Source organism: Hyaena hyaena, unplaced genomic scaffold (assembly GCF_003009895.1).
Source record: "Hyaena hyaena isolate Hyena2069 unplaced genomic scaffold, ASM300989v1 scaffold_358, whole genome shotgun sequence".
In the NCBI taxonomy this organism is placed as follows: domain Eukaryota; kingdom Metazoa; phylum Chordata; class Mammalia; order Carnivora; family Hyaenidae; genus Hyaena; species Hyaena hyaena.
Window position 1 is genome coordinate 1,721,298 of NW_024080992.1, and position 72,089 is coordinate 1,793,386.

General features: G+C 37.0%; 3 protein-coding genes across 3 annotated transcripts; all 3 read right to left on the minus strand.

Annotated features, from left to right (window-relative positions):
• Positions 1-19,741: 19,741 nt before the first annotated feature.
• LOC120243868 (myelin P2 protein) lies at positions 19,742-23,558 on the minus strand. The gene is made up of 4 exons (XM_039250106.1): positions 23,459-23,558; positions 21,216-21,388; positions 20,791-20,892; positions 19,742-19,792 (listed from the first exon to the last, which is right to left on the minus strand). The coding sequence occupies exons 1-4, from the start codon at positions 23,529-23,531 to the stop codon at positions 19,742-19,744; spliced, it is 399 nt and encodes a 132-aa protein (XP_039106037.1). The 5' UTR covers positions 23,532-23,558.
• Positions 23,559-34,033: 10,475 nt separating this feature from the next.
• LOC120243871 (fatty acid-binding protein 9-like) lies at positions 34,034-37,287 on the minus strand. Its single transcript, XM_039250110.1, has 4 exons — positions 37,215-37,287; positions 34,801-34,973; positions 34,246-34,347; positions 34,034-34,084 (listed from the first exon to the last, which is right to left on the minus strand). Exons 1-4 carry the CDS (start codon positions 37,285-37,287, stop codon positions 34,034-34,036), a joined length of 399 nt encoding a protein of 132 aa, XP_039106041.1.
• A 9,297-nt stretch (positions 37,288-46,584) lies between these two features.
• Positions 46,585-51,414, minus strand: FABP4 (fatty acid binding protein 4). Its single transcript, XM_039250105.1, has 4 exons — positions 51,291-51,414; positions 48,690-48,862; positions 47,234-47,335; positions 46,585-46,782 (listed from the first exon to the last, which is right to left on the minus strand). Exons 1-4 carry the CDS (start codon positions 51,361-51,363, stop codon positions 46,732-46,734), a joined length of 399 nt encoding a protein of 132 aa, XP_039106036.1. The 5' UTR covers positions 51,364-51,414; the 3' UTR covers positions 46,585-46,731.
• Positions 51,415-72,089: the final 20,675 nt, after the last annotated feature.

Genomic DNA, 72,089 nt, shown 5'->3' on the forward strand with positions numbered 1-72,089 from the left:
TGGTTTTGCTGAGATAACAAATATGCCCTAAATTCCAATTGTGTGGAAGAGCAAAGGTGTTTACATGTCTCTCATAGATTAGCAGGTGACCTTGGGTCTGGGTGGTCAACTACGTAGTGAATCAGGCTCAGTACTTCATTAAATGCTACCCAAACCAACCAGTACAGAATACTAGCATTCAGTTTTCTATTTTTTTAATTTTTAAATTTTATTTAAATCTAAGTTAACATATAGCGTAATCATGATTTCCGGAGTATAATTTGGTGATTCATTACATACATGTAACACCCAGTGCTCGTCCCAGCAAGTGCCCTTTTTACTGCCCATCACCCATTTAGCCCTTCCTCCCACCCAACACCTCTCTAGCAACCCTCAGTTTTTTCTCAGTATTTAAGACTCTCTTATGTTTGGCCTCCCTCTCTGTGTTTATCTTATGTTTCCCTCCCTTCCTTTATGTTCATCTATTGTGTTTCTTAAATTCCCTATATGAGTAAAATCATATGATATTTATTTTTCTCTAACTTATTTCACTTAGCATAATACACTGTAGTTCTATCCACATTGTTGCAAATGACAGGGTTTCATTCTTTTTGATTGCCAACTAATATACCATTGTACCTAGATACCACATCTTATTTATCTATTAATCAACGGACATTTGGGCCCTTTCCATAATTTGGCTATTGTTGAAAGTTCTATAAATTTTGGGACGCATGTGCCCCTTTGAATCACCATTTAAAAGGTTTTTTTATGTTTACTTATTGTTGAGAGAGTGAGAGAGTGCAAGCAAGGGAGGGGCAGAGAGGGAGACACAGAATGTGAAGCAGGCTCCGGGCTCAAACCCGGGAACCATGAGATCATGACCTGAGCTGAAGTCAGATGCTTAACCGACTGAGCCACCCAGGTGCCCCAAATCAGCATTTTTGTTTCCTTTGGAGAAATACCTAGTAGCGTAATTGCTGGGTCATAGGATAATTCTATTTTTAATTTTTTGAGGAACCTCCATACTGTTTTCCAGAGTGGCTACACCAGTTTGAATTCCCACCAGCAGTGGGAGTGTTCCCCTTTTTCCACATCCTTGCCAACATCTGTTGTTTCCTAAGTTGTTAATTTTAGCCGTTCTGACCGGTGTTTGGTGGTATCTCATTGTGGTTTTGATTTGTATTTCTCTTATGATAAGTGCTGTTGAACATCTTTACATGTGTCTATTAGCCATCTGGATGTCTTCTTTGGAAAAGTGTCTGTTCCTGTCTTCTACCCACTTCACTGGATTCTTTGGTTTTGGGGCATTGAGTTTTCAAACCTCTTCCCAAGTTTATTAAGTATTTCATATGCTTCCAATTTAATTCAGGTAAGAATTTACTAAATGTGTTTCTACTGGAATAAAAAAAAACAACAACCACAGAATGCCATCCCTTAGTCCTCCACTAATAGTTTCCTTATGAAACACTTCCTGGTCCCAAAACCAATGCTACATATTTTAGGATGGTGCACTACCTCATTACATATGCTAATCTTCATTTTATCGGATGAATATGAATTATGATGTGATAGTGAATAAGCACTTTTGAAATTAATGGCTTTAAAACAACAAAGGGTTATTTCTCACTCAGGGCACATTTCATTAAGTGCTGGTTGGCTGTTCACTCATTGCAGCCCTCAAGGATCCAGTTTCAACAAAATGTAACCACTGGGCCAAACACTTGGTTGTGGCTGCACCAATGGGCAAAGAGAACCCTGGAGGTTTTCACACCAGCAATTAAATACACAGCCTGAGAGTGTCACATGTTTCCTTCTATTCAGAACTTAATGTCAAGAAAAAGTCACATGTCCCCAGCAAAGGACTGTTGTGTGACCAGACAGGGCAGCTCTCAAATATTTGGTGAAAAGCACTGACGGCTATCACAAGCTGGTCGTGGCTAGTCATAAAATTACCTTATTATATTATTCTGACTATGGTTCAAAGCAGTCTTTGGGTGATAACCCTACACCACAGAATGATAATCATTATGCATGGATTAAACAATTTAACATTTAAAGAAATATTCCTGGATATGTAAAGGCTGTGCAAGTTTCAGCACCCGAATAAATAAAGGTAACTGATCATGACTCTCATAGAAAATACACTAATTCAGTTTGCATTCAGCTCATACCTCCCTACTTACTTCTTTTGTGCAGGTTTCTCTCGAACAAATGTAGTCAATTCCAGTGAAGCCTGAAGTCAGGGCTAGAAAAGTCACAACAATTTCAGCTGGTTCATGTCCAGTGTGTTGGCCAGCATTGACAGCAATGAATCTGTCAGCAGCCAATTTTCAACTCACCTCCATTTCCCAAAAGTTCTGAAGGGATTGTTGAGCTAGTACTCAAGAACAGAAGCACTTTTGTTTGGCAATGGTGTGAGGCATTTTAAGCACACTGATTGATGTTCAACCTGGACAACGCTGTACCTTCTGTGTACAAAAGTTTCTAAGCCCATATTTTGAAGCCAAAGATGGCTGGTACAAGGGGTAGGCAGGAATACTCTCCAATTCTGTCATCCCTTTGTCCTGTGTTGCAGGGAAACAGACATGAGCAGGAAATGAGAGAAAATTAATGTCACATTCTGTGGTATAACATGCAGATAGTAATAGTTTTTAGATTTCAGGTAAAAACAGAAAATTTCTTCCCCAGATGTGCTTGCAAACAGAGCAATACAGTAATCACCCTCAATAGGATTAAATACAGCCTCAGGATTTGGGGAAAGAAGGGACTGGGCTGTGAGAGAGTGTTTGATGTCCCTGTGGCCATAGCTGTGACCATTTTGGAATCTTTAAATCTCAGAAATCTAACAAGTTCCTGACTTATGATTATATCTCACAGAAATTTAGTCTTCCAGACTAGAAGTTCTAGAGTCATCTCTGATAGCCTGGCTCTGCAGCCTTTCAGCTTTAGAACCTTGGGCAATTATTTAATCTCTCTGTGCCTTGGTTTCCTCATAAATAAACATGTTACTACACGCAAATCACTTGGTCCATAGTGAGTACCCAGATCATGTTAGCTTGTGGGTTCAGAAATCATCAATATCTGAGGAATATGATAATATCTATAGAAACATTATTTCTAAATTGTGAAGAAAGTTTCTCAATGTTCAATGATTTAAAGATGTCCTTGGAACAGATAATCAGTGAGCATTTTCCCCTGCTCCTCCAGAGCTTTCTGCAAAGATTTATCTTTAAAAATCTCCATATACTTCTATGTTCTGAAACTTAGAAGTTTTGATCACAAAGAGTAGAGTTTAGAATTCTCCATATCCCAGCATATTCTATAACATGGAAGCCATGTTTCAAATACTTGTTTCAATATTTTTCTCAACCTTCTTTGGGAGGAAAGAACTTTCCCTTACTGAAGAGTTGCCCTCAGCATTTAAAACATCTCTCAATGAAGACCAATCTACCTTAGAATGCTCTCTTTGACCATTTTCCAGTACTTATAAAGTAACTTCATGACGACATTGGAGATGTCTCTCATTCCAAGGTGTATTCAGTTATTCTGTATTTTTGGAAATACCCACAGAATTCCAGGGAGAATAGAGGCTGTGAGGAGGCTGGAGGGTAGGAGCTGCTTGAATTTAAAATCAAGTAAATTCTTTTATTTAAAATTTTGGAAAAGATGTGTAAGAGAATCCTATGTAGACCTATTACTTGGAATGTAGATTTGGCAGCTGTAATAAAGATGGGCATTTAACATTAACTTAATGTTAAAGTCTAAGCCACATGGCAGCTTTCTCCACGAAGTCAGCAGTGGAGCCAGGGCCCTTCGTGTCCTGGTTCCTTTATCTGTAAGATCTCTTCCTCATCACTGTGGTATAAAATGACTCATTGCCAAGTCCGCATTCCAGACAACAGGAAAGAGTTAAAAGGGAAAATACACCCTGTGTTCTAATGATGTGCCTCCTTTAGAGAAGGACCCATCCCATTGGTCGGCACTTAGTCACATGACAACAGAAGCCAGCAAATGTCCCCTTTATCCTTGGACACCAAGTGCCCAAATTAGGAACATAAAGGAAAGTGTGGGTTCTGAAGGAGGAAGAATAGTCTCTACCTCCTTAGACAAGATGCAAGGGAAAAGCTTTAAACAAATCTGATATACACAATATTTTATAAATTCCCCCTTGTCTGAGTGTGTACATTGTGAATTAGAGTTATTCCTCATTCTATCTGGGGAATCACCTAGGCTGTGTCTAACCTTCCATAATTGCAAAACGGGGCAATCAAATTAGCTACAAGGAGGATTAAGAAGTATCTGTTGGGGCGCCTGGGTGGCTTAGTCGGTTAAGCGTCCGACTTTCGCTTAGGTCATGATCTCGCGGTTCGTGGGTTCGAGCCCCGCGTCGGGCTCTGTGCTGACTGCCAGCTCAGAGCCTGGAGCCTGTTTCAGTCTGTGACTCCCTCTCTCTCTGACCCTCCCCTGCTCACGCTGTCTCTCTCTTTCTACTAGAAATAAATAAAACATAAAAAAAGTTTAAAAAAAAAAAAAAAGAAGTATCTGTTGATTGGGGCGCCTGGGTGGCTTAGTCGGTTAAGCGTCCGACTTTCGCTTAGGTCATGATCTCGCGGTTCGTGGGTTCGAGCCCCGCGTCGGGCTCTGTGCTGACTGCCGGCTCGGAGCCTGGAGCCTGTTTCAATCTGTGGCTCCCTCTCTCTCTGACCCTCCCCTGCTCGCGCTGTCTCTCTCTCCTAGAAATAAATAAAACATTAAAAAAAAAAAAAAAAGAAGTATCTGTTGACTTGATGAACGGATGAATCTTAAATTGGAGTTAAAAATAAGTGAAATATTCTTTAAAACCAACTCAACCATGGAGTTAACATAACTTTTTTAAAAAGTGAATGTTTTCTTCTTTATCAACACCCTTATCCCTGAAGAAAGATGGCTGTTTCCTTTTTAAAGTTAGATTTCAGAATCAAGGGCATTATTTATTTCTTAAATTCATAAACTACTTCTCAGGCTATAATAGCCATGTTGTATGATAATGTGTATGTGTAGATTTAAAAAATGTTGAAAATTTGGGATTTGTTTTAAAGAATAATAAAGAAAGTGAAGCCAGAAAATCTTTTTTTATTATTTATTTATTTTTCTTACAAATAGTTTATTGTCAAGTTGGTTTCCATATAACACCCAGTGCTCATCCCCACAAGTGCCCCCCTCTGTGCCCATCTCCCCTCTCCCCCCCCCCACATCCATCAGTCCCCAGTTTGTTTCTCAGCATTCAAGAGTCTCTCATGGTTTGCCTCTCTCCCTTTCCCCCACCATTTCTCCCCTTCTTCTCCCCCTTGTTCCTCCGTCAAGTTCCTCCTAATCCTCCTATACGTGCAAACATATGATATTTGTCCTTCTCTGCCTGACTTATTTCGCTCAGCATAACACCCTCAAGGTCCATCCATGTTGCTACACATGAAGCCAGAAAATCTTTAAGCCTTGATATTAGGACTAAATAAATAAGGAAAAGTCAAACGTCCATTCATTCATTCATCATGTATTTACTGAGAACCTACTTTGTTCTAGACTAGAAGATCGATACACAAGTGTAATAAAGGTAGATAATATTCCTGCCCTCCAGACTTTGCATGCTGCCAGGAGAGACAGGCAATAAACAAACACAGCATGTGATAATAGATAATGATAAATACTATAAAATAAATAAGTAATAGACTCTGATATATAACAGGGGGCACTACCCTAGGTAAGGTAGTTGAGGAAGCCTCTTTAAGAAGAGAACAGTAAAGCAGAGACCAGGAGGAGAAGACACAAGACTTGGAAAGAGGAGAGAGAAGAAACTTTCAGACAGAGAGAACAGAGATGTGGTACAGAAAATGCATTGGCATGTTCAGCATAAGTGGCAAGGTTAATAATTAGAGCCAATATGTTTGTTTGCAGTACAATTCTCTGAACAGTATCCATGGTAAGAATTTTTACCCACACTGCCTCAAGTTCATTGTAGCTTCTATTATTTCTTTTTAAATAATAGAGTTTAAAAATAAACCAATACGTATTAAAGTTTGATGGCCAAGAGAGAATATATGCAAGTAGAATTCCCTAAAATGTAGCATTTCAAAAATGAATAGAACAAATTACTGAAATGAAAAGAACAAAAATACTAGAACATGATTAATTTTAGGCTTATTTGGGAACTCCGGGCTATTGCCAGTTTTTAAATGTGAGCTCCTAAAACAGATCTCACTTGAATTTTATCGACATGCTGTCATTCCCATATTTAGCTGGGAATGTGTTTACTTTGTGATTGGAAGAATTATCCATTCCTAGTTTTAGACTTAAAGCAAGATTGTTTTCTCCATCTTGAGTGTAGGGCTCCTGTCCAGCTCGAATCCCCAGGGAGTGTGCACATCTATATCGGGAAATCCCATCAAGCTGAGCACATTGCTGTGGCCTCAGCCCTTCCGTGCTTTCAATGCATCCCCTCACTTACAGAACGGATGCTTGAGATATGATTTGGATTCTTGACCACCCCTTTTGTGTGCTGACCCTTTCTTTAAATAATGGGGGAAACATTTTGAAAATCGTATCAAGGTTTGTATTCCCAAATTTACTTAATAATTTCCTTAATTGCCAAAATCATCTTTCACCCTGAAACTCTTGAAAGAAAAACCTATAGAGATTTGGTGATAAAATTTGTTGTTTTTTTTCAAAGATATTCTAACTCTTTTGTCTTTTAATGGATGATCTGCCCAAGATGTGCATACCGAACCCTCCAGCACAGAGGCTGTGGCTCAGGGGGGAAGGCATTTTACTTTTCCTGTAGCTCCAAACATGGTGGGACTCGTGCTGTGAGCACATGAAGATTGGTGACCAGGACAGGCAGTGGCTTTGGCAGAGAAGCTCTTTTCGGAAAAACTTGCCTGTCTTTTCTTAATGAGGGAAAGAAAAAAAAAAAAAAAGCGGACTTTGGAAGCATGGTATATAAGCTTTGGAAAAAGTCAGACAAATGCAGAAATGCAGAAATAAAGCAAATGCAGGAACATATACATAAAGCAAATGTGGCTTTTGCCGGGAAGGAAATATATACAAAAACCAGGATGCTCACATCCCATCTGATTGACTGATGCGAGTAGGTGGACTGGGTGAAAAGGGGGGCCAAACATTTCCTGGGAACCTAAGTGTTGGGACTACAGCCTGACGGGCTGCTCTGCGACTGGCACCTGCGGATGTGCTTCGGGGAATCGCCAGCGGGGAGAGCACGTGGACAACGCTGCTGGTTTTCCTGCCTTCCTTTGCTTATGATTATGTTTAGCTCCTAATCAGGAAGAGGATGAATGTCTTTTAAAAATATAGTAGACTTTGGGGCGCCTGGGTGGCTTAGTCGGTTAAGCGTCCGACTTTCGCTCAGGTCATGATCTCACGGTTCGTGGGTTCGAGCCCCGCGTCGGGCTCTGTGCTGACTGCCAGCTCACAGCCTGGAGCCTGTTTCAGTCTGTGACTCCCTCTCTCTCTGACCCTCCCCTGCTCACGCTGTCTCTCTCTCTCTCTCTCTCTCCTAGAAATAAATAAAAATTAAAAACAAAACAAAACAAAAAAATATATATAGTAGATTTTGTTTGAATATCCTGGTCATTGGGGGATGAAATCTTAGATAAGGTGACTACTAATTATATAACCCATTTTCCACCAACTTTTTCCAGTGATTTCCACCTCGATTTTATGTCTTAAATTTATGCTGCTCCCCTGACGTTCTGTTTTGAGATCTTATATCCAATCATCATGGTGCAGTAGCAAAAGGTGCACTAAACCTGGAGTCAGAAAATTAGTCATGTATAAGTTGGAAGATGTCACTTAACATCCATCGGCCATCATTGCCTAATTTGTACAATGAGAGTTATAACACTTGCCTGCCTCTCAAGGATACTGCAAACATCAAGTGCATGTGATGAGGAGAGTATGACGTAAATTAGAAAGGGTTATACAAATGTTAGTTTTTTCTTAAAACTAGTATCTTATTTTGGCTTTGGGGAAGAGGGTTGATTCTAGATTATGAATTTTTTGGATAACAGTGGAGATAATAGAAATGAAAATATCAAAAAAGATCAATGTCTTATTTCCCTCTCAGCAAGATAAAGTATGCCTTTAGGAGGATGTTCTATATACTTTTACATACACAGGAATCACATAGACGATCTTGTCAAATGCATCTAATTCGCAGATCTGAGTGGGCCCTGAGATTCTGTGTTTCTTCAGTCTCCCAAGGGATGCTTATATTGGTGGTCCCTAGACTGCCCATTGAGTATCAGCAGATCAAAGAGAATTAGGGAGGAAGGTAACACAAGTAAAGGAAGTGACAAAGACAGGGCCTTCTTGTTTATTGCCCCTTCTTGGTACCATACTGGTGAAATGAATTAGCATAATAGTAACGTGTTAAAAAAGCTGTGTGCTAGGGGCGCCTGGGTGGCTTAGTCGGTTAAACATCCGACTTTTGCTTAGGTCATGATCTCGTGGTTCGTGGGTTCGAGCCCCGCATCGGGCTCTGTGCTGACTGCTAGCTCAGAGCCTGGAGCCTGTTTCAGAGTCTGTGATTCCCTCTCTCTCTGACCCTCCCCTGCTCACGCTGTCTCTCTCTCTCCTAGAAATAAATAAAAATATTAAAAAAAAAAAAAGCTGTCTGCTAATGCTGTTAAGTTTTTGAGCATGGCTTGTTCTTAACCAAGCATATTTCTTGGGAAGTAAATCTAGTGCAAGAGATACATGGAAGAAATTGTCGCCTAACTCAGAACTTGCCAGCCCTGTTCTGAATCTTCTTCTTCCACACTAAGACTAGGAAAAATCAGTTTGTGAAAGAAACAGTCTGTATTCTGCCAACTGGGAACTGATCCAATGATGATAAGATCATTAGCTCCTGTGACCTTAGCTGTATTTAAAGAGTATTCTCTTGGGACCCTAGTATAACATGTCTTGATTGGACATTGTAAACTAACATCCTTGTCATTCACATTTAGAACCAAATGACTTCCTTCTAGCATTTTCACAGTGATTTGGTAGTCTGCCATGATATTATGCATTGTTTGGAATAATTTTCCATGTTACTAAGGTTGATTCCCCTGATTTATAGCTATTTGTGAAAATTGGCTCTCAAAGGAGTGGAAAAGTCAAAAGAAAATAACCACTACAAATAAAGAGCAGATTGTGAGATTCTTGAAATATTGTTAGAATTTTATAAAGGAATAGGCTTATGATATATAGCTCTTGCTGACCCAATTCAAATGTATAACTATTGCACTTTTCTGTTTTGACATCCAATGATATCTTGACTCTTTGTTAGCTACTAAAATAACCACTGCTGAAAGTGTGCTATTTTGATTTGTAATAAAGTTACACAGGCATAAACTCTGTTGAGGTACTATTCCCTAACATTTGCTGCTTACCTAGTCACACCACTTAGATCAGCAAAATCTTGGTTAAAGTTACCTACAGAGGGACATATGGTGAAACATCTATTTATAACAATAACTGGTCACACCCTTTAGCTCACTATTTTATATTTTAAAAAACAAAATCAGAGAAGAATGAATTTTGGTGAATGAATCTTAAGTATATAATGAGAACTCTAACTCAGTTCTATACTCTTGTAGAGCTTTTAAGATCGTCAATATGCAGAGTATAAGGAATCAGAAATACTCAGTAGTTTGCTTCTATCATTTATTTCCTGTATCCTCTGAAAGGATATCTTCAGGCTCTTAGCTAAGTGTGGCTAAAGGACACATCTGTGCACTTGTGCAGCCAATATCCAAGCCTGTAATTGTTACTGGTACCCAAATCCACTTCAAGCTCAACATTGGGTTTTTATTGCTCTGAATTGATCACCTCCATGTATAGGGATTTCTTAAAAAGTAATGAATTCTCATTCTTTTAATCCATAATTGCTCAGAGGTCAAGTGCTGAGTCTTTACCAAGTATATTTCTATAGTTTTTTGTTTTTTTTAACTATCTCTGTTCTTTCCCACACAAAACTTAAAGAGGTGCCTTATGCCTCCAAAATGCATTGTGGGATCCTTGCCAACATTTGTTTACTTGCTGAGATGGCCTCTCCCTTTCAATGTTCCATCTGACTCTGGGTGCCAGTGACTTTGCCGTCACTCTGAATTTGTACTTAAGTAGCTTCTCAGACCAATGTAATTTGGTAAAAACAGAAAAGACTCATACTGAGTGTCATCGGAGCTTTTGTTTCACAAAAAAATAGGGACGGCCAGATACCTTCCTTTAATGCAGGAAGATTTCCCATGTACTTATATGACCCTGACCTTGCCAGATTTGTTTGGTGATGATTGGTGATGAGACTGCCATTAAAGCAAGTAAGAGACCCCAGAGCATGAAGATCCTCGGACATCCTAGTCTGTTAGCACAAGGGCCGGGCAGGCAAGTTGTCCCATTTAGTACGCCCTCCTCAGCCACACAGCAGTTGTAAGGGAAATGTAGATTTATGTGGTTTTATGAATGCCCAGTGATATAATCTCTAGAGTCTCCTTAGCTCTCCAGGTAAAATTCTTAAAGAAGGATAGTGGATGCCATGGCACAGGACTGTTCAATGCTTATGCTTAAGAAGATGCTATCAAATACCTTCCTTCTACATGTTTCTGTCCTCCCCCCTCTCATCCATTTTCCTGCTCACTGAGGAGTGACATAGCTACTTGAAGGCAGGGTCTTTTCTCATTCATCTTTCTTTAGCAGTGATGTTCGTTGCATGAATGACTGACTGCCCATTGAATTTGATTGGAATTTGTTGAGCAGAGTGCATGTTTAAAGTGGTGTCTATCATGTTATTAACTATTACTGTGTAAAAATAATGTATTTTTTCACTTTATTCATTGAGATCAAGAAAGCAGGGTGGGTGGAATTATTCTGTGTTTCTGTGGTTTATGAGCTATACTTTTACTTCCTGGAGTAAATGCTGCTAATAATGACAAACCTAATTGAATATTGCATATTTCCTTCTCTCTACTTTCTCCGGGGAGGAGAGCCTCCTTTACCAGTAGAGATTTATGTTCCTTCCTGTCACGAGGGAGTTATTTCAAACACCTTCTCTCCATTTCTCACCCACTGCCTACTGATAACCAGAGAGTTTTGGCCAAAATGAGGAACAGTTTAGACATTTGCTGACTGTAGAATGGTCCACAGGTGATCTCACACATCTACCAGCTGAATCAGCAAAACACATATAAATCAGCAGGAAGACTTTGTGGATCTCTGATGAAGCCTGCAGGAATTCTAGATTCGGTGAGCTATAATTACAGTTCACAAATACACAGAGAACTCAGAGTTTCCTTTGTGCTTTTCTGAGTAGTCCCTATGTCCTCTCCACCCAAATGTGCACTCACATCAATAGTTCAAAAATCTAAAATCAACATGAATTCTATACAAAGAAAATACAGTATGTGCCGTAGGAAATGGTAGATCTAATCTATATTCCATGTTACAACAGAAATAAATCTTAATCATACTACTAATTCATGGACTCACCTTTCATGATTTCTAAATAAGAAAATCCCTCGGCTTTCTTGTGGAACCAAGAATTTAACTGGAATCTTGTTAAATCAAGTATTTAACCATCCCTGGGTTATGCATGAGACTTGTCAGAGAACAGAGAAGCAGACAGATTTCCTGTTTATAGTTTAACATTCCAGCCCTAACCATTTCAAGAGGCAAGAAGGGAAAGTTCGGTGTGACGGTGTATTATAATTGCATCTCATTTTTTCCCATTATCCGTGAAACTCTGAATGAAAGAACTCACCTTGTCTAACCTGTGTGAAACCCAGACATCTGTTTTCAAACTCTGCATGGATGGAGGCTGCATATATAGGCCACTGTGGTCAGGATTGTGAAGTGGTACTCATTTGTGCCCCTATTTATTCAGCAAACATTTATAAAGCCTCTTCTAGGACTCAAACATTGTGGGCTGAACATTTTTTTTTAATTAAAGAATTCAGATTTCTTCACTTGACCTTTCAATCAGACTTAGAGGTTTAAATACATGGCGATATTGCAGTGGAAACACAGTTTCCACTGTGGAGGGAATTATTAAATTCTCCTCTTTGGAGGCAGGTCAGAGAAGATTGCATGGGATTGATGTCTCTTGAAGGTGACAAGGAACCTGTTGGGTGGGAAACTGTGCGATGTGGAAAGGAAGCTATGTTAATGCCTATCTCTGTCTACATGGAACTTCTAGAAGTTTGGAAAGCAAGTAATTTTAAAATAGAAAGGCGTATGAACATAATAAGGCTATTTCAATATTAAATAGCCAATCCTATTAGATCCAGTGATATAAAATTTAGAAGTAAGTGGAATGTTAGGATGCCTGAGGGGCTCAGTTGGTTAAGCGCCCAGCTCTTGGTTTTCTGCTCAGGTCGTGATCTCACAGTCTGTGGGATCAAGCCCTGTGCTGGGCTCTGTGCTGAGAGGGTGGAGCCTGCTTGGGATTCTCCCTCTTTCTCATTCCCTCTGCCTACCCCCACTCACCCTCTTTTTCTCTGTCTAAATAAATAAACTTAAAAAAATAAATAAAGAAGTGGAATCTTAAAGATCATCCCCTCCTTTTAAAGACAGAGAAACTGGAGGTTTGCAATGTAAATGAGCTCCAGAAGCTCACCCCATCCAGGGCAATAGAACAAGGATTCAAGCCCATGATGTCAGATGCTGAATGATACTCTGTTTAACAGCATCTTATCTGATCCGTTTTCCTTTATTAGTGAAATGAATCAGGAGTGTAATATATTTGGCTTCATTCAAGTCTTTTAAACATCTAATCATTTAGGAGCCTACTAAATAGGAAAGGTCCTATATTCAGTAATTATTTGGGGGTACTTCACACACACACACACACACACACACACACCCCAAAACAAAAAATGTAAATGCTGAATAGAAGGCTTTACATGTGTCATATAACAATAGACATAATAATATTTTACAGATGAATAATGCATTATACTTTGCAAAGTGCTTTCATATTCATATTTTTCCTCCCAGATCAACTTTGTGAAGTGGCCATTACTGCCCCCACTGTACAAATTGGGAAATTGCAAGGGCAAAGCCAGGGTTCAAACCCGTCTGTTCCCACCACCCTTGAGGGATTCTTGTTATTATGCTCCCATTCCCTCTCTAACACATGAAATATGAAATAGATGCACTGCATCTTCCCATATCGGTCAGGAATTTCATTAACAATTGCTGGGACCTAGCACTTCTCAGGAGCTTTCATGAACACAAAGCAGTTAAGGATGTCACCTCAACATCAAACTATCAAAAAAAAGTAAGACCAGTGAATCACTGATATAGTAATTAGTAAAAGTTGATTGTGTATACAGCAAGAAGTTTGCAAACTAGGAGCACTCATACCAGGACATGGAATGATACTCAAAAGTTTATTGTTATAAAGCAGTTCACATAATATGGAGACAGTAGCTGTTTATTCTTCACAGTGACTGGTTACAATATTAGAATTTTCTTAAATGAAAGGGACTTGGTTAGTGGTTACTTCATATCAATTTGGGGGAACAATTTACAGTTCACTTATAATCATCATAGGCACAAGCAAGAAGCAACCCACATCAAGTTAGCCTTGTTTGTCTTGCAAAATAAACTAAATTAAGCTTTGTATGACAAAACTGGTTTTGTTAGCTCAGCAAATTTTCAAGTTTGGTCCCTGTTTGTGTTTGATTGCAGTCTAGCTGAGGGAAATGGGATTGAGATGAACAAAGTGTGGTATGATATCAGGTTTTAATAAAAATATAAATTTTTATTTTAATAAAAATCTAAATTTTTAGATTTGGCTGGCTTTAAGTGAAGTCAGTATTCTCCAAATGCCAAATTACATCAAGGAAATAAAAGCCCACCAGTGATTCATTTTGGAAATCCTAAATCTGAACTCTATCATCAGTTTACTCTACATTATTTACCTTATTTAGTGCAATTTACATGCACTGATGTTTCATTAATAATGGGAAAAAAGGCAATAACAGGAGACAAGAATAAGTGCACTTTATGCCAAATGCAAGATTGTGCAAAAATTCATGTCCATCCTAAAATCCAACAAGGGAATGATATTATTTGATCTTAATGGATATGAACGTTACCCTTGTCACATATTTAGTTTTCAAAACTCTTTAACTATAGAAGCATCAGCCCTTTGGTGCTGCTGGAATATTCACTTACACCAGCAGACCAATTTAAACTGTTGCATAGCAGATGGTTACTAAGGAAAGGATTTCAGATAGTGCCCAAATTCCAAGCCAGAGATCTGAAAGTTTTCCATGCCATCGCTGATTTTCCTAATAGGCTGCAAAATGTACAAGATGCTATTTCAAAAATTCGTCCCATATTATTTTTTTTTTGAGTAATTTGAACTCGTTTTCTAAATTGTGCTGAAAAATAGTTTCTATTTTGCCAGGGTTGGAATGGTTTTATTGCTTTGTTTTCTCTGCTGCTCCACATTTTGCTATTTTGAAATCTTCACTTTTCCATATGTCATGGATAATGGCCGATTGTGTTGCCTTCTGTGGAGATACCAAAGATAAGAAGTAGACGGTTGTTCCTCAAACAAAAGACTAGATTATATCGGAGGTGATTTTACCATAGTATTTCACTACCTCTTGTTTCTTAGTGTCACGTTGGGAACATTTGGTACTACTGACTTTGATTACCTTTCACTTCATTTTAATTGATAGCAACATGATAATAGCCTACGTTAAATTTCCAACTTTGGAAGACTTTGGCACAATGGTTCTCAAACTGACCACACGCTGGAATCACCTGAGGTATTTTAAGGAAACCAATGATGACTGGGTCTCACCCATCACCCATATGTTATGACTAAGTGGGCATGTGTTACAATTTTGGTATTGGGATATTTAAAACCTTCCAGATGATTCTGATGTGCAGCCATATTTAGAGAGGTAGCACTTCGTTTAGAAGAAATATTTCTAAAAGGTAAGCCAGAATGACTTTAAGAAATTACAAAGTAAATCTTTAGTCAAAACTTAGAAAATTACAGTCAACACAAAACTAAACTGTCGTTGACGGAATCTAAGTGCTACTTTTAGGCAGTAGCATGCTACTAAGTGGGTGTGGGTCTCTAGATGGTTTTTAAATTGGTGTAAGTAATATTCTTAATAAATTTAGCCACTTGGTGTGCAAATCAATATCAACAGCTCTGAGATCTTGTGAAATCTCTTCATTTTGAGGTATAATAAAATGACCTATTTTAACATCATGTATGTTACTACGTAAACAAGAATAACAAAAGACAGTTCTCAAATGCTTTCCTGTGCCAGGCATATTACATATATTAATTTATTCCTCACAACTCTTTGAGGTATGTACTATTATTATCCCCAGTTTTACAGTGAAGGGACTGAGGGACGTGGGGATTAAATAACGTGCCCAATGACACATAGCTAGTAAGCAGCAAATTGGAACTTGCACTGGGCAGTCTGACTACTCTTAGCCACCATGTTACATCGAAAATAACTTTTGTTCTAACAAAAAGAATTGAGAATCAAAATTTTATTCTGAGACCATGTTTGAATACTGCAGAGCTCTTGCTCCCTGCCCCATTTCTGGTTGTCTGAAAATCTTTTTCAAGTCACAGTATCACCTGTTGAGACGATTATTTTGTCTTCCTCATTATCAGTGCCAACTCCATTGTTATTGTTAGGAAAGCAGAAACTGCTCATGATTTTTGGACAATAGAGCAATTATATTTATTGAGGAATACATTTTATTGTAAGTCATATTACTACAACCTCCCAAAACAGTTTTAAAACTGTCCTTTTTATGGGTTTCTCTAGCTGGGGCCTAAATAAATAAATAAATAAATAAATAAACACACCTCAGTTCTGATGCTTCTCAGACGTGTGTTGTTGACCGAATGCCCAGAGGCAGAGGAGCACTTGCCAAGGACTTTTTTTAAAGGATTTTGCTTGAAAATAACTTTAAACTTGCAGAGAAGTTGTAAGAATCAAACTATTACACAGAAAACACATGTAGCTTTTAGTCTGATTAAGTTTTACCCTGTTTGTTTTATCACATACTCTCTTCCTGTATGTATGCACTAATGTGTGTGCACACGCGCGCGCACACACACACACACACATACGCACAAACTTTTCCTCTGAAATTTTTAAAAAGTAAATTGCATATATAATTGCCTATTACCCCCAAATATTCCAATGTGTATTTCCCAAGAATAAGGATATTTTCTTATATAACCATAGTACACTTCAAACCTAATTTACCGTTTATATTTCAATTTACCAATTAACCTAATATTGTCCTTTGGAGCATTTATTTTTACCTCTTGTACAAGAACTAGTCTAGAATCACTTGCTGTATTTAGTCAGCACATATTTTGAATGAAATTTAATCTAGAATATTCCACAGAGGCTTTCTTTGTCTTCTACGACAATGACATTTTTGAGGAATTCTATCAACACCACCCTCCTCTTTTTTATAGAACATTTCTCATTTGGGATTTGTCTGATATTTCCCAATGATGAGATACAGATATGGATTCCGGGCTGAAATACTACATAAGTGATTTTCCTTCTCAGGGTATCAAATTTGAAGGCACATGTCCTTCTGCCCTTCATTGGCAATGTTAGGGGTGATTACCCAGTCAAGGAGTTGTCCAGTTTTTCCACTGCTAAGTTAAGTTCTTTTTCCCCTCGTAACTATTCATCAATCTGTGAAGAGATATTTTCTTAAGATAGTTTCTTACCAAAAGAATATTCTTCTCCTCATCAAAATATCCCTCTGGTTTAGCATTCATTGGCAATTCTTACCTGAACCACTATTTATAGTGATGGCTGAATAATGATTATCCACTTCTAGCATTCTTTGCACATTTACCAGTCAGCCAATGGCATTCTGCTCTTGGAATACTCTTCTTCTTCTCTCTCTTTCTCCTCATTATCATTATGGATTCATAGATCCTTATTTTTCCTTCAATGGCTTATAAGTTATTATTTTTCTCAATTATTTTTTTTCAAATTGTCCCAGTTTGACCAAGGGGAACACCTCCAAGCTGGCTTCCATGTTTTGGTGGCATGCCTCTATTATTTTTTTAAACACTTCCTTACTTTCTGTTATAACAATAAATTTCAGGCTCATCTTGTACGTATCCTGACCTCACATTAGAATTAGTTGTTTCTCCAAGGAATCCTCATTCCTTTTAGTAGAAATGATATTGGACATCAAGTTCTGGATGGTGGTGGACAAATTCCTACTGAGGTGTCATTGCTTCTAAGCTCTTTGGGCAGACAGAACTAGGAAATATATGAGTGTATATACACATACACATACACATAAATATGTGTATACACACACATAAATGCATGCAGGTATGCACGTGTAATTAATACACATATGCACATATATACACATGCCTTAGAAACCATAAAATTACATCTGTTCCAATCCATTCTCACACGGTTCTTTCTTGCCCCCTGCCCCGATTTCATATCTGTATGTTCTTCTTCCAGTGAAATTCTGGCCTCCAACAATATGAACACATTTCTCATTTGCTCAATCATACAATGCATTTGAAATAGTTCTATTATTACTTGGGCACAGTAGTCCCAATTCCTGCCTGTGAAAAATCAACTGGACCCAGTAATTCTATGCCCAGCTATTTATACAAAAAGAAGGAACTCCTATGTCCACCAACAGCCATGTACTCGAATGTTTCTAGCAGCTTTATTCATCATGGCCAAAAATTGGATTTAGTCCAGTTAAGAGAAGAATGGATAAGCAAACTGTGATATGTTCATGCAATAGAATACTACTTAGCAATAAAAAGAGCAAACTACTAATGCATGCAATGATATGGATGGATTTCAAAAACCTTATGCTAGGTTTAAAAAGGCAAACATAAAAAACACATAATGTATGATTCTATTTATATGAAATCCAAGAATAGGCAAAAATAATCTCTAATGGCACACCTTTAGAGATATTACAAGCAACAGACATGTTTCTAATAGAGAGGTGTCACCAAGGAGGCAAAATAGAATAAAGATTGAGCAAATGATCTCTCTTCAGAGAGGGGCAAATCCTGCATCTACCAAGATTTTGCACAAGTTATTCTACACTGGCTTCCTCTTTTATAAAATGGGGATAATAATAGTATCTACCTGCTAGAGTTGTTGTGTGAAATTATATTAAATATGGCAACATGGCATGTAAATCATCTGATAGAGAGCAAATGAACTTGGCACACAGTACACACATAACATTTGGTAGCTGTTATTATTAATATAGGATGTGCATTCATACATTGCCCTATATGTGTATACTGCTCATTGCATTGTCACTAATCAGTAACAAGGCTCAGGAAAGCAATGCAGAAATATTCAGTAAACACCCATCAGGTTTTCCATATTCTTTGATTTACTAATCCCTCTCCTAGAAAAAGTAGTCAGCAGAATCCAATATATACATGAAGGCAATTTTTGCAAAATAGTCTGTAATAACTCCAACTGGGCATAACATAAAAATAGAACAGTTGTAGTATAGAACTAAATAAATTATGGTATATCATTAGTTGAAATGTGGAAGAATCTTTGTTAAAGTTATAAAAAGCAGAATGCAAAAAGAGTATGAGCACTGTGGTTACAGATGAGTACCATATGTCCGCATGCGCAAAGTGATAGCTCATACTGTGTAGAATGGAAGCATTTGTTTTCCTCTTTTTAAGATTTTTAAGGAGCGCCTGGGTGGCACAGTCAGTTAAGCATCCGACTTTGGCTCGGGTCATGATCTCTCGGTTTGAGGGTTCAAGTTCCCGCATGTCAGGCTCTGTGCTGACAGCTCAGAGCCTGAAGCCTGCTTCGGAATCTGTGTCTGCCTCTCTCTCTGCCCCTCCCCTGCTCATGCTGTACCTCTCTGAAAAATAAATAAACATTGAAAAAAAGATTTTTACAAATTTTCATGGTCATCTTTTCATTTAAAAAAATGTATACTTATTTGAATTAAAAATAATACTCTTTGTACAAAAGCCCAAACATTAAAGAAGAGTATAATGTAAAAACCAAATAATAGAAACCAAATCTCTACTTGCTTTTGGTGGAGATGGGACAGGGTGGGACACTGACTGGGAAGAGGCCTGAGAAAACCTTCTGGGATTAAGGAAAGGTACTATTATCTTGATCAGGATGTGAGTTTTATGGGTGGATGCATTTGCACAATGGCTTGAACTCTACCCTTAATATCTGTGTATTTCACTGTCCATAAATTACCTCTTAATTTAAAAAAATTGGCTTGAGTAGAGGCTGCCCTTTTAGCTGAGATAGAATTCTGACTTAAACCAATCCTTGTAGTTTGTCTCACTTCTGATCCTCTTCCCATTAAGCTCCTGCTACTCTGATCAATACATTTACTTCCTTTCACTATCTAGTTACTTACTTTACTGCCATTTCGATACACAAAGTACAACACAAGTGAGAATTTCACAGATCACTAAATGACGTTATCAGCAATTTAGGTGTGGCCAATATACACACTTTAATATTGTAAGGAAATGCATGCAAATTGTAAATATTCAACAACACTGAATTTTAGATTATCCTCAGTTTAGACCTTTACCTATCTGATCTATTAAGACAAAAACAAAACAAACAAATTGCAGTGTAGTCGGGCCTTGCCAACAAAATCCGTTGATTTCCAACATCAAATGATCAAATGCCACTTCAGTGAAGAAATGATTTTCTCAGACCTTCTCATAAACTCTGGTGCAGACCACGCCGTTCATTTTACATTCCTTAAGAAAAGAGAGAGATTCATTGAGTATCTAAAACTCAAACTAGAGAACAGAAATTTGCAAATAGCAACAGAAAATAAAAACAAGCTCTGCAGATTAAACATAGAAGGAAATAGAACATAAGTGTGTCAGTCTCCAGCAATTCAGAATTATGACCATTGAAATAGGAGAAACAATTTTGAAGTCAATCTATGTTACTATAGAAGAATCTTCTTAAAGTGGCAGGTTTTATGCATAATTTGCATGCATTTAAATCTAGTAAAAGTGGATTTCAAAACTATATGCATATTTGCATCATCTGAGGAACATTTAAAACTACTGATGGCCTCTTCTCTCCCCCAGAGATCTGTGTTGGGGCTGCATATTGGTATTAACTCCCCATGTAAATCTGTTTTGTAGCTAGGGATAAAAATCTCTAAATTAAAGGAAAAAAACATTTAAAATTACATGAATTAATATTCAATGCATGTATTAGTAATCACAGAAGCAAAAACTTAAAATAAATCATTAAAGGTCATCCCGTGTAACCCTGGTCATCTTTCTTATCTGCTGACTAAAGGGTTTCCTATGAGGTAAGCTTAAATTATTGACATGGTTTAGTTCAAGTTCCTTGGATTCTTGAAAGCAAAGTATGTAGATAGCTACAAATATTCTATAATTGAGCTGTTCAGGAATTTTTTGCTTTTAGAACATAGATTTGGTTTTCTCTTTGTGAGTTCAGACGTAATATTTACACATATTTTATCATTAGTTTTAGGCATTATTTCTAAAATAATGGATGGGCTTTGTTATTTCTAAAACTTTGGACTTATACTTGAAATACTTGTAGCTGAGTCTTCATGATTAAAATATCACCTAATCATTAACTCTGACTTTATTCTTAGCCATTCTTTCCTATTTGTATTGCAAAGAAAAAAAAGAATATATTGAAAAATATGTAACCAGTTTCTCTATTTAAATAACATTATTTTTGTATTTAAAAGTGAAAATATTCTTACCACTACCATTTTCCCATCCACCAACTTTCTTTTTATTGTTGTCTCTTTGCCATCCCATTTCTGCACTTGATTCAATGAGCCTCTTGACAAGGTTACAGTGCTCTGCAAAGACAAGTTCCCATAATCGAGTTGCTTGGACTTTCGTTCATTGAAGAAGCAGTTCATTCAGTATTGAATTGTTTTCATAATAGATGTCTCACGAGATACAGTCATTTTTCCATTTTTATCTTATTTTATTTTTTTAAGTAGGCTCCACTCCCAACGTGGGGCTCAAACTCACCATCAAGAGTCTTGTGACTCAGGCAGCCAGGTGCCCCCAGTCACATTCATTTTCAATAGAATGGAGTAGTCTACCCTTTTGAACACTAACTAATACTCTCAAGCCACAGACTGATCCAACTTTGAAGAGAAACATTAAAATTTACCTTTGTTTTCCTGTTGTCAGCTGTGGTTTCTTCAAACTCCTGGCCTAACTTAAAGGAGATCTCTGTATTTTTAAACGTACTTTCAGTTCTTATAGTTATAATATCCCCTTTCTTGCTGATGATCACTCGGGGTTTAGCCAAGTTTCCCAGTTTTCTGGTGGCTAATCCCACACCTGAAAATCAAGATAGTGTTAGAATTATGTTGACCAAGAGATATACCTAGAGAGACTATTGAATGGACACCTTCTTTTTTTTTAAGTTTATTTACTTATTTATTTTGAGAGAGAGAGAACATGCGCATGAGTGGGGAGGGGTAGAGAAAGAATGAGAGAGACAGAGTCACAAGCAGACTCCTCACTGTCAATGCAAAGCCCAATGAGGGTCTCTAACTCATAAACCGTGAAGTCATGACTGAGCCAAAATCAAGAGTTGGATGCTTAACTGACAGGGACACCCCGGAGCCCCTGAATGGCCACCTTCTAGGCTCAGTTGTGTCTCAGGTGTGGAGGTGGCAGGTAGGATTACTCACTACCAAGGACCTTCTCCCATGTTTAACTAAGTTGTGGAAATACATGTCCATAGACTTAAATATATGAGGTTTTATTACTGCAAAAGTAATGTCTGCAGATTTTAAGATAAAAGTGTTCAGCCTAAATCGTGCAAGTCATTCACTTTTACCACTTCCAATCCCACAGTCTTTGAAAATCACTAATATTTTCTGTGGATCATTCCAGACATTTTATTTTTATTTATAAATATTATAGAGTGTATTTTCAATGAAACTGGACAGATGCATCATGTTCTATGATTTTTCCCCTCAGCAATATATTATGAATATAGAAAAGAACAACTCCTCCCCACACACACACATCCTTAATAGACTCTCATTTCTGAAATTTTGTTGTGGCCCTTAAGTTTAGCTGGTAAGAAAAATACTATCCATTTTTCTTCAAGATCTGTACCATTACAAATGATCATAGATAACTGATCTTTTTTTGAACTTTTCTGCATCTGAAAAGCAAAACAAAATGTCAAAAGAGAGAAATACATGAAGGAAATATGTGTATTTGTCTATGTATATATATATATATATGTATGTATGTGTGTGTATATATATATACAATATATATATATATTGTATATATATAATCACTGCAGTAGAGTCTGAGAATCTCTACCTTACCAAACCCGTAGGTGATCTTATGCAAATTTCTAAATTTGAAAATGACAGAATTAGGGAGTTCTTTATTGAGACTCTTGTATTTTGTTTCTTCCTCAGCTGAAAGTCAAGTCCATAAATCTAAGCAACCTCATAGTATGGATCTATCCCCATGGGTTCTCATAGTTTTCTAGGCAATATAACATGATTTTTCTCATTTTACCGAAAAGTAGAATCTTTCTCATAAACTTTCTGAACAGTTAAGTAAAGCTACAGGCACTCTGACAAATATAGCAATCTGGGTCATGTGACATCAGTTTCTATTAAACAGCTCTGGAAGTTTCCAAAGACTCTTCAAACTTATTGTGCTCATATCATGGAGAATTTTCTTTTTTTGAAAAAGTTTATTATTTATTTTTGAGAGAGAGAGAGAATCTGAAGTGGGCTCTGTGCTTATAGCAGAGAGCCTGATGTGGGGCTTGAACCAACGAACACAAGTTCGTGACCTGAGCCAAAGTCAGAAGCTTAAATGACTGAGCCATGCAGGCACCCCAAACATTCTCTGGAATTAGTATAAAATAAAGCTGATACAACAAATGACTGGATTTTCCATCTTCATCCATTGTACCAACTCCAGGAAAGTCTGAAATTAGTGTAAACTTCTGGTTTAGCTAAACACTAAAATTTTAAATTGAGATTTTCTATTCACTTTAGTATATTCAACTCTTTATTTTATGAGCACTTCAGTTGTTGTAAAACTCACCTTCAGAAAAACCAGGTAATGGGTTGACTAAGCCTCTAAGATTTCTTTCCTTTAGGTCTGAAAGCAAAGCACTACTGATGTGAAACTACTCTTGAAATCAGTGGGAGTTGCATACATTTAAGCAGCTCTTATTTAGGTTAAAATCTATTAAAATGTCTACAATCAAAATACAAATAAATTATTTTAATTACACAATAAATGACTAATTCCAAAAAAAGATTGTACTTTCCCAGAGTCCTGGAAAAGGAATTAGAAAGAAATAGTCATGCAGCTTTCTCAAAAATGATCTTCCCAACCAAAGCAACAAAGAACATTTCTTACCCAGAGCTTTCATGTAATCATCAAAATTCTCACTGGAGACGAGTTTCCAGGTGCCCAGGAATCTGTTGCTCATTGCGATGGATGAGAATTCAACACAGTTCTAGATGAGATTCAGGAGACTCAAATAAGATGCTGAAGCCTCAGAAAATTCTTTTCAAAGATGTCCAAAGCATGTGACTCTCACAGTGACCCAATGGGGAAAAGCAGTGTCAGGGCTCCGCAATGAATCCTCCATTAGGACAAAAGAAAGTCCTACATAATGTTTCCTTTAGTCTCCAAAAAATTTTGCAAAGATCAATGAGAGTACTATTTGAACCTTAAAAAATTTTTTGGCCAATCTTACATTTTTAAGAAGTGCTTAGTCCTTAATGCTTTGGAAAAGACTCCATGAATTGAATCTTATACCAAATTGAACTATATGAGCATGAATGAATGAGTGTGTGTGTGTGTGTGTGTGTGTGTGTGTGTGTGTGTGTTTAGGCATCTTGGTCACTCTCAATCCTGAGTCTGCACAATTAAGAATTCTTATTGAAAGAGAAGAAAGAGAGGAAAATGTCCATGAGTATTGTGATAACCGCCTCAAATATGTTGTGGGAGAGAAATGCAGGAAAGCAGTGTGAGGAAGTATTCATAGGTAAGGGAGGCTTGGCATAGTTCACATATTCCGGGCGGGCAGAGTGGGCAGACAATACGGTCAGTCTGTTACAACAGAGCACAGAAATTGTATTCATGGATGGACAAGAAGTAGCACCAGAACACACCCTTTGACCACAGCAAAGAGTTTCATCTAAAAAATCCTCAAGTCGAAATTAAGCAGGTTCTTAGTTAATATAACAACTTTGAATTTATAGCCTTTAAAATAAATCTTCAGTTTTATAAAGGGAAGAATTTTCTATATACATAATACTAATCTATACTGAGAGCTCATTATGGGCTGGTCACTGTGCTAAGCGTTTGTTACGGATTATTTTATTTAATTCTCTCAACACCTCTCAGAGTTAGGTACTATTATTACGTCTATTTTACCAATGAGAAAATTAAAGCTTGGGAAGTTTAGGTAACTTGGACAGGCACAGTTTGAACTTGGCATTGATCTCCAACCTGGACTCTGGACCATTATATTATACTGCTCCCTTTATACCACATATGCACCCAGGCCTTGGCCAAAGGTCAGATTATACTGACATCACCATGACTAGATAGAGATATTCATTGTCTGCCCCCAAATCAGTAGAGAACAAAGTCAAGAGACGAGACGTCCGGGCTACTATCGTACATCAGAGCCTCAGTCTTTGACCAGGGTGAGCAGATATAAAACCACTTCAAATATAAGTGTGGCTCTTGCGAATACCTTCTTGCTATCATGCCTTTTCCTGGTGGTTTTCCATATTGGCTTTAATCTGGATTATAAAACAATGGATATTACTAGGTTTTATATATTTGTACATAGGTTGGCACTCTTCACAACAATGGGAAATTGATCATGGAGAAATCCATGATCAGTTTACTCATAACAGGTAGAATTGCTGGCCTCTAGGGTTCAGGTTACAAAGGTCAGAGCTGTGCCATTACCACTGCACTTATGTGGTTAGGGTCCAAGTTGGGTAAAAAATATGGACTCATACAGTGAATCCAAGTCTCACCTTACATTACTCATGCATGCATAACTCAAAGTGGGAATGAAATAGTGACTAGAAAAATTCCTCAGCTGGGGCGCCTGGGTGGCTTAGTCGGTTGAGCGTTCAACTTTCGCTTAGGTCATGATCTCGCGGTTCGTGGGTTCGAGCCCCGCGTCGGGCTCTGTGCTGACTGCCAGCTCAGAGCCTGGAGCCTGTTTCAGAGTGTGTGACTCCCTCTCTCTCTGACCCTCCCTTGCTCACGCTGTCTCTCTCTCTCTCCTAGAAATAAATCAAACATTAAAAAAACATTCCTCAGCTAATCAGCGAACCCAACCCTAGACCTAAGAGAATATAACTGGAGGAAGGATATTGTTCTGGGATAGAAGAGACAGTTATGAAAAAAGGGCTTTTGATTACTGAATGTGTTATTTTCTTAACCAAAACACTTAATAAAAATGAATGGTGGTATCACTTGTGCTCTCAAAAAATTTTTTGTTATCCTGGGTCTTCTCCCTAAGTCTGTGAAAGACTCTCAAACCATCCCACTTGAGCTGAGCCCTTGTATTCAGAGTGACTGATATAGGAGAGCTATATGAATTTTCAGCAGTCCCTGTATTGCTTATGGGAATAACCATGGAGTTAAAATATAAACATTGAGCTATATATTAGCAAGGCTTATAACTCTGAAGCAATTTTAAACAACAACAAAAAAGAATTTTATATTTTAGCTTATCAGCAATGTACTGACTACCGGAATTAACCAGATATATTCATACCAAAATAAAATTCCAAGACTCAAATGTGAATCAAAGGCACAAATCAAAGCAATGAGAGAAGATCCAGACTAAACTAGGATTGAGATATTAAGTCACTCTTACCTAAGAAAGCTATCAATATTCTAGTGACCAAGAGTGGATAATAAACACCAAAGCCACATTATAACTAGATACATATATTGATACTTGAAGTAAATGTAGTCTGTTTACAGCATGCATTCACCTTTCATAGATTTATTTCCTATGTAAATTCTCAAGAAAAGGAGAGCTACTTGAATCATACGCTGAACGTTTAGAGGCCCAAACGAAATGGATGAAGTTTGCTCTGTATAATACGTCAGGAAATATCTCTCACATATTGTCTTCAAGTTGTATCCCATTATATATTTGGGAAAATGATAACCAATCATCCGATGGTAAATCAACAAAGAATTCATGATCACCCACTTCAGTGCCAAAGATCTGACTCCATTCCTTTCATTTAATTGCAAAAATATTGAGAGCTTACTAAGCATTAGGCACTGTTCAAGGTTACACATCATTGAACAAAATTCCATGCCCTTGTGGAAATTACTTTCTGTATTAAAATTATTATATAGCCTCAAATTATTTGCAAAATAGCAATACTGTGATCATAATTGTTAGTAAGAAAAAAATTACTAAATAATGGGTTATTATAAATAACGGTCATTTTTTAAATGTTCATTTTTTAATAATTGAGAAAACAAAAAAGGACCTTAGAATTTTCACATCCTCATAATGGATGAGGAAATTAAGCTAACTTTCCAACTATGACATTTTAGAAAAGATGGATGATTTTTTAAAAAATACTTCAAGGTTTCAAAGAGATAAAAAGGCAGAAAAAAATTAAGGGTCTAGGATTTGGGTGAAAAAGGAAAGCCCAGAGAAACAGTCCCAATATTTGGGGCTGCTGCCTTTCTATGATCTCTGAATTCTGCAAAAGGCAAGTGAGAGGCAAAAGTCTGAGGAACGTTTATAGCTGTGTTACAGGGTTAGGAGAATGATGAGGGAGAGTCCCGGTTCATCATCACACTTTGGTTTGCAGCATAGGGGAGAACGTGAATTAATCAGGTCTGGCTAATATCAATTCCATTCTTGAAATTAGTTTAGTATGAACTGGACAGCCAGTGAATCCCGCTATCAGTCAGAAGCAAAATAAGATTATGTCTAAATTATTTCTACAATTTTTCATATACATGGTCAATCAAAAATAAATACAACAGAGAGACAGGAAAATATGCTCAAAAAGCAAAAGAAACAGGAGTCAATAGAGATAGATGATTGACAGAGCAGATAAAAATTAAATAAAAACAAACATGTTCTAGAAAATATTATAAAGACCAAAAAAATTTTTTGGAATGGCTTTTCCACTTATTTATTTGTTTTTCTCTTTTAAAATTTCATTTATTTATTTATTATTTATTTCTTTTTAAATTTACATCCAAGTTGGCATATAGTGCTATAATGATATCAGAAGTAGATTCCAGTGATTCATCCCAACAAGTGTCCTCCTTTATGTCTCTTGCCCATTTGGCTAATCCTCCCCCCCACACCCACAGTCCCTCCAGCAACCCTCAGTTTGTTCTCTGTATTTGAGAGTCTCTTATGTTTTGTCCCCTTCCTTTTTTTTTTTTTTTTAAATGTTTTATTTATTTCTAGGAGAGAGAGAGACAGCGTGAGCAGGGGAGGGTCAGAGAGAGAGGGAGTCACACACTCTGAAACAGGCTCCAGGCTCTGAGCTGGCAGTCAGCACAGAGCCCAACGCGGGGCTCGAACCCACGAACCGCGAGATCATGACCTAAGCGAAAGTCGGACGCTTAACCCACTAAGCCACCCAGGCGCCCCTCCCCCTCCTTGTTTTTATATTATTTTTGCTTCCCTTCCCTTATGTTCATCTTGTTTTGTATTTTAAATTCCTCATATGAGTGAAGTCATATGATATTTGTCTTCCTGCCTGGCTAATTTCGCTTAGCATAACACGCTCTAGTTCCATCCAAGTAGTTCCATCCATACTTTGGCTATTGTCAGTAGCGCTGCTATAAACATTGGGGTGCATGGGCCCCTTTGAAACAGCACACCTGTATCCATTGGGTAAATACCTAGTAGTGAAATTGCTGGGTGTTAGGGTAGTTCTATTTTTATTTTTTTGAGGAACCTCCATACTGTTTTCCAGAGTGGCTGCACCAGTTTGCATTCCCACCAGCCGTGCAAAAGAGATCCTCTCTCTCCTCATCCTTGCCAACATCTGTTGTTTCCTGAGCTGTTAATTTTAGCCATTCTGACTGGTGTGAGGTGGTATCTCATTGTGGTTTTAATTTGTATTTCCCTGATGATGAGTGACATTGGGCATTTTTCCATGTAAGACCAAAATTTTTTTAAAGACTGCTAAAATTGGCAAATTCTTAGCAAGATGGACTTAAAAAGAGAGAGGGTGAAAGTTATTAATTGCAGGAATAAAAAAGGGTGTATCAGTATATCTTATAAGTATTAAAAATTATGGTTATATAACATAGTAATTTAAAAGATCAGAAGAAAGAAATATGAGCTGCTTCATGCCAATAAACTTTAAGATTTAAAAGAAATGGGCTTAGTCGGTTAAGCGTCTGACTTTCCGACTTTCGCTTAGGTCGTGATCTCGTGGTTTGTGGGTTCGAGCCCCGCGTCGGGCTCTGTGCTGACTGCCAGCTCGGAGCCTGGGGCCTGTTTCAGTCTGTGACTCCCTCTCTCTCTGACCCTCCCCTGCTCACGCTGTCTCTCTCTCTCTCCTAGAAATAAAAAAAAAACATTAAAAAAAAAAAAAAGAAAGAAAACACAATTTACCAAAATAATACAAGAAGTGAAAATGTGAATACTCCCAAATCCATTATTATCGCTGTAGTTAAAATTACTCTCACAAAGATACTCTGAGCCTGTGAGCTTCAGCAACGAATTTTTACAATATTTACTGAGAAAATAACATCAATTTTACACAAAATCAGAGAATATGAAAGAAAGTACTAATTTCCAACTTGCTTCTACCAGCATCTTCATACGTGCTCTTTTCTTTTCCTGGAATGTTTAGCCACTCCTATGTGGTTAATCTTTAAATTTCAGCTCAGTCGTACTTTTCTACCTTTGGGTTGACATCCTTTAGATTTCAATTCAATCATCTTTTTTAACTTTTTCTAGTCTAACATCATTTAACAGTTACTGCAATGGCAATTTTTATTAATTCTGGATATTATCTGATTAATATATATATCACCCACTGAAGTCTTGATTCCATACAAGTGGGGAAATCATGTGATTTTACTTGAGTGGGTGTCCTAAGTACATAACAGTCAATAAATATTTGTTGACTGAATGAAGAAAATACAAAATTTTCTACTTATAAAGGTTATTACTTGCATTAAATCAGATAATAAATAATACGAAAGCATCTAAACTTGGTGCTTACGATCACTAATATTATTCTCCTAAACTTCCTTCTCTCCTCTTCCTCCCTTGACTTTTTTTCTTCCCTTTTTCACACACACTGAGACCATGGAGAAAGCAAAGGCGGTGGGCACATCTAAGTGTGAAACTTAATGACAGCACTCGTTCCTTCATTTGGTCACTCTTTTAGTCATTGGTAAAAGCAGGTGCTTTTCTCCGTGTCCAGGATGACATGAACGTAGTACACCACTAGGAAAAGGCACATAAGTTGATTCCAAGATTCATTGTACATATTCTCACCTGCGTGAATGTACACAATTACTCAACACCAATTTACTGAATTGAGGTAGCACTGAAGGGAACGTGGTGAGTTAAACAGTGACAGTTCCTGTCCATATGGGCCTTATATCCTAGTTAGGAAGATAGATATTAAACAAACATTCAGAGGGGCACCTGGGTGGCTCAGTCAGTAAAAGCGTTCAGCTTCCACTCAGATCATGATCTCATGGTTCGTGTGTTCGGGACCCGCATCCCGCTCTGTGCTGACAGCTAGCTCAGAGCCTGGAGCCTGTTTCGGATTCTGTCTCCCTCTCTCTCTGACTCTCCCTTGCTCACGCTGTCTCTCTCTCAGAAATAAATAAAAGATTTAAAAATTTAAAATAAATAAATAAAAATTTAAAAAACCCAAACATTCAGAGACATATTAGAATATCCAATTATTTTCTTCTTTTCCCCAATCATTATTTTTTATTGTTTGCAGATGGAGGTAGTGAGGATACCATTAAAGAGCCAATGCACCACTATTATGTAGGAAGATCCCTTATGGAATTGTTTAGACACCAGATGCCTTGAGACTGATGATCTGATTTATCTTTAGAACCCAGCCACTAAGGCATCTGGTGCTCCTACCCCAGACAGTTATTTGACAGAAGGTGACAATGGCACTTCAGCCTTGATATCTTCCTATTACATGTTTCAAATAAGTGTTTTTCTCTATATTTAATAATTCTGAGATTATAGTTGCTTTCTTAATGCAAATCATTTCTTGTAACCTCCTTAGTCACCAGTGGATATTTGATCTTTTGGTTGCTATGGTGACAGTTGCTGTGACATTTATGCTGCTTAAAGGTGGTTAATAGCTTGTCTTTTGTTGAATGGCAGTAAAGAGAGGGAAGTAGTTTCTGATTCCTCCAAACAATGCATTTAGCTTTGTTTTTACGAGACTGTAACATACGTGACCTCTTGCAAAATCTAGTCTAAGATTTCAAATCATTATTCCTAATAGGACACCTGAGAATTAAAGTTATTCATTCACTGGGGAGGAAATAGAAGGTAATTTCTGCTTCTCAGCTTCTTTTGTTAGTCATTATAGTATATACCAAGCTGGCCACAGTTTTTTATTCAATTTGCTTTTTTTCCTCTTAGTGAGAAAGTGATATTCACAGCATTAAACTAGGCTGTGCTTTTGAGGCATTAGCATAAAAAGCCATGGGAAATACTTTTTAGGACTCAGCCATCTGCTCCCTTACAGCTGATAGGAGAAAGGAATCCCTGAAAAATAATTCATTTGCAAAGGATAGTGAGAAGCGTTAGTGTGTCTAGCTTTATTTCATAAGGAATAAATATAAACTCATAAAAGTTAAGGTGATTTTTGAATCATGTGTTACACAGATAGCCTATTTTTTCCTACTTTATTTCCTTGATTATGTCTTATAAATGTTTTCAATAATTGAGATGATAGAAAGGCCTTGAGAAAAAGTATTATTTAGACATACACACACACACACACACAGATACACACACGTACATATACACACACACAATTTTCCCTAAATGTTCAATTTAGAAATCTTAAGAACCTGTAAATTTGGGATTAGGTTATTTCCTGAAATATCACTCTAATTTTCCAACTACACAACCCTATAAAGTAGATAGATTCTATTTTGCAAAGGAGAAAAACAACGGGGTTAAGCAGCTCACATGTGCTCACATAGGTGTCCATGATAGAAGCAGGATTCAAGTCGCTCTCACTGCTTCTCAAACCCCATTCATTTCATTTCACTGAAATGAAGTGTGTCTCTGGGGTAACAGACGAGTCCGATTCTAGCATGGGGCCTGTGTCTAGATGGTTCCTTCCCAGTCTTGTGCCTCTCCAAAAATTACACAGGATCTAGATACCAGACGTTAAAATGGGCAAACTATACTTTCTCTAAATATTCAGTTTAAAAATCTTAACAACCTGTAACTTTGGGATTAGGTTATTTCCTGATATTTCATCCTAATGTTTCTATCTATTCTTGATTACTATCTTTGTCATAGTTATTTTTATGACCAGTAAAGGAAAGCATGGACTTTAATGTTTATTGCATTTTTGTGCAAAAATTTATGAAAATTAAGCACACTAAGAATGTTCAAAAACTATTTTGTCAGTGATTTACTAAGTAGTATTGGATAACAAAAAGAAATCTAGTGAATTATTCTTTGATAATAGTATTAATCATGGTTTTAATATGACTAATCTTTGGATAGTTAATACTTTCCCACAAACTTCAATGCAGATTTGAAATATGATGGTTTATTACTAAGCCATGCGGGTAAAAACATTCAAATATAAAATGTATTTTCCTTTGAGGCTTATAAAAACTATTAATTACTTCCTTTATTTCAAACCCTTTTGGAAAGTGAATAAAAAGTGACTTTTTTCCCTCAACTCACTGTAATGAAAAGTTCCGTTATTTCCAACACAAGTTAACAAATATGACACACTATTTTATTTACCTACAGATAGATAATGATAAATCCAGTACAACTTGACACATATGTTATCATTTACTTACAGGTATATAATGACTTTTGAAGGCAAGTCAGATCTACCAAGCCACTGATCATGCGAAAGTCCTTAGGAAAGACTAACGATTCTTAGTGAATCTTAGTGAATCATCAGTGAGTTTCTTTTCTACAGAAATTTTGACATGAGGTGACAGAGAATAAAAGTGAAAACAATAGGGTTTCAAGATGCTGGGTTGCTTATAACATCAAAAGTTGTGAACTCTGTGCCTAACATGTTGCTGTTTTCCAGCACCTAATTTGTTTGAACAGTTGTCAGGATAAGAATCTGTTGAGTCAATGATTTCCTCAGGAGTAGTAGTTTTATTCTACATATGAAAGACACAACATCAGGCTTTTGTTTCATTTACGTTCTTTGTAGTTTGAGCTGTGGCATAAAGAGAAGAGAAACAAGTCTTGAAAATTCAGACCTGTAATATTCTTTTCTTAATTATGCCTCCGTAAATCCAAAGATTTAAATGAGTAAGTGCCTAGTGGTTTTTAGAGTAGCATCTTCTTCCTAATGGTTGTGCTCTGAGGTGTTGCTAAAGTGGCTGTCATTTGCATCCCGCTTGCAGAGACTATCTTCTGATTAAAGAAGGATTGGCCCATGTCCCTCTTTGTGCAAGGACACATTGGGGGTTGAGAGTCCCTTTGACCTCTGGGGAGAACGTATTGTTGCATTTAGTACACACTTGAGTCCTTTAGGAAGGATAGGCATGAGTCGTGTGTGCTGTCATTGCCCACATCCAGCAGCTGTGTGGCCACCACCACGCCCATCACTTCAGGCGCACAGCTGTATGCTCAGAGGCCTTTAGGGTTTAATAGGACAATCCTAGATCCTTTCCTTGGCCTAGTTACTGTCCTTGCTTCGGTTCTTGCCTCAGCTCCATACTTAGTCCTTTTATATATTATCTTTCAATTTCATCCTTACAAGGCAGCCATACCCCCCAGTTTGCCTAGGGCAGTCCCTATTTTTGCCCGTTGTCCAGGTGTAATTATTGATACAGCCACTTTCCGCTTTAGACAACAGATTTTATGGACATTCTACTTTAGCCCATATTAAACATAACTCTCAAGACTTATTTTTGACTGACTACTATCAGTTTTGAATTTAAGGTACAACATGGTATTTATATAATTCTTCCTCTTTGTTCTAAACCCTGAGGGTACTTCCTAGTAATAGTACTTAGTGAAGTTATTAAGAGACTTTGTGTAGTTCTAGATATTAAATTTTACAAGGCATTTAGAAATTCAGGACTGGCATTTAATATAATGTCATTCTGCAAAGACTAAGTTGTAAACAGTGGTGACAGATGTACTGGCCTGATTATTAAAAATGCACTTATGGATGAGTATGACAATAATTGTCTTAAATGGTCTATAATAATTCAACCACAGTGCATAATGTCCAGGCTCTGTTTTATGCTTGCTCTGTCTATCTGTCTATCTGTCTATCTAGACAAGGACAGCCTTCTGCAAAAACAAAAAGCCAGTAATGTTGGTTTTCAGCATCTGTGCTGCTCAAAGTAGTTTCTAGTGATTGTATCTGCAGTGTATTATACCCTCTTTGAGGTCACAGGAATTTCAACACAGGACTCTTTGACAAAATGCCTTAAAAATGGAATGAGTCCACTGGAGGGAACCCAAGGACTGCAGACGTCAGGTAGACATAGGGTAGGAGGACTTTGGAGCTCTTATAATCATACAATAAGCAAGTAGCTTCTTACCTCACCAAATAACTAGCTTGTCCCCAACCCTCACTATCACACAGCTCCAAAACTGCACTTAATTTGATGGTTTTATTGAGCAAATTTATGTTGAACAATTTTTTTAAAAATCAATGACCCTGAGGCATATCTTCTTTAAGTCCCAGGTTCTTGTTAGTGAACAAGTTTCTACTGATGTAGACATTTCCTTCATACCTTTTCATAAATCCAAGTGCTGACAGTTTTATTCATGGTATATTCCTAAAAGCAAAGAGGGATCTATTAGAGTTGGTGCATGAAGGTTAAGTTTGCTCTGCCCCTCCTTCCCCAGACTCTCAATTCGAGATGCCAAACAATTGAGTAACTTGAGAGGCATGCCTCAAATTGGAGAATCGGAAAATTTCAATTTAGAGAAAACTCACCACTACCATTTTTCCATCTACAATTTGTCTTTTGATTGTTGTCTCTTTGCCAAGCCATTTTTGGACATGAATCATTGAACCATTGCTTAATGTTATGATGCTCTATAAATGCATAAAAGAATCAGTTAGAAATAGCAATTCACAACATTCTCACCTACAGAAGACTTTTCATCTACTTTTAATTTCTATTTTGACATTCTTATCCCTCAAATTATCTCCTCAGTTCTTGTCATAATTTTTTATCTTCAAACTAGAGAAGTCTCAAGAGAATATTCAGTTAATGCTCTCCTTCCCCAAACAATACCTAAACTATTGGTGAATAATTGTTCTCTTCTATATGCTCTTTTATACAAAGAGATCTGAAAAAAAGTAAAAACCATGTCAAATTTTTTGGTCCTGTTAACCATCAGACTTTAGAGATGTGCCATAGTAATTAACAAAACAAGCCCAAAGTCACTTGATGATTAATCAAATTAGATATGCGTGAACCATGCTCACGCACCTCCTAGTTTTTTCTGGATTGTGGAACACCAGGAAGACTTATTTTTTTCTCACCTTCACTTTTCGATTGTCTGCTGTGATTTCATCAAATTCTTCCCCCAGTTTGAAAGAGATCTCGGTGTTCTTAAGGGAATTTTCTGTTTTGATGTTCACTTCATCCCCATTGGCACTAATACTGATTCTTGGCTTCGCTAACCCCGCCAGGTTCCGGGCTGCTGCGCTCATTCCTGTTAGGCAGAGAGAAACAATATGCCTTCCTAAGACATTTAGGAAGAAGTGCTAACAACCCTATTGGAAAGCAATTTAAAAAGAATACATACTTCCTCCATTCAAGTTTTGGGTAATGTGCTATAAATTCTTCAATGCTCACTGTAATAGCTAGGTTGAGCCAAGCAAGCTCATTGAGAAGGTATGTCTAGTAATTACATTTGACATTTTGAAAGGCTAAATTCACTTTTTGAGGCTATTGTGTCTCATCTAAAATCTTGGAGACTCATGCTTCATCTAAAATGTGTAGCTGCATAGTGGCTTTTAGGGAATCAGAACTCACAATTTACCTTGTGGAGTGTTACAACAGTTGTGCAGGATGAGGGGGTGTTATTCTCTGCATTTTAGAGATGAATACACAGCATCCTAGAGAGGTAGAGAGGCTTATTCCAGGTGATGTGTCTGGTAAGTAGCAGAGCTGAGATTTAAGCAGAGGTTTTCTAATTGTCCAAGAATTTTAGCACACTTAGAAAAAAAAAGTAAAACAAGAAATACAATTTTCAAAGTACCTAAACTCCTGTAAAAGATTATGACTTAGAAAGCCCATGCCCCTCTTTTATTTGCAGATTGCATTCATATCTGGCCAAGAAGAGAGGAAGTAGACAAATGATATTGACTTATAGTCTGGTCCTGTTGTTCAGGTTGAGGCTTGTCCACTGTCAAACTTGATTCCTGTAACAGGTGGGCAGAAGAGCTGCATCTTCTCTCTCTGTACTAATAGCAAACTCGATTTCACATTCAGACTGTGGAACTGACTAGACACAACTGACTATGGAGAAGCAGTGTTAGCTGTGGATGACAAATGAGAGAAGAGAGAGGTAGTTCCAACCTGGGCTTTGCCACTTGTGAGCTCAGCATGCTATTTCCTTTCTCTAAGCTTCAGCTTTCTCAATAGCAAAATGTGGATAACTATAGTGCTTGCCTCCTAGGTGAGCTAGGAGGTTAAGTGAAAGCACTTAGCATGGCAGTGGCACATAGTAGGTGCTCACCTGTTATTCTGTCTTGTGCTCTGCGTCAGCCCACTCTCAGTCAATCAAGGGCTACTTCTGCCATAAGCCCAAAGTTTCTTAGATGCCCCTAAATTTAAACTCAAAACAGGTGGGTCTATGAATCCATGAAGAAATAGGGAGGTATGTTTCTCATATCTCCCTGAGAAAGTTAATACAAAGTATGAAAAAGGGTCAAATGTTACCTTATGAACACACTAACTTATTACACATTGATCACTTCAACCAGATTGAAAGAAGAAAATAAGGTTAAAGAAATTCTTGGTCTTATATATAGCTTATTACTGCAAGGGAGACTTCTCTTAATTAACTATTAAAAGTTAATTATTAAATAATTACTATTCTTCTAGCATTAGTGAAGAATAGTTTAGTTGCTATACACCTGAGCCATTATAATTGATGTTTATGAACTTGAGTATAGAGCTAAAGAATGGACAGAGTTTATACTTCTGAAATTATCCATTGAAGAGACATTCAGTGAGTAAACATGTTCCATTTCTCCAATAAAAATTTTGAGATTCTTGAAAATAATGTTTTTAAAATATCTCTCATATATATGAAAACTCTAAAAATTAACCAAATAGAAATTTCATTTGTTACTATTGTTCTTTTGAAGTTATAACTTAAAGCGAATCTTGAAACAAATTTAGCTTATAAATTTATAGATATTATTATCTGTAAACTGGAAGCTAAGAAATGCTATTAGATGAAATGATGAAGCTCGAGATAAACTCTATCCAGGGATTAAGATGAAATGTTTTCAAAAGGGATAAATGGACTTAAACATACAGATAATGACAAGGAAATATATGTGAGCCTACTATTCCAAAGTGAGAAAATTATTACCAGTTATTAAAAAAAAAAAAAACCAGGGAGGCTGGGTGTCTCAGTTGGTTAAGTGTCCAACTTCAGCTCAGGTCATGATCTCACAGTTCTTGAGAAGTACAGAGCTTGCTTGGGATTCCCTCTCTCCCTCTCTCTCTGCTCCTGTCCTGGTCACTCTCTCTTTCTCTCTCAAAATAAATATACGTTTTAAAAACTCAAAAGTAGATATGTAAACTTTGTTAATCTTATATGACTATTTCTTAAGATCACAAAAGAGAAGAATTATAGGAAAATTTATTATGAAATGCAAAGCTAACCACAGAACAAAATGTGTTGCCAGTTTCTAAATCTTGTAATAGTATTTCTCACCTAGTTGTTTCATGTATTCCTCAAAGTTTTCACTGGAGATCAGCTTCCAGGTTCCCAAGAAGGGCTCAATCATGATGGGAAGCTTGGTGAGAAGAGGCACTCACAACCAAAAGCCAAAGAAACTTAGGGAATACAGCACAACCCATCATACCTTATTTAAAAGGCATCTTCATCATGTGACTTCTGAAATGACCAATGGGCAGCAGCAAGGCCAAACCCTCTGGACCCCAGCATTACTCATTGTATTCACCTCCAAATTAAGAAACAGAAAATCAACATGTAAAGTTGAGTTTAAGTCAATGATTATAGCTTCTAGGAAAGAGATTTACACCCCTGAGGCACCTGATAAGTATTATTTGTGGAATGGAGACAATTTTCAATAGCCCTTTGAAATTTGAATGCTGAGTCAACTCTTTAGGAATATCCCAACAAATGTCCAATAAACACCTGACTAAGGTCATTTTCCTACCTGACAGTAGAAGCACATTCTTGCTTGGTCCACCTCAGCTACTTTTTGTTTGGACACGTCATGGTGCCAGAGTATACTCTTCATTAAAATAATATCCTCTCCTCCCTTGCTTGCAGGGTTGATGAACTGATATTATTTAATGTAACTGAAGTGTCTTCAGTTGCTTGGAGTGAGGGATAGAGTGTTATTAATATTATCATTGTTGTTCATCAGGAGTAATTGCCCACTGGAAAGAAAAGTAACAATTACCATTGAATGGTGTTTTGTGACTTAGGCCCTAAAAAGGAGGTGGAGCTCACTAATGCTTGGAAAATTCATCTTTTAGGCTTACCAAGTAATCTTGATATTAAAAGATACCACTTGGAAAAAAAAATAAAAGATACCGCTTGAAATTGTGAAGAGAAATTTTAAAGAGAAAAATGGCATTTGTATCTGCACTAAAGACAAAGACATTGGCAGTAGGTTATTTAAATCTCTGTACAATTACTTCTGAAATCATCTTCTGTAACCTAATTAATATGGACTTTGAATTTTGCCTTTACTAAAAAGGCTTAGATTCAGAGGCTTAGATTTATATCACAACTTTGAATTCCAGTTGTTTTGAACAAGGCCAGGAAATTAGGTACCAGAAGGAGAATATTCATACTATTATCTGCTATGTCAAATCTTTCCTCAATTCAAAGAAATATTTATTTAAATTATCTGTTTATGGAAAAACAAATTTTAAAAAAGGTTGACATTTTGGCACCATAATGTTATAACTTAAGTGGCATAAAGAATTTCTTTTGATAGTGACATATAAAGAAGAAATTTACAATGCAGTCTTTTTATAGCTATAACAGTTATTAAAATATTTGGAGGGCAAAACAGGGGAAGCAAAAATGCTAGAATCTCTTTCAGGAAACCAAGACCTGTCCCCGAAATAAGTGCCTTAACAGTTGAAAATGTACTCAGAGATGATGTTCAAATAAAGAACAAGTGATCCGATCTTGCTTTACTGGTTGTAGATGTGTGTTTACATTCTCTGCTTGAAAGATAGTAAGAAAACATGGCTATCGTGTTGGCCAATGAGGTAGTGTAATATTAGTGTCATCATTCTTGTTCCAAGAATTTCCCTGCCACTGATTGATTCAGGAATCAATCCTCTGGTCCATATAGAACTCAGTTGTCCCATGAGACCAAAGGAAAAGTAAAATTGCTGGCTTCCATAAAATTCCTTTACCCTAAGGGAAAGAGCCAGAGAGTCGATTTCTCTTCGTCTTGGCACATTTTGTTTCCTCTGCCTTTGATTTCATGTTTAAGATATCATTGTTAAATCCAATGTCATGAAACTTTTGCCCTATGTTTTTGGTAAGAATTTTATAGTTTTAAGCCTTTACATTTAGGTCATGGGTCATTTGAGTCCATTTTTGCAGATGGTGTTAGGTAAGGGTCCAGATTCATTCTTTTACATGTGATACCCAATTTTTCCAGCACCATTTTTTGAAGACTGTTCTTTACCCATTGAATGGCCTTGGTACATTCATTGAAAATTATTTGACCATATGTGTGAGGGTTTATTTCTGGACCCTCTTCTATTCTATTTGTTTAACTGTCTGTCTCTACTAGTTTTCATTATAATAGCTTTGTAGTAAGTTTTAAAAGTAGGAAGCATGAGTAATCTAATTTTATTCTTCTTTTTCAGAATTGTTTTGGCTTTTTGTGGTCCCTTTAGATTCCACTAGAATTTTAGAATGGGTTTTTCTATTTCTGCGAAAAAAAATGTCATTGGGATTTTGATTGGGAGTCCATTACTTTAGATAACTCTGCATAGTATGGTATCCTAACAATATTAAGTCTTCCAATCTGTGGATATGGGCTATCTTTCCACTTATTTATGCTAATAAAAATTTCTTTTAGAAATGTTTGCAGTTTTCATAGTATGAATCTTTTACCAAAAGTTAATTCCTTTAATTAAGTTAAATTAATTAAGTTAATTTCCAAGTATTTTATTCTTTTTGCTGTTATTGTAAATGGAAATGTTTTCTTAATTTCTCAGGTTGTTCATCATTAGTATATAGAAACACAACTGCTCTTTGTGAATTGCTGATGTATTCTACTGCTTTGCTTAAACTCATTTATTCTAGTAGGTTTTTTCAGGTGAGTGAAATTTTTAGGATTTCCTTCAAATAAGATCACACCATCCTTGAACAGAAATAATTTTACTTCTTTCTTTTGCCTTTCTTTTCTTGACTAATTACTCTGATTATCACTTCCAGTAACATATTAAATACAAATGGCAGAAGCTGACATCTCAATCTTGTTCCTGATTATAGGCGAAAATCTTTCAGGTTTCACTATTAAGTGTAACATCCATTATGGAGTTTTCACACATGTTTTCATTACGTTGAAGTAGTTTCCTACTATTCTTAGTTTGTTGAATGTTTTTACATGAAGGAGTTTTGAATTTTGTCAAATTCTTTCTCTGTATTAATTGAGATGACCATGTGTTTTTTCCCCTTTATTGTGATAATACAGTAGGTTACATTGACCAATTTTTGTATGTTGAGCCACAAGTGCATTACCAGAATAAATTCCAGTTGGTCGTGGTGTATGCTCCTTTTAATATGCTGCTGAATTCTGCTTGCTAGCATTTTGTTGAGGATATTCACATCAAGATTTACATGGGATATTGCTCTGTAATGTTTTTTCAATTACCTCTGTCTGAATTTGATATCAAGGTAATATGGCTGCATAAAATGAATTAGAAAGTCTTCCTTTTTCTTTAATATTTTGGAAGAGTTTGAGAAAGATTGGCATTAGTTCTTCTTTAATTAGTTCTTCTTTAATTTTATCAATGAAACCATGAAGCCCATACCTTTTCTTTATCACATATTTGGTTCCTGGTTACTCCTTACAAGTTATAGTTCAGATTTGCTATTTCTTCATAGTTTAGTCTTAGTAGGAATTTGTTACATCTAGATTATCCTATTTGTTGGTGTACAGCTGCTCAGAGTATTCTCTTGTAATCCCTTCCATTTCTGTAGAATCAGTAGTAATGCCCCAGCTTCATTTCTGATTTTGGTAATTTGAGTCTTCTCTCTTTTTTTTTTAGTCAGTCTAGCAAAGTTTGTCAATTTTGTTAATCTTTTGAAAAACCAACTTTTCATTTTGTTGATTTTCTTTTTCATTTTTCTGTTTCCTATTTCATCTTTTCTGCTCTGATCTTTATTATTTCCTTCTACTAGCTTTGGGTTCAGTTTTTTCTTGTTTTCCAAGTTTCTTAGGTTTTAAAGTTAGATTGCAGATTTGAGACCATCTATTTTTCTTCTTCTTCTCTTTTAATATAAGCATTTTAGCTATAAATTTCCTTTCACTGTGTGCCATAAGTTTTGGTATGGTGGGTTTCAGTTTTCATTCATCACTAAGTGTTTTCTAATTTCTTGTTATTTCTTTTTTGATTCATTGATTGTTGTTTAATTTCCAAAAATTTGTGAGTTTTCCAGTTTTCCTTTTGTTATTGATTTCTTGCTTCATCCCATTATGTTTGAACAAGATATTTTGTATATATATTTTTAAATTTACTGAGACTTAATTTTATTCTTTCTATTCTGGAGAAAGTTCCATATACACTTGAGAAAAATATGTATTATGTGGTTGTTAAGTGAGTGTTCTATATATGTCTATTGTATCCGCTTGGTTTATTGTGTTTTCCAAGTCTGCTATTTCCTTATGTATATTCCATCTGGTTGTTCTATTCTTCATTGAGAGTGAATTTTGAATGATCCAACTATTATTATGGAACTATCTATTTCTGTCTTTAATTCTGTCAAGGTTTCTTGTTGAGATATAAAAAATTCTGTCATTTTTTGCTTTATATGTTTTATGGTCTTTTACTAAGTATGTTTATAGTTATTATATATTCTTGCTGTGTTGAAATTTTTATTTAAATATATAATGAGTCTATTTTGTCTGTTGTTGGTATAGTCATGTCTGCTGTCTTTTGGTTACTATTTACATGGAATATCCTCTGATATCCTTTGACTTTCAACCTATTTGTATCTTTGGATCTAAAGTTGGTCTCTTATAGAGAGCATATGGTTGGACTATGTATTTTTTTTTTAATATTTTTTATTTATTTCTAGGAGAGACAGAGAGAGACAGCATGAGCAGGGGAGGGTCAGAGAGAGAGGGAGTCACAGACTGAAACAGGCTCCAGGCTCTGAGCTGGCAGTCAGCACAGAGCCCAACGCGGGGCTCGAACCCACGAACCGCGAGATCACGACCTAAGCGAAAGTCGGACGCTTAACCGACTAAGCCACCCAGGCGCCCCTAGACTATGTATTTTTATTCTTTCTGCCAATCTCTGTCTTTTGACTGGAGTGTTTAATCAATTTACATTTAAAGTAATTAGCGATAAGAAGGGATTTACTTCTGTCATTTTGCTATTTGTTTTCCATGGGCTTTGTAGCTTTTTTTGTCCCTCTTTCCTCATTTACTATTTTCTTTTTCATTTAGCTGATTTTTTATAATGAAACATTAAGATTCCTTTCTCATTTCCTTTTATATATTTTATATAGCTGCTTTCTTGTTGGTTACCATGGGGATTACATTTAACACCCTAATGTTATAACTAATTCTAATGTGAATTTATGGAAGCTTAACTTCAAAAATATACAGAAATCTGCTTTGTATTTGCCAAATTCTACTATAAATCTAATTAATAAGCAATTAATTACAATTATCTTCCAAGACCTAACTCAAATATATCTTCTTCATTGAAAATCTTTCTGACTACTCCAGGATATGTTGGTCCTGCTTGCCATTAGCTCTCTTTAGTCCATAGAACATACCATATAATTTAGCATATAATGAATATCTTCTCCTATATTGTATCTTTATTCATTCTGTTAAAATTTATTGAGTGATTACCATGTTCAGACACTGTGCTGGATTCTAGGTATACATGTAAGTGACCTGCTCTAGAAGGAATGACAACCTAGTGAATAGGAAAGAGAAATGGGAGTGTGGTAATATCTTGATATAGTAAAAACACATACATTTTTCTGTGGTCATGGGAAGGAAAGTTTTAATCTTTTCTAGATTTGTGGGATAAGGGTATAGGAAAGAGAAAGAAATATCAGGACAATTTTCCCAGGTAATGTGATGGTATTCATGCTATCTCTTTACTACATTAGGGACATGGATATGGGGGTGTCATTCTTTCTGTGTTCCATACCACATCTAGTACAAAGAAGACAGCTCACTTAGTTATCCAAGAATCATTTATTAAGCTCTGACTCTCCTGTTCACTGTGCCAGGATCTGGGCACCCAGCTACAAATTTGACATAATCATTGCCTTTGAGATGCTATGTATATATAAAGAAACCCCCTGTCAGCTATCTAGGAGGCTTACATGTTCCAACTCAAAGACTTTACAATCTATTTTTCTTCTTAGCAGCAATGCACCTGTAAGAACTTTTGCAAGTGCCTTAGAAACCCTTGAGTAAGTCTCATATACAAGTGATAATCCCTTTCTCTCCTTCTGCAAATAAGAGAACAAGTTTGTGAAAAACCATATTTTAGAGGATAATATTAAATTTAAGTAATTTATTTTAAAAATAAAATAATTCATAAATCTTTGTACTTTGTTATTGGTAGTAACATACTTTGACATAACACACAGTGGTTCAAGTCAGAGTAATGACTTGGGTGAAAATCACAACAGACTAGGTCACCTGCTCAAAACTGATGCATAGCTTTCAAAAAATTAAAAAATTTAAGTCAGGGGGCGCTTGGGTGGCTTAGTCGGTTAAACGTCTGACTTTCGCTTAGGTCATGATCTCGTGCTTTATGGGTTCGAGCGCCGCGTCGGGCTCTGTGCTGACTGCCAGCTCAGAGCCTGGAGCCTATTTCAGAGACTGTATCTCCCTCTCTCTCTGACCCTCCCCTGCTCACGCTGTCTCTCTCTCTCTCTCTCCTAGAAATAAATAAAAATATTAAAAAAAAAATTTAAGTCAGTAAAAATTTAAAAGTAAAATTTCAAGTAAAAATTTAAGTCAATAATGCTCTGGTATTTGGAAGAAGTATTTCAAAGCCATAAATTGTAATTCAGTGATAGTAGTGGCAGAAATTGGAGAAAAGAAAGGATATGATGGCCTATCGTGCCATCGGATTCTCACAGTTTCTAAAGACAGAGTGAATGGCTTTTTGAACTTCTTCAAGATATGGATGGACTCTATACCCATGCATCTGTTTTTCTGAGAAGTATCTGCTTGGCCCTTTTTATCTTCCTTTAAGAGTAGAATCTTCTCGGGGCGCCTGGGTGGCTTAGTCGGTTAAGCGTCCGACTTTCGCTTAGGTTATGATCTCGCGGTTCGTGGGTTCGGGCCCCGCGTCGGGCTCTGTGCTGACTGCCAGCTCAGAGCCTGGAGCCTGTTTCAGTCTGTGACTCCCTCTCTGTCTGACCCTCCCCTGCTCACGCTGTCTCTCTCTCTCTCTCCTAGAAATAAATAAAAAACATTTAAAAAAAAAAAAAGAGTAGAATCTTCTCTATGTTTCTGTATATGTGTTGGTAGAAGCAGTGTCAGACAATGGAAAATTATATGACCTTCAAAGAAGGCCCAGGCAGGATAAATTGGAGAACTGATACTCAAAGATATCTCTTGTATTATGACCTTAGTTTTAAGAAAATATAGAAGGTAGAAACCAACTTATCTGGCAAATATACATTGGACTGGATCTTATTACTCTTTGCTTCCATGCCATCTGAAAAATAAGAATTAAACTTGAAAGTATGTTTTGAAAGTAACTAGATCCACAAATACACATACATAGAATGGTCCCTAATCCAACTTTGTAAAAAAATAGCACAGGGAAACCAGTAAGGGATGAGAAATGTTCAGAACAAAGGAAGGGAGAGTTCTAGACAGAAAGAAGTAGAATACACACACACACACACACACACACACACACACACACACACACACACACAAGTAAAGGCCAAACAGAGTATGAAAATTGTTTGGTATGATTGAAGCAAGAAGCATAATGACAACAAGAGCAGTGATAAAAACTAAACAGATGAGAAAAGGCAAGCATAAGACAAAATATACGTTCCACCCTATGGAGATTGGACCTTCTCTGGATGCATGGAAGAGAGGGAGATTTATTTGGAGAACCCTGAAGCAATTAAAGAAAAAAATGTTTGGTGGTATTGGCAATGGGAATAGGAAAAGCAAACATCAAAGAAATTTTAAGTTAATAGAATCAACATGATTTTCAAGAAGTAAAATAGATACTGTGGAGTGAGGAAGAAGGTGTATTCAAGGATGATTTTAAGATTTATGGAATAGGCAATTAGACAAAACATGCTGACATCCACTGAGCTTTGGAAAATGGGATGATAAACAAGTTGCAAGGAGTGGGTGAAAGGGGATGACAATGACAAATTTAGCATAGAACATGTTGAGTTGAGGTGCCTGGGACATCCACTTGACCACCTTCCAGTCTTTCTTTTTTCCAATTCTCCTTTATCATTGGATGATCTCATCACCATACGTGAATTAAGTTACCATGGGATACTGATAGCTTCTAGATCCTATCCCAACCTGGGTTGCTCTCTTGAATTTCAGATACATTTCTATTCCCTATTTTACTTTATAGACTTAAACTCTAAACTTCAGTTTCCTCATCTATGAACAGGAATACTAAAATCTCCTTATAGTATTATTTTGAACATGCAAAGTGCCTGGCACCAAAGTAAGTGCTTAATAAATATTGGTTTATCAAGAATTGTCCTAATCAGTCTGTAGAAGTCTTCTCTTTTTGAGGTCTTCAGTCCTCCAGTGAGCCCAAATTAAGAGTCTGACTCTGTTCTTTCAAAGAAAGTAAATTCTTATGATCAGGAACTTACTTTACCTCTCTGGCCTCTTCATATCTTAGTGTTGTGCATAAAATAAGTACTCAGAAAATAATGGAGTTGTTCTTAAAGGAAACATCACATATATCAATTGTAGCACACTAAAAGACTTTGGCTGGCTATAAAATATTAAGTGTGTAGTTTGGAAATTTTAATCTATGTATGTGGAACTCCAATAATTTCTAGAGCAGCTGCAAAATTTCTACAAAAGGCAGAAGAAACTTCTCACCCTCCTTCCCTCCCTCCCTTTCTCTGTCTCCCCAACACATACACACACACACACACACACACACACACACACACACACACACACTACACTCCTCTATCTGGAAAACCTCATTATCATTTTTGTCTATTCTTGGGGGGGAGGAATTCCATGGAGATTTTATTTGAATAAAAAGTTCCAGAACATATTCAGTATTTTATTTAATAAAAAAGTTCCACTAGTAGGAAAAAGAAAATTTTGGAAACCATCATAAGAACATTTGCATCATTACACATTACAAGGGCTGTCATCTCTTTTATGGAATGAACATTATGGGATTATTTGCACTTAACTCTTGAGATATTCCAGAGATAGCTTGGTTTACCACTAAGTTTTCAGATTAAAAATTATATTCTAGAAATATTGTCTGCAACATGTATTGCTGGTCCTTCTCTCAGTGCTCCAGGATAGGTAGGTATGACATGGCAGGACTTGGCCCAGCTGGCTGTGGGCCACTTGACTACAGACTACCTGAAGTCTTTCTGAGATAGTTCCTTGACTGTACACCTGCTACAGAAAGGCTGAATACTCAGGAACAGCAAGTTTGTCATCTACCTGAGAAAATGGAGAATTCATGTATGTTTTTAACCTTGGATTATTATGAGAATTCATATTACTTATACCAGAAGTAAAGCAAAAATACAATTTTCTCTTTCCTTCATTGAATTATGAGTAAAAAACCATCCCGCACAATGAATAAATCATTACATCATCTTCTAAATCTAAGAAGTTTTATTTAACGAACACATCCACATTGAATAAAATCAGTTTGGGGGGAAATTAGTTGCTTGCAAATTAGAGGAAAATAACAATATATGTGTGGACAATATATCCAACAGAATGTCACAGAGTTCGATGCAAACCAGCTCAATGTTCCTTGGTTTATGCTCTCTCGTAAATTCTGGTAGAGGTGACACCTTTCATGATACATTCCTAGACACAAAAAACATTCTTGGTCAATCACGGGACTAAACTATGAGCTTATTTATTTTTCCTTTAATGTTGGAAAGGACACAGTATTCATTTGAAAATATTTGTTCTGGGCTCCTATATATACCTGATAATGTAATAAGTTAGGGAGATATAAAGACCGAGAAAACACAAGTCTTCCTTTCAAGGAACTTTACAGTCTATATAGGGAGTGATAAATATAACCAGAAATGCATAGTACAATATGTGGGTGCTGAGAGCAGTCAGAGAATGCTTTTTGGGGGACAGTATGCCACGACTGAACTTAAAAGCTGAAGAAAAGTTGCCAGAATGAAACCATAATCCCAATGGAATCACCTTTTTTGTTCTATGTAAGCCAGCATGAGTAGGTAGAATAGTGAGTATAAGATGACCAAGTGTAGAGCTTAGAATTAAGCAACCGGAGGATACTCACCACCACCAGTTTATCATCCACGCGTTTCCTCTTTATGGTGGTTGATTTTCCATCCCACTTTTGCACCTGTACCAGGGCACCTCCCTCTAAGGTTATGATGCTCTGTGAGCATAATAAAAAATGATTACCATTCATATAAGGCAGAGGAAAATAAAATAAAGAATACATCATCTTTCAATGAAGGAATATTTTGAGGTCATTAGTAATTCTAAATTGTAAGAATATATTAAAACAAAAAATGAGTGGGGCGCCTGGGTGGCTTAGTCGGTTAAGCGACCCACTTTTGCTTAGGTCATGATCTCGGGGTTCGTGGGTTCGGGCCCCACGTCGGGCTCTGTGCTGACTGCCAGCTCGGAGCCTGGAGCCTGTTTCAGACTGTGACTCCCTCTCTCTCTGACCCTCCCCTGCTCACGCTCTCTCTCTCCTAGAAATAAAAAATAAAAAATAAAAAATAAATAAAACAAAAAATGAGTGTTAAAAACAACAGCATAGAGTGAAATAAGTCAGGCAGAGAAAGACAGATTCCATATGTTTTCACTCATATGTGGAAGAGGAGGAACATAACAGAGGACCATAAGAGAGGAGAAGGGGAGAAAAAATTGTTAAGGAGAGGGAAGGAGGCAAACCATAAGAGACTCTTAAATACTGAGAACAAACTGAGGGTTGATGGGGAATAGGAGAGAGAGGAAAATGGGTGATGGGCATGGAGGAGGGCACCTGTTGGGACGAGCACTGGGTGTTATATGGAAACCAACTGGACAATAAATTATATTTTAAAAAATAAATCAAAATTAAAACAATAGCATACAAATATTACATTATGGTCAGAATATTATACAAACACATATTTGAAATAATACTTTGAATAAATACAGGTAATAAATTTATGTTGAGATGGTAGTTATAGGTGATCTTTTCCTTTTTTTCTTCCATCCTTTCATAAACATTCTCTGACACATTATTTTATTTCACTTCAAATATTCTATATATTATATGGCAAATAAATTATGTCAATCACTTTTTAAAGAATAAGTACAACTTTATAGAAGGAAAAGATTGACCAACTATATATCAAAGACATACAACTACATACCCAAAGACAACATGGCTTAGGTCTAAGATGTCAGGGATCCTAGACCTGTGACAAAATAGTTTCCCTCCTTTTACACAAAAAGACTTCTTCTTGGCAGCAGTCTTTTATTTATTTTTTTAAATTTATTTTTGAGAGAGAGCAAGAGTGGGGGGGGGGCAGAGAGAAAGGGAGACACAGAATCTGAAGCAGGCTCCAGGCTCTGAGCTGTCAGCACAAAGCCCTGTGTGGGTCTCGAACTCACGAACCATGAGATCATGACTTGAGCTGAAGCTGGATGCTTAACCAATTGAGCCACCCAGGAGCCCTGGCAGCAGTTTTTTAGAAACCAGGCTTTTTATTCTGCTCCGATTCCTTCTTTCTCACCTTGACTTTTCTGTCATCTGCAGTAACTTCATCAAATTCTTCTCCCAGTCTGAAGGAAATCTCAGTATTTTTAAAGGTGCTCTCTGATTTAATGGTGATCACATCCCCATTCACACTGATGATCATGTTGGGTTTGGCCATGCCAGCCACTTTCCTGGTGGCAAAGCCCACTCCTACAGGTTGGAAAAGACCAAAAAAAAATGTCAAATTTACAATTTTCTTTCACATCTTTAACTAAGTTAGAGCTGTACTGTGTGTATGTGTGTGTGTGCGTGTGTGTGTGTGTGTGTGTGTGTGTGTATGGGTGTGTGGGGGTAGATGTTCATAAAAGAAAAAAAAACTAGTGAGTTTCTTAAAAGCCTCATTTAAATAGCTTGCTGCAGATAAGTAAAGCAGACTAATACTTAAAGGAAGACATGTCATGACTAAGTGTAGGTCTATTTAAATTTCTTCTTCTGGGTTTCAGATACAACTCTACAGGAGACATACTGTTAATTTTCAAAAAGATTAAGTCTTCTGAAATATGTATTGGAAAGTCAAAGTGAGAAAGAAGGAATTGGAGCAGAATGAAAAGACTAGACTAGAGGGTCTAGTGAATTTTGAAAACTTCAAAATTTAAGAAACCACTATTTTAATAAGTTTAGAAATCAATACTTTGATTCTCAATCACCTCACATACAAACCCCTCTTTTAAAAAAGGAACTTCTTGGGGTGCCAGGGTAGCTCAGTGGGTTAAGCATCCAGCTTCAACTCAGGTCATTATCTCGCTGTCCATGAGTTCAAGCCCGTGTCGGGCTCTGTGCTGACAGCTCAGAGCCTGGAACCTGCTTCTGATTCTGGGTCTCCCTCTCTCTCTGCCTCTCCCCACTCATGCTCTCTTTTTCTCTCTCAAAAATGAATAAATGTTAAAAACAAATTTTTTAATAAAAAATAAAAAAGGAACTTCTTTTCTTGTGTAAGGTAAGGGATGAACAATTTACAACTTAATGTAGACAGCGGGAACTTGCTATCACTGCATATGTTGTACAGAATTTATGACAGTCATAGGTGTGTTGAATTTTTTAACAAATGTACATAAACCTATGCTTCTTCTTTGACTAAAGGCTACTTGTACATGCCAAAGGTTAGAAATAGGGGGTAGGAGGGAGAGAAATATTGTATAAAACAAGTGACACTGAGGCTCTTAAGTAGTGCCCTGTCTGAAAAGTGGCCACAGGTGGAAAGATATTGCTTCATTAAGTCCTGGCCCTGTGACAAAATATACCTTTAAATACATGGAGTGAGTCAGTATAATGAAAGGATGCAACATCAAGTATAATTCCAGAACAGCTGACCTTGGGAAAAATCACATTCTTCACTTGCTTTATTCAGTCCCTCTTTGACTGATGAAAGTAATACCTGCTTGCTGATCATCAGAGCAATTAATGTCAAGAGTTACTTTATTGTCTTTCATTATCATCAGTACTTTATAATTCTAAAACACAGTGGTATAAGAATTTAAACATAAGTATAAAAAGTGCAAAATGTTCCTAAAAATCAATATCAAAATAGCCTCAAATCCTGACATTTCTGTATCAGCACATACTAATTAGTTTATTGAATCACAACCAGTTGACATTCTAGAAAGTTAGATTTCACTTATACTAAAGTCCCTAATTTTCCTCCTATCTATAAACAAGGAAAATAGTAGTAGTTAGAGACAAGCAAAAAACATACCACATGATTTAGGGGAAAGGTAAAGTTTTAAGGTACAGAGATTAAATCCTAACCCTTGTAAAAACCCTCCTCAAATTGCTATAGCTGGATACGACTTTATCATGCACAGGGGTGTGAAGACAGGGGCTTTCAAGGTAGAAGCTGTCTGAGTAAGAGCCTCCATACTGCACTGCTTCACCACCGTAATCATCTAGGGAATATTCACACAACACACTGGCAACATTAGTAGAATCTCCAAGCCTGAAAGCCTCCATTATCAAGGAGGGGGTAGGTTATAGATACAACATTGTCCTTTTGACTTACTTGACGATCCTATGGTGTCCCATGTAATTCCTAATCAACGAAATATTTAACCCCTTAAAGGAACATATTTCCTGAAATTAAGATTTTGGTTCTCATAAAAACAAAGACACATTTAAACAAATTGACAGTGAGAAAATAAAATAATTAGTTAACATATGTTTGCTTAAAAATTACATTAAATAGAGTACTATAGTGCTTTCAGTTTCAAATAGAAATTATTGAATACTAGGAAATAAATATAGTCTTATTTATTTTATATGCAAGAGAAAATGACAGAAAAACAGGCAAGGAGCCAAGTAAAGCAAAGATAACCCAGTTTAGCAGTCAACTAAAATCTTGTTATTTCTATAGACTAAAAATTCCAGTTAGACCCTTTGTCATATTGGTTCACCTTTAAGAAGCATTCGCTGTGACTTTGATCTAGAAGATTTCTACAAACAAATGGTTTTCACTTGCTTAGCCTCTATATAGAAAGAAGCATTCCCTATCTGATCAAAATTCTCAGGGTGAAAACCAGCCAGAAACCCCTCCTTCCCAGAGAAAAAGTTATAAATCCCATCATCCCACAACGTATTTTCTTACCCACTTCTTTCATGTAATCATCAAAGTTTTCACTGGAGCTAAGTTTCCAGGTACCCACAAATGCATCACACATTTTTATGAGCTTTCTAAAGTTATCTTCAAGATGAGGAAAAAAGCTGCAGCTGTCAGGAAGGTGCTATGTTCTCCTTGAGTCCAGATAAATTCCTTTTAAAGATGCCCAGATCATGTGATCTGAGGAATAACCAATTGGGGATTGATACCAGATCATTTCCTTTATTACCAGCCTCTGCCTTTTTCCCCTTTGAGTCATGTTTCACATAAAAGTTTCTCAACTCTGGTTCTCCCTGGCAAATGGTCATTTGACTTAGAGTATAAGTTATTTTTAAGCAGTGACAAAATAATTTCAACTTTCCTGTTTTGACAGTTTAATGTTCAGTGCATTGAATTTGCCACTATTATTTCCATACATACTTATCCCGGGGTAGAGCAGGTTAATTATCTTGAGATGAACTTTGACCGCTGTTCTGGAGTTTCTATTAAAATTACAACTATGTGGTTCTTTTGAATTGAGGAACATAAGAATGACCTTACAGATGCTTCGTTAATTGCAAAGGCTCTTTGAGATAGTACTGTCTTGGGAATTACTTGTCAATTAAAATAAAGTAAGTAGTAGCATCTTGAATTACCTCAGATTTCTTGTTTCAAATGTTTTGCATGAATGAAAAATAAATTATCCATCAAGAATCTGTTGGTTTAATTAATAATGATTTAACCTCACTCTTTCCATCCCCTAAATGATAGCAAAGTGTTTATTTCCATAGTATTGGGGCCTTAAAAAATAGGCCTTATTCCAAAATATGCAACCCATACTGAGAAAATTCATCCAGTTCTTGAACTATGTTATTACAAGCTCTAAATTTATCCAGATCTATATGGTGTTGCTTTGCTTGAAAATGATCAAGTGGTGTTGATGTCACACTATCAAAATTTTATTTCCTTCTTTTATATAGTAAGTAATTCATGACATTACTTTTCTAAAGTAACTTTATCTTTCAATCTCTTATCCAATACCAGAATGGGGAAAGATATTTATATGTACAACAAACACCCATGAACATACCTAGATTTTAGAAAAGAAAAAAATAAAAATATTGCATCATGATGAATGTCTACTCCATGTGCCCTACTGAGTAGTATCCGCAGAGCATTTCATTGGTTCACAACCCATGTAAGATCCTGAGGGCTTCCCAGAAATGCCTGAGGCAGAGGATTCTATGAAGGAGAGGATTTTCTGTAGGCAAGCAGGTTGCTATAAAGGCCTGATAAAGCCATGTTACAATAGTAATTTTTAATTGCTGTGTGTGTTAATGGCACAGTAATAGTGTTCATCCACTCTGGACTATTGCATAGATACAGGGACTGTGGGTGATGTACCATTTCAGGTAGACTTCCTATTATAAACTCATCCATTTCCCACTGAATAAGTAAATAAAAACAATCAATCTTAAAGCAGTGATAACTTGACAATGTTCTAAATTAAGAGTGGTTTGCTTTTTTTGGTTTGGTTTTGGTTTGTCTTCTTAAAGATTTTCTTAGGTATACAACAAAATTGAGAGAAAGGTACAGAGATTTCTCATGTACCCACTGCCCCCATACATTCATAGCCTCCCCTATGATCAACATCACTCACATTTTTACCAAGGATGTACCTACACTGACACGTTACAATCACCCAAAGTCACCAAAAGTTCACCTTAGGATGCACTTTGATGTTGTACATTCTGTGTGTTTGGACAAAGTATTATGACACGTATCCATCATTATAATATACAGAGTATTTTCACAACACAAAAAAGTCTCTGTGCCCTGCCTATTCATCTCTTTCCCACATCCCTAAGTCCCCAAGCTGTGAAATCACTGTTATTTTTACTGTCTCCATCGTTCTGCCTTTTCCAGTATGTGACCTTTGCAGATTGGTTTCTTCTATTTGGTAATACGCATTTAACTTTCCTCCATGTCTTTTCATGGCTTAATAGCTTATTTCTTGTTAATGCTTAAAAATATTCCATTGCCTGGGAATACTGTAGTTTATTTATTGACTCACCTACTGAAGGACATCTTGGTTGGTTCCAAGATTTGTCAACTATGACTATAGCTGCTATACACATCCACATGCAGGTTCTTGTATAGACATGTGCTTTTGACTCCTTTAGGTAAATACAAAGGAGCATGGTATAGTAAGAGTATGTTTTGTTTTATAAGGAGCTACCAAACTTTCTTTTTTTTTTTATTTTACAAATAGTTTATTGTCAAATTAGTTTCTACATAACACTCAGTGCTCATCCCCAAAGTGCCCTCCTCCATGCCCATCCCCCCACCCCCCCACATCCATCAGTCCTCAGTTTTTGTCAGCATTCAAGAGTCTCTCATGGTTTGCCTCTCTCCCTTTCCCCCACCATTTCCGCCCTTCTTCTCCCCCTTGTTCCTCCGTCAAGTTCCTCCTAATCCTCCTATACGTGCAAACATATGATATTTGTCCTTCTCTGCCTGACTTATTTCGCTCAGCATAACACCCTCAAGGTCCATCCATGTTGCTACACATGGCCAGATTTCATTGTTTCTCATTGCCATGTAGTATTCCATGGTATAGATAAACCACATCTTCTTGATCCATTCATAAGGAGCTACCAAACTTTCAAAGTGGCTATACCATTTTGCATTCTCACTAGCAATGAATGAGAATTCTGTTGCTCCATATGCTCACTAGTATTTGGTGTTGTCCGTGGGTCTAGATTTTAGCCACTCTAATGCTTGTGGACTAGCATCTCATTGCTGTTTTAGTTTACATTTTCCTGATGATGTATGATGTGCAGCATCTTTTCACATGCTTAGTTGCCATCTGCATGTCTTATTTGGTGAGTTATCTGTTAAGGTGTTTGGCTCATTTTTTAATTGGGTTGTTTGCTCTCTTACTGTTGAGTTTTAAGAGTTCTTTGTATATTTTGGATAATAGTCCTTCATCAGACATATCTTTTGCAAATATTTTCTCCAGTCTTTGGATAATGGTTTACTTTACTTTTTAAACTTTTTTTAATGTTTATTTAGCTTTGAGAGAGAGAGGGATAGAGCACGAGTGGGAGAGGGGCAGAGAGAGAAAGAGACACAGAATCCGAAGCAGGCTCCACACTCTGAGCTATCAGCACAGAGCCAGACATGGAGCTTGAATCCATCTACTGCGAGATCATGACCTGAGCTGAAGTTGGACACTTAACTGACTGAGGCATGCACCCAGGCCCCCCTAAATTTTTTAATGTTTATTTATTGTTTGAGAGAGTGAAAGAGAGAGAGTATGAACAGGAGAGGGGCAGAGAGAAACGGGGACAGAGGATCCAAAACGGGTTCTGATAGCACAGAGCCCAATGTGGGGCTAAAATTCACCAACCGTGAGATCATGACCTGCCAAAGTCAACCGCTTAACTGACTGAACAACCCAGGAGCTCCTTAGTTTACTTTTCAAAATATGTGTTAATGCTTTACTTTTAGTAGCAAATTGCTTTAGACAGATTTTCAAATGATTATCACATTTGAATATATATATCTTGTATATTTTAACACTGCAATTTAAACACTTTTTTAGAGATGGACTGCCCAATACTGTAGTCTTTAGTCACACATAGTTCCTGAACACTTGAAATGTGTCCATAAAGATTCAGAAACTGAATTTTTTATTTTGCTTAACTTTAATTAAAATTTTAAAAATGATCCTCATACAGTCATTAGGAAACTTTTAAATATGTGTGGAATACATCAGGTAGTGCTGTGTTTCAGAGAAAACAGAACAAGTTAATCTGACTATAACGACCACTGTGTGGTTTGGCAACAGCAGGTGGGGCAAGTCAGGGAGGTCAGTCAAAGGAAACGGACAATCAAGCTGATGTCTAAAGGTTGAGAAGAAAGCTGTCATGGAAAGATGAGACAAAAGATGTTCCAGACACAGGAAACAGCAGGAGTTTGCTGACTCCATTCTTGCTAATGACAATTTCGCCTAAACATGACCACCAACATGAAACCATGACAAACATATAGATATATATTCCTATAAACCATGACTTAAGTATAGATATATGGTCCTGGTGAGCAGCGGCTAAGCTCCGTTAAGGCAGAAACTTTTATCATGATTATTTCCTGATGCATATCAAATAATCGAGCATTCAACAAAATGCATGAAGGAAATCCCATTTAAGTAAGTTGAGAGTAGAGCAACACTCATATAAAATTACCTCAGGATTATTTCTATGGGACAGTGGCCTCATGTTCCTATGTTAACATGTTTAGATCTGATCATTACTGGAGAAATGGCATAGTTGAAATTTTCTAGAAACAAAAATTTCTTACTGACTTCATATAAACAAAAATAGTAGTCTATAGTAAAGGAACTTAGTAACTTAAATAGCAATGAAAAAGCTAACATATAAGAAGACTGTTGGGTCTGTATGAAAAAATTTCATGCTACCATTGCATAGAGTAACAAAATAAGTTTGCCAGAGTTAGTTGAAGGGATGTTGTCTTTAAAAGCAGCTCAATTCAAAATAGATAGATAGATAGATAGATAGATAGATAAGCGAATAAATAAATGCATATGTGCAGCTCAGTCTATGTTCCAACCACATGGGTCATTCTGTGGAATACTAATATTCTATAAACAAGTCCACTAAGTTATGTATCATATAAGACAGAGATTTCCTTCAAACAGGAAGCTGTCCAGAAATTATTTCTAAAATTTTTGTTTTAATTCCAGTGTAGTTAACATACACTGTTCTATTAGTTTCAGGTGTACAACATAGTGATTCAACAATTCTATACATTACTCTGTGCTCACCATGAGAAGTATAATCTATAACCCCCATCACCTATTTCACCCATCTCTGTCCACCCACCTCCCCTCTAGTAACCATCAACTTGTTCTCTATAAGAGTCAGTGTCTTGGTTTGTCTCTCTCTCTCTCTTCCCCCCCTCCCCCACCTTGTTCATTTGTTCAGTTTTGCAAACTCCACAAAAGAGTGAAGTCATATGATATTTGTCTTTGACTGACTGACTTCTCTTAGCATTATACTTTAGCTCCAACCACATTGTTGCAAATGGCAAGATTTCATTCTTTTTTATGGCTGAGTAATAAATAGTCCATTGTATATATACTACTACTACTTCATTATCCGATTATCTATTAATGGACACTTGGGCTGCTTTCATAATTTTGCTATTGTAAATAATGCTGCAATAAACATTGGGTTGTATATATATTTTCAAACTAGTATTTTTGTAATTTTTTGGTAAATACCCAGAATTGTGATTTACTGATTCATAGCAAAAATGTATTTTTTTTTTATTTTTTGAGCAACCTCCATACTTCTTTCCAGAGTGGCTGCACCAGTTTGCATTCCCACCAACAGTACACCACAGTTCCTTTATCTCACATTTCCACCAACACTTGTTTCTTCTGTTTTTTATTTTACCTATTCAAACAGCTGTGTGGTGATATCTCTTTGTAGTGTTGATTTGCATTTCCCTGATGTTGAGCATCTTTTCATGTGTCTGTTGGTCATCTGGAGGTCTTCTTTGGAGAAATGTCTCATGTCTTCTGCTCTTTTTTAATTGCCTTATTGTTTTTTGGGTGTGGAATTGTATCAGTTCTTTATATATTTTGGATGTTAACCCCTTTGCAGATATATCATTTGCAAAAGTCTTCTCCCATTAAGTATGTTGTCTTTTTGTTTTGTGGTCTCCTTTGCTGTGCCGTAGCTTTTTTATTATTTTTTTTTTTTACATAGTCCCAATAGTTTATTTTTGCTTTTATTTTACTCATCTCAGGAGACATACCTAGAAAAATTTCACTTCCGCCAATGTCAGAGACATTGCTGCAAGTGCTCTCATCTAGAATTTTTATGGTTTCAGGTTTCACATTTAGGCCTTTAATCCATTTTGAGTTTATTTTTGTGTATAGCTTAAATAAGTGGTCCAGTTTCTTTTTTTTTTTTTCATTTTTTTCCTAACACCATTTGTGAAGAGACTCTTTTTTTTTCCCCTTTTTTATATTCTTGCTTCTTTTGTCAAAGATTACTTGACCATGTAAGAGTGGGTTTATTTCTGGCTTTCTATCCTGTTTTATTGATCTATGTGTCTATTTTTGTGTCAGTACTATAGTGTTTTGATTATTATAGCTTTGTAGTGTAACTTGAAATATGGAATTGTGATACCTACAGCTTTTCCTTTTTCAAGATTGTTCTGGCTAATCTGGGTCTTTTGTGATTCTGTGCAAGTTTTAGGGTTATTCTAGTTCTGTGGAAAATGCTGTTGGTATTTGGATAGGGATTGCATATAATCTATAGATTTCCTTGGATAGTATGGACACTTTAACAATATTTGTTCTTCCAATCCATGAGCATGAAGTATCTTTCCATTTGTTCATGTCATCTTCAATTTCTTTCATCAGTGTTTTGTACTTTACAGAGTATAAGACTTTCACCTCTTTGGCTAGATTTATTCCTAGGTATTTTATTATTTTTTGGTACAATTATAAATAGGATTGCTTCCTTAATTTCTCTTTCTATTGCTTCACTATTAGTGTATAGACATGCAACTGATTTATGTACATTGATTTTGTATCCTGCAACTTAACTGAATTTATTTATCAGTTCTAGTAGTATTTTGATAGAGTCTTTTGGGTTTCCTATATATGGTATCCTGTAATCTGCAAACAGTGGAAGTCTTAATTCTCCCTTAGCAGTTTGGGTGTCTTTTATATCTTTTTGTTGTCTGATTACTGTGACTAGGATTTCTAGTACTATGTTGAATAAAAGTAGTGAGAGTACACATCCTTATCTGTAGGAGGAAAGCTCTCAGTTTTTCCACATTGAATATAATGTTAGCTGTGGATTTTTCATAAATGGCCTTCATTATGTTGACATATATTCCTTCCAAACATACTTTGTTGAGGCTTTTTAATCAGGAATGGATGTTTTACTTTGTCAAATCCTTTTTCTGCATCAATTGAAATGATCATATGGTTTTTATCCTTTCTCTTATTGATGTGATGTATCACATTAATTGATTTGCAAATAGTGGACTACCCATGCATCCCTGGGATAAATTCCATTTGATCATGGTGAATGATTTTTCAATGTATTGTTGGATTTAGTTTGCTAATATTTTGTTGATGATTTTAACTTCTATGTTCATCAGAGATATTGACCCATAATCCTCTTGTTTTTGTATTAACTTTATCTAGTTTTGGTATCAGCATCATGCTCCCTTTGTTGAATGAATTTGGAAGTTTTTCTTCCTCATCTATTTTGGAATAGTTTGAGAAGAATAGGTATTAGCTTTCTTTAAATGTTTGGTAGAATTCACCTGTGAAGCCATCTGGTCTTGGACTTGTTTTTGTTAGATGTTTTTTGATTATTAATTCTATTTCGTTGCTGGTAATCAGCCTGTTCAAATTTTCTATTTCTTCCTGATTCAGTTTTGGGAGGTTCTATGTTTCTAGGAATTTATCCATTTTTTCTAGGTTGTCCAATTTGTTGGCTCAAAATTTTTCATAATATTCCCTTACAATCCTTTCTATTTCTGTCATATTGGTTATTACTTATCCTCCTTCATTTCTTATTTTGTTTTCATCCTTTTTTTTTTTTTTTTTTTTTTGATGAGGATGGCTAAAGGTTTGTCAATATACTTGATTCTTTAAAAGTTTATTTAGGGGCGCCTGGGTGGCTTAGTCGGTTAAGCGTCCGACTTTCGCTTAGGTCATGATCTCGCGGTTCGTGGGTTCGAGCCCCGCGTCGGGCTCTGTGCTGACTGCCAGCTCGGAGCCTGGAGCCTATTTCAGAGTCTGTGTCTCTCTCTCTCTCTGACCCTCCTCTGCTCACGCTGTCTCTCTCTCTCTCTTCTAGAAATAAATAAAACATTTAAAAAAAATAAAATAAAAGTTTATTTAGAGTGAAAGACAGCATGCACGAGCAGGGGAGGGGCAGAGAGAGAAGGAGAGAGAGAATCCCAAGCAGACTCCATGCTGTCAGCACAGACCCCAATGCAGGGCTCAATCCCGCCAACTGTCAGATCATGACCTGAGCTGAAATCAGGAGTTGAACACTTAACTGTCTGATCCATGTTGTGACCCTTTCTTGATCTTTTCAAAGAACCATAAGCTGTCCAGACTTTTAATTCAAAGACCTATACCTCATATTTTATGCATCTACTCTACAGTGTAACTTGGAATATAAGCAACTTCCTAGTTCTTCCATAAATTATCTTCGTCTCAGTTCCTAAGACTGAGTCTTGCTGTCTGAATAAGATGGAATGTTCCCTCATCAAATAACCAGTATCTTTCACCACAGTGTTGATGGATTGCTATATGAATAGATTGTATATAATAAGGAGAATCATACTAAAAAACAATTCAACATTGTAAGAACTTGGGTTCAACATTCTTTGAAGAATATCTTCCCTGTGTAAAAATGAAGAAAATTTGGATTTAACCAAAAATTTAGTGATCATTTTTTTCTTAAAAGGTAGTATAAATCATATTATTTACATTTTTAAATCTTGTTTCATTGTTTAAAGCACACACTGGCAAGTTTTTCACAAAAGCTTTCTTTGGCAAACCTACTATGTCCACAGCACTGTGCTAGGTGTGTTGAGGAAATATACTAATAAAGAAGATGTGATTTCTGCTTCTCCTTAATGATCTAACTCCCTATTCTAGTTACCAAACTGAGGCCAGAGTAAAATACAAAGCATTTTTTGGTATTTATTTTGACAATCATCTTAATGTAGCTTTTTTTTTCTATAAGAGGCATCTCTTGCTCTCCCAAGTTTTTCTTCACACTTTTAGCATTTTTTATTAGCATATAATGTGCACAAGATAAGTGGTATCTTCACCCCATCCCCAATCTCTCCTCATTTATGATCTCCCTTCACCATCCTGAACTTTATCCCAATCACAATCATAAAGTTCCTTATACTTCACTCGTTCACCAAATATTTGCTGAATTAAGGCATTAATTAACAAAAGAAATGAGGTTTGGGTTTGGGCTACATAATCATACTTAATGCTTATGTATGAGTTTTAAACAAAACCATATGCTCAAATCTGTGTTTTACAAATATATAGTGGCACCAGGAAGGATGTATTATAAAGGACAAAGTAAACAGTTGTAATTTCCCTCACAAGATGTGAGTTATGGGACGGTGGGGAGCTGAGCAAGGGTAACAGCAGAGAGATGATGGAAAAGCAGTGGAAGAAAGGGAGAATGACATAGGAAGGCTATAGGAAACTCCATTTGGAGGAGGAGGCTGGTCCCCATAAACAAGATACATAGGAGAAAATGTACCTTTGATTATAAAAGGAATTCCCACAGGAACGACTATGAATATTCACAAATATTAAAATAACAGCACTAAAATGCACACACTAGATCATACTCTTTCCCCAGAGTCATGAAGAAGGAGTGCTCAGTGACTAAAGCCTTGCTTTTCTTTGGAAACAAAGAGACTAGGAATATGGCCCCAGACACTCAGTGTTGACTGGGTACAGGCCCTCTCGGGTTCAGGCCAATTGCTTTGCACTTTGCTCTACTAGGGACAGCTTCCATGGAATGCAGCCCTCTGAACTTTGCCTGTGTTTATTTCTTTTGGAGGAAATGAGGGTATTTTTTCTGACAATTTTTAAGGTGAAGAGGAAACGTAGCCAATCTCAGGATAATAAGGCATAGAGACAAAGCCATCAGGAGGGGGAGTGTTTTCACAGAATGTGTGTGATAGGTTAGGAAAGAGTTCATGCCAAGGTTCTCCTTTTATTGAAGCAAAATCCTTATATATATTAATGTAACATTATTACCAAGGTTTGGGGATTTTTGTTAAGAGTTTTAATATAAGATTTTGGCAGGAAATTTAGGCATATTTATTTGGTTCTCTTTCCAAAATTTAATATGAGAAATTTAATATGAGAATTGATTTATATTTCCTATCCTGGGTTTAACAGGCCAAGTAAAGACTACCCTATTTAGTTTGTGTATCATCCATTGAATATATATTCACAGTGACTGATCATTGACACTTTGACTTCAAATACTGTTGTTTTTAGAAACCATGAGTAAGCCAGTAGGCTATGTGTACCAGTTAAAAAGGTGGGGGCTAATTATAGACTTGTGTTGTGGCTTCACGAATGTTGTGTAACTTCTTCATTTGCCCTCTTACTCATAAAAGGGACTATTCATTAATAGTATAGTAGGTACAAGTAGGAACCAACTAAAGGGCTGAAAAAGCATTCCTGAATGGAGAATGTGTCCTACTTTGTCCTTATTTAATAAAGCAAGCATCATTATGAAGAACTGACTATGGGCAAGTGAAAAAGTGAAACTGGAAAATCAGAAAAGTATGCACAAATGAACCAGTTGTGATATTAGAAGATGTCACTGAGGCTCCGGAGTGGCCCAGTCAGTTGAGCAACCAACTCTTGATTTCGGCTCAGGTCATGATCTCACAGTTGATGAGTTCAAGCCCCTCATTGGTCTCTGCACTGTCAATGTGGGGCCTGCTTGGAATTCTCTCTCTCCCTCTCTCTCTGCCCCTCCCCTGCTTACACACAATCTCTCTCCCTCCCTCTCTCTCAAAATAAATAAATACACTTTAAAAATAAAGGAAGATATCACTAAGAAAACGTCCAGGAGGACAGACAGAAACACACTCGTGCGTGTATACACACACACACACACACACACACACACACACACACATATACACCAAGTTTGTGCTCTTCTTTGTGTTCACTTAACACTAAGTTATTCCCCCTTTTAATTCCTGGCTATAAGCTCTGTAGGGGTAAGTGTTATATCATCTACCCTTGGATACCCTAGGATTACCATTCTGTATGATGTGGAAGTTCTGTATTGTACTGTATTGTTGAATTAAGAGGCAATCAATCAGAATGTTTTAGATCATAATAAGGCATAAATAATAGATAATATTGTGATATTACTAGAAGTACTTGCATTTTTAAAAAAATGCATTCTGATTAACCCCTTGAAATTACTTTTGACAGAATCCAGGGTAAATCTTCAGATGTTGGAAATATACATTAGAAGAGAAGAAGTCATCTGGCCTCCTCAGGTTGTAGTAGGATATAAAGTGCTACTTGTGCTTATAAGAACTTTTTTCAACCCACAAGGACTGAGCACAACAGAAGTCTCTTCCAAACTTCTGTTCATAACCTTACATTTACCAGTCTCACCCCACTTACATTTTATAGGTTTTTAAAAATTGCACACATATTGTGTGATTTTATTACATAAATAGAAGTCAGTGCAAAGAAGATATTCAGCTACATATTCATTATATGTCTAATAAGGGCCATAAAAATGAGGAAGACAAGCAGGGACAGGCACATGAGACCTGCGAACTTCCTGGAGAAGAGGGACTGTGCATTCAGAGTGGCTCTGTCAGACAGTAGGCACACTCTCTGCTTCATAGGAGGCACTTAAGAAATAATGTTTAAGAGAGAGAAGGGACAGGTCAGGGAGAAGAGGGAGAGAAGGAGGAGAAAAAAGATGGAGATAGAGAGTAGGATGGAAGGAAAAAAGAAAAGAGAAACAAGATGCTCAGGAGGAACACTTGGGTACCCCGGGGTTGCAGACAAAATGACAACCATGTAGTGGAATAAAAACACCAGGCACTAGCAGAGGCCACAATAGGCACAAACTGACTTGATGCTGATAAAGAGACAGAACAGGAACAGCTCAGCCAGAACAAGTTTGATTATAGGAGACACGGAGGATTCTTTCTGGGAGGCACTTTTGCTGTGGGACTTCTCCCCAGTGAACTATGATCGAGTAAGAAAGCAGAAATGTCAGGCATCTGCAAACTATATTTGCCATCTGGGTGTAAACTTCCCTCTTGACGAAAACCCTCTGTCACTGGGTGAAATGTGCATTCCTGCCCTCTTTGGTGGCTTGCCAAGATTCTCCAGATCTAGATATTATTACTCCTGCTACAGGATTCTTCATAATGATTTTATGCTTTAATGATACTATCATTCCTTATAATTCTGTCACTATTTTAAAATATTTATTCAGTCAATACCAACATACCTATTACATTTTCATGGCTGCCATATAAGCAGTTTTATATAATAAAAAGACCCACAAGTTCTAGATTTAAGACATATTGAAATTCTTCTTCCACTCTTCACTGGGCTGTGAACTTTAGCAATCTAATTAATTTCTATGGCACTAGGCTTTCTCATCTGTAAAATTGGAAAGTTATATTTTATGGTATTGTTTCCATTTGCAATCTTGATGTAAAGTATTCTACATGTTGCCTAGTATTTCTTTGAATATGTTGCTTGGCATGTACCTCTACACAACATGTGGCAGCGAGTAATGGAGGTGGTGGGTGTGATAGTAGCAGTAGTAGCAGGAGTAATATAGTATCCCAGAAGATAAACCACATACTTGGGGATGGTGAGTCTGGGCTGCAAAGAACTGGTAAATTTTCTCTAATGCAGAATAGCCTTGTTCACAGTTAGAACTCTCAAAACATTGAGCTCTCTCCAGCAATGATTCTGGAATGAAAGTTTAGTCCTGGGACCATAGAAATTAATGAAATTCAAAATATGTTTTCTTGATATTCGTGATTCGGAACAAGAATATTTTTCTCTAGAGATGATATCATGTTAGTACTTTTCTTTTCACTGTGGAAAATTTTCTTCCACAATTGGAAATAGTTTTAATGTTCTTTAAAAAAGAATATATTCTTGGGGACACCTGGTTAGCTCAGTTGGTTAAGCATCCAACCTCAGCTCAGGTCATGATGTCGTGGTTCATGAGTTCAAGCCCCAAACTGAGCTCTGTACTGATAGCTCAGAGCCTGTAGCCAGCTTACAGTTCTGTGTCTCCCTCTCTCTCTGCCCCCCCCTCCTGCTTGCTTACTGTCTCTCTCTCTCAAAAATAAACAAACATTAAAAAAAAAAAACCTGAATGTATGCTTGGAGTGCCTGGGTGGCTCAGCTGATTAAGCATCTGACTCTTGATTTCAGCTCAGGTCATGATCTCACAGGTGTGAGATCAAGCCCCACGCCAGCCTCCGTGCTGAGTGTGGAGCTTGCTTGGGATTCTCTCTCTTCCTCTCTCTCTGCTCCTCCCCCACTTGTGTACTCTCTCTCAAAATAAATAAACATTTTTTTAAAACAATGAACATGTGCTTGATACAAAAATACAAATAATATGGATATAAAGGAGAAAATAGTTGTCCTACTGTCTGGATCATCACTTTTACTGATTTCATAATATCCATTCAGTATTTTTTCTAGGTACATGCAAGCAAACATATGGAATATGAATACAAATTTTTATGAAGGACATTGGATAATATATCAAGACTTTGTGTATACATACTCTTCCATAACTTTCATCTTCACTTAGTAATATATCACGGCCATCTTTTCATGTCAATGAATAAAAATATATCTCATTTTTTTAAATTATTGCTAAGCATTCCATTTGTACATGTGCCCTATTTTAACTAATAACTCCAGTTTTCATTGTTAAAATTTTTTTTAGTAAACATTCTTGTACATATTAATCTTTGTCTATTTGTGTTGCTATTTCTGTAGAGTAAATGCCCAGAGGTAGAGTTGAAGGGCCAGTGGGTCTACACATTCTAAATGTTGAGACACATTATTGAATTACCCTGTAAGGAACATAGCTTTTTAAACTCCCACCAGTAGTGAATGAGATCACCTATTTCATTTCAGTAAAACTAGTTTGAATGGAGCTTTGCTTTCAGTGGGACTTGTCATTTGAAATTGTCAACATGGGCATGAGGTAAATAGATAATAAAATACAAAGTTGACTACTAGAACCCAGAGCCAGAATGCTACCCAGGGCCTGGTTTATGGTAGTCGTAGTCACTCAACACATATTTGGTGACAGATGGAGCATCTGACTGTTTAATCAAGATCATTAAGGACCTGGTTTAGGAAGAAAAAGTAACGTTATGTACAAACATTAGTATTCCCAGTCTTCTGCTAAAAAGTAAAAATGTATGAGTGAGAACTTGAAGCAACCTCCCTTGAGAAGGCTTAAGGGAGATGGTTGAAACTTTCCAAATTCCAGCCAGAGAGAAGTGGAGTATATATCTTTTAATAACATGTTTGCATATGCTTTCCAAACAGTGAGGCAGGAAAATTATAGTGACTATGCTTTGGTCATAACTACTCCCTCAAGACCAATCAAGACCTTATAAAATATGCTTTTCCCCTTTGGTGCCTTTTGGGTGCTTGAGAATTTGCACTTATAGTTCCCAGTGGAAATGATTTTCTTTATTTGTAAGTACAGAAAACAGGTTTGAAGTATTGCATTTTTCTGGGATAAAGAGTTTCTATGATTCTAATTCTCTGAGAATACTTATTCTCTTTAGTGTACAAACATTAGGGAGTGTCTTATACATATTAAAGACTGTGTTGCATGAATAGGTTTATCAGTCGGGGAACTGGGTAGCCAAACCAAATTAAGTGCAAATCTGCAATAAATAGACAATAATATCAACACTGTACTTAAATAACACAGGAGTTCCTTTAATGTGGAAATAGAGCTAGAGAAAAGCTAGCATAAAATCTGATTTAAAATTTAGGAAACTGTGGATTGTTTCCTAACATTATGATTTCCGTGTCTAAGGGTGTCCATTGGGATCAACTGCCCTTTTTATGATCCTCCCATGGTTGCCTACACTATAAAGTTGCCTCCTGATCATTAGGATTGCACAGAGCCAGGGTTCTACCAAGAATAATTGTTTGCCCTTCTTAAATACATAAGTCATTCTTCAAAGGCATTTCAATGAATATAAATGCTGAAAAACTCCTTTGAAAATCTCTATTAAAAATTACTGCTAGTGGCAGAGATTGGTAAATGAAACACCCCAGGTAGTGACAGTTTCATCTAATACAAATAAAGTAAATCCCTTGATTAGTTCTGAGAGGATTAATCATTATTATGTGTGTGAAGAATCATGAATTACTTTGACACAGGCTGATTTTCGTTTTAAGGATTTCTTTTTATCTCCTTTTTTCCCCCTGGAGAAATCCTTTTGGTAAAAATTTTGCAGAGGTTGTAAATTCATTTATGCACTGAATGCTGTACTTTTTCAAGAAATCATTGAAGCTTATATTTTCAATATATGTGTTGTTGCTCCAAGAAATTCCCTAGAATATACTTATGGTCCTCAGAATTTTCTAAATTATTTCTTTCTTAAATCCTCAAAGAAAAGAGTTCTGGTTTGGGGAAAACATCAAATGTGAAATATATTTTTTGTCTTTTTTGCTTTTCCATGTATCTGAGTTTTACAAAACATGTTTCTTTCTTTTTCTTGGTTTAGGCAAAGGAAAAAATATCAGCATCCTTTCAATAATATCAGCAGGCAAGGCTATGAGCGTAAGCATTCCCAGGGATGTCAGAGTGGAATTTCCCTTCAGCTGCATTTCTCCAGGGTTTTGATTCCTGACTACCCCAACCCTTGGAAGCAGCTATTCGAACTCTTGCTCTTTCCCCTAGTTATCTTGCCAAACTTTGCAAATGTCATTCTAGCTTCCTCCAAAATCACACCCAGGGATATTGTCCTCACTTTTTTCTAGATGGATTTTTTCCCCTTGTCCTTTGACATACTTCTGAGTTACTCAGGACTACAGAACAGACTATTTTAAGTCAAGTCAATGACACATTCTCAGTTCCCATTTCTGTGGTTTTCTTATTCTGATACATGTATTGTCTTTATTTAAAAAAAAAAAAACACCTCTATTCAAAAATCACAAAATAGTAGTCCAGAGTGCAAACCAACCATTTCATTGCTGCAGAGATATCTGGAACATAAAATCTTGGTAAACAGATCTTCTTAAAAGTATGTTAATCCTTTTAATTGTTGGTACTTGCCTAATGACATGATTTGGAAATGCAAGTGAAAAAAAATAAGTACATAAAAAACGGCATATGATAATTTTACACATAATATATAGGCGCTACTTTTTGATGTTTTTAAATTAATTTTGCCAAAAGTGTTTTTCCCCCCTCATGGGATATAAGATACACTGTTCTTTAAAAATGTGCTCTTCTTAATTGTCCTTCTATATTCCTTCAGTTACTGTAATTTTATAATAACATCAAAAAACTAATTAGAAAAGTCATAGAATTATGCTGCTGTCACTGACCTCTGATGCATTCTTTTTATTTTATGGATTGGGAAATAGTTACCCAATATGATTTGTACAAAGTCACATAGATACAACTCAGCCAGCATCAAAATGGAGTTCCCTTTGTTCTATATAAATGCTCTTTTCCACACTAGCATTACAATTTCCTAGTGTTATTCCATTTTTCCTAAATTATAGTCCAATGTATACCAAGTTACGATAATCACCATCTGTATTGGACACATCTCCTAAGATTTTCTTGATGGGAATAGTCTCTTGGCTCCTCTGCTCCAGTCTTCACAGCAACAAGACAGTAAGTCATATATAACACTGCATTCCTAGAAGGATTGTAGATGTTAGTGTCAGCATCAAAGACTTTAAGAATGCAGACTGAGTTCCCTATCATATCCCTATTCAGTTCATCTACCTGTCTAGTCCCTGCAAAAACTAGATGGATCGTGGCCAGTTACTATTGATTAACATCACCTTACCCAGATGACCATTCTAAACCAAGTCGATATGCCAGCTGTGGTATTGTTACTGCTACAAACAGCCACATTCAGTTATCCGGGTGAGTGGGCTCTGTCTGCTGGGGCTCCCAGGCAGGTAGCAGGGTCCCAAGGGCAGGCTACTACTTGGGACTTGACCAGGAGGTTGATCAGCAATACCTAAGCCCAGCCATTAGGGTAGGGCAGCAATTTGATCACTGGAACTAGTCTACAAAGTAGGCCCTGGGTCCCAGAAACAGGAAGGAAGTATCATTACCAGAATCAAGACACTGATGCTCTGAAGCCGGGGCTGCGAAGTCAATAATTTATCCATAAAAAAATCCAGATTCCTCTGCAAAGGCTCTAATCGGGAAGAGTTTTAAGCTGTGGAAAAACATTTTACCTTTTTGTAAAAAAAATTTTTTTTAATGTTTATTTATTTTTGAGAGACAGAGAGAGCGAGAGTAGGGGAGGGGCAGAGAGAGACAGAGACACAGAATCCAAAGCAGGCTCCAGGCTCCAAGCTGTCAGCATAGAGTCCGAGGCAGGACTTGAACTCACAGACCACGAGATCAAAACCTGAGCAGAAATTGGATGCTTTACTGACTGAGCCACCCAGGTGCCCCAAAACAAATTACCTTTTATAAAAATCATTTTAGCAACACGATGGAAGCTGGAGCCCGAATCAATTTGGGGAAAGGGAGGCAGGCACACCAGGCAGCCTGCAAAGGCAAGAAGGCCAGTGAGGAGCTGTTAAAATAGATTCGAAGGGAGGAAATGAACATCTGTGTCATTCTGTGTTTTTAAAGTGGGGTTCTCCCAGCCCAATCCTGAGCGAGATTCTCCAGGAACCCCAGTGCTGTCTCTGGCAGCCATCCTCTCCACCCTCACTCTCTCTGACATTGGTGTTGTCCAGAGGCAGATTGACGCAACGTTTGCAAGACCTGTGGAACTGACCCTGTGCAACTTCTGAGCCTCTCAGTGTGTCACAATCTATGCCCTTCTGCTCTCTTTTTGCTAAATCCAGAACAGAGCAGGGTTTCCTCACGTGAGGTACACGGGTCATGTTTCGGAAGCACCCTGGAGGCTTGTTAAAAATGCCTGTTTCTAGACCCCTCCCAGCAATCAGAATCCCTTGCAGTTGAACATCAGATTTGCACTTTGCAATCTCCCCAGGGGATACTGACTTTGAGAATCCCTGCAAGAGACCCCTAGACAAGTAGGTCTTAAACCTGACTAATCATCTGATTGGCTTGGGGAATTTTTTTTTTCAAAGTTTATTTTTATTTATATTTTGAGAGGTGGGGGGAAAGCACAAGCAGGGGAGAGGCAGAGAGAGGTAGAGAGAGAATAACAAGGGAGAGGCAGAGAGAGGTAGAGAGAGAATAACAAGCAGGCTCCACGCTGTCAGCACAGAGCCCAACATGGAGTTCGATCCCATGAACTGTGAAATCATGACCGGAGTCAAAACCAAGAGTCCGATACTTAATCAACTGATGCCCCAGTCTTGGGAAACTTTAAAAAATGGTCTTTAAGTCACCATCCCTCCTGAAATCTGAAGGTCTAGTACTAAGTAGGGAGCCCTGTTTAGCAAAAGCCCTCCCAAGGGTTGGACACTAATCATATTTGGGAACCATTGCCTATATCACCTTCCTGGCAACTTAACCTTCTGCTGCTAGAATAAATGAAATCATTAGTCGCAAATCCTTCCTGGTATAATTACAAAGGGGTAGCTGACTTGCCATTTTATTGAATGAAATTACCCTTTTTGAAAACATAGAGACTAAGATGAAAGAGAAGGTTGGTCTCACAATTGACTGCTCATAGGAGATGGCCTTGAGAAGGGATAGCTACCAGTGACCACAGCACTTTTTAACTTGATGCGTTACAAGGTGCGAACTATGCAGACTGCTGCCTGATTTGGGACAAAGAGTTACCTTGGATCTAATCACTTGCATCAGAGCCTTTTCTAGTTCCTATCTCATTTGCCTCAGAAATTGAGGGAACTCCCTTTAACCATGTAATACTTGTACTTCCAGTTGAGAAAGCAAGGATCATCATATTTTTACTTGCTAATCAGCCAGAATGTGTGAAATTTCTCTGGCCTGAAAAAGACCTAATTCAATAATGGACTTGTTTGAGATGGGAAGAAAACTGGGGTGGGCCAAGAACTTTGGAATAATTAAATAATAATTCTAAATTTAGAGATCACAATGAAAAAATGGATCCTATATCTTGTCTATCATATCAGAACCCAGGCCTAATGAAACTAGAGATAGTTTCTGTGACTTAAAATGAGATTTAAAGAGTGAAAGGAGAGAGAAAGTACTACAGAAACAACCTTGTGCCATTGGTTACCACTAGAAGTGGGTCTGGCCTCACTACATTTTCTTGGTTTAATGACTGCCCCTGGGATTGCCTGTTAAAGTTCACTGCTCTGTCAGAAACTCTGTTGAACATTGGAGGGAGATTTTACTGGCCTCCAAATGATGAAAAGGTGCTCTTGGAAAATTTTTCAAAGGAGTAATGGCAACTGAAAATTTCTGCTTTAATTTACCATGATTGAACAAGTGGGCAGTCTTCCAGCAGAGATCTTTTAAGAGCTTGCAAGTACAAAAGAGGGTGAGCCTTTTGCCTGCGGTAAAAATGTGAGCTTCCTTGTGAATCCTTTTAAGTATTCATGTAAAGAGACTAGCCCAAGAACACGCAAGAACTATCCTTTCTACCTCCAGGAAGGTAAAAAGAAGAATTTATTTTGAAGCTTCAACCTGCCATTAAGAGGGCTGCCCACCTACTTGGCCTGGAAATTCCAGAAAAGTCTTCAAAAGAAAAATCCCACTGCAATCGAAGTATTCAGTCCATTATTGTCAGAGAAGGACCAGTTCATTCAGTCAAGAAAGATTTTACTGAGGACATGTGACTTGAGCTGAGTACCGCAGGATAACACGGGTTTGCCAGATAGAGGAGGAAGGAAAGAAGAAGCATTCTAAGGAGTGTGAATAGGCATATACATTTGGTGATTGTAACACTTTATTTTTTTTAATATTTATTTATTTTATTACTTTGAGAGAAAGAGACCGAGAGAGAATGAATCCCCAGCAGGCCTCACACTGTCAGCACAGCTCATCCAACTAAGCCAAGAGGTGCCCTTACACGTGGTGATTTTAAAAATAACAAAACAAGAAGCATAAGTTTTAGGGCCAAAAGTCAGGGGAGGAGGTGGAGATGAATGCATAAGGCATCAGTGTTGACAGGGGTGGTCATCTGACAGGGTAGATACGGAGCTATAGATCATATCTACAGGCTTTTGTCAGCAAAAGGAAAGTCATAAAGTTGTGAAATCAGATTCAAGTATTAATGAGGTAATTCTAGTTGCAGAGTGGCCCAGTTTAAGGAGTGACTAGCAATTGTGACTAGACCATTAGAAAGCTAATGCCGTTGATACTAATTAAAGAAGAATGAAGGGGAGGGTGAATTAAGATGGGGATAAAGGAGGTGCACTTGGGTGGTTCAGTTGGTTGAGCATCTGACTCTTGGTATTGGCTCGGGTCATGTTCTCATGGTTTCATGGGTTCAAGCCCTGGATCAGGTTCTGCATTGACAGTGTGGAGCCTGCTTGGGATTCTCTCTCTCCCTCTCTGTGCCACTTCCCACTTGAGCTGTCTCTGCCTCTCTCTCAAAAAAAAAAAAAAAGAATGGGCATAAAGGGCCCCCAGAAATGAAAGTGACTTGGCTAGGGTCACATGGAAAGGCTTTCTTGATCTGTAGTCCTACAGTTTCCATACCCATTGTCTTTAGTACTGTATCATTGTTTATCGTCATTTGGCATAAACACATGCCCTATTATGTTCTGCTCCCACTTGGCTGATAGCTGCCTCCCTTCTCTAAAATACCATTGCACTAATCACATCCTGATTCACATTATTTGTAAACCTGGCTTTGTTTGTTTAGTTTGGATATCATTCATTTATTATAAAAGAGAGGCATGGAAATTCTTTACATGACAGATTTCACAGTCTCAGTGGAATGGGCCACTTCATGTGACACCATTTCAACAATGATTTATTTCAATCCATGTACTTTATGAGAATGTCACCATCTCTGAGTAAGAAATAATCC

Bases quoted from the DNA above. Each gene is read 5' to 3' on its own strand.
- LOC120243871 (XM_039250110.1), bottom strand. From the start codon at position 37,287: ATGATTGAGCCCTTCTTGGGAACCTGGAAGCTGATCTCCAGTGAAAAC. The intron at 34,348-34,800 runs GTGAGAAAAAAA...ATGCATTTATAG, and splicing joins CAGACAATCGAAAAGTGAAG to AGCATCATAACATTAAGCAA. The intron at 34,085-34,245 runs GTGAGTTTTCTC...CTTTGCTTTTAG, and splicing joins TAGATGGAAAAATGGTAGTG to GAATATACCATGAATAAAAC.
- LOC120243868 (XM_039250106.1), bottom strand. From the start codon at position 23,531: ATGAGCAACAGATTCCTGGGCACCTGGAAACTCGTCTCCAGTGAGAAT. The intron at 21,389-23,458 runs GTAAGAAATGTT...CTTGATTTTCAG, and splicing joins TGATTACATGAAAGCTCTGG to GTGTGGGATTAGCCACCAGA. The intron at 19,793-20,790 runs GTAAGAATATTT...TCTTTTCTTAAG, and splicing joins TGGATGGGAAAATGGTAGTG to GAATGTAAAATGAACGGCGT.
- FABP4 (XM_039250105.1), bottom strand. From the start codon at position 51,363: ATGTGTGATGCATTTGTGGGTACCTGGAAACTTAGCTCCAGTGAAAAC. The intron at 48,863-51,290 runs GTAAGAAAATAC...TCCAACCTGTAG, and splicing joins TGATTACATGAAAGAAGTGG to GAGTGGGCTTTGCCACCAGG. The intron at 46,783-47,233 runs GTGAGTATCCTC...TTTTGTGTCTAG, and splicing joins TGGATGATAAACTGGTGGTG to GAATGTATCATGAAAGGTGT.